Source organism: Acartia tonsa, chromosome 7 (genome assembly GCF_053477335.1).
Source record: "Acartia tonsa isolate MP-2025a chromosome 7, ASM5347733v1, whole genome shotgun sequence".
Taxonomy (NCBI): Eukaryota; Metazoa; Arthropoda; class Copepoda; order Calanoida; family Acartiidae; genus Acartia; species Acartia tonsa.
The window spans coordinates 44,574,856-44,646,944 of record NC_137266.1 but is presented as its reverse complement, the minus strand read 5'-3'; the positions used below and the strand labels follow the sequence as shown (position 1 = coordinate 44,646,944).

The 72,089-nt window shown below is 30.0% G+C and overlaps 1 protein-coding gene and 6 long non-coding RNA genes across 7 annotated transcripts; 1 reads left to right on the top strand and 6 right to left on the bottom strand.

The window, feature by feature from the left end:
- Positions 1 to 11,634: 11,634 nt before the first annotated feature.
- LOC145324393 (uncharacterized) lies at positions 11,635 to 12,467 on the bottom strand. The gene is made up of 3 exons (XR_013881274.1): positions 12,364 to 12,467; positions 12,053 to 12,118; positions 11,635 to 11,676 (listed from the first exon to the last, which is right to left on the bottom strand). It is a non-coding gene; the product is annotated as an uncharacterized LOC145324393 (long non-coding RNA).
- Positions 12,468 to 14,148: 1,681 nt separating this feature from the next.
- On the bottom strand, positions 14,149 to 14,793 carry LOC145324567 (uncharacterized). Its single transcript, XR_013881286.1, has 3 exons — positions 14,632 to 14,793; positions 14,318 to 14,368; positions 14,149 to 14,243 (listed from the first exon to the last, which is right to left on the bottom strand). It is a non-coding gene; the product is annotated as an uncharacterized LOC145324567 (long non-coding RNA).
- A 12,219-nt stretch (positions 14,794 to 27,012) lies between these two features.
- LOC145324335 (uncharacterized) lies at positions 27,013 to 28,794 on the bottom strand. The gene is made up of 3 exons (XR_013881247.1): positions 28,726 to 28,794; positions 27,444 to 27,563; positions 27,013 to 27,211 (listed from the first exon to the last, which is right to left on the bottom strand). It is a non-coding gene; the product is annotated as an uncharacterized LOC145324335 (long non-coding RNA).
- An 8,940-nt stretch (positions 28,795 to 37,734) lies between these two features.
- LOC145324334 (uncharacterized) lies at positions 37,735 to 38,801 on the bottom strand. The gene is made up of 3 exons (XR_013881246.1): positions 38,709 to 38,801; positions 38,280 to 38,337; positions 37,735 to 37,935 (listed from the first exon to the last, which is right to left on the bottom strand). It is a non-coding gene; the product is annotated as an uncharacterized LOC145324334 (long non-coding RNA).
- A 1,060-nt stretch (positions 38,802 to 39,861) lies between these two features.
- LOC145324333 (uncharacterized) lies at positions 39,862 to 41,140 on the bottom strand. The gene is made up of 4 exons (XR_013881245.1): positions 41,045 to 41,140; positions 40,772 to 40,837; positions 40,190 to 40,231; positions 39,862 to 39,949 (listed from the first exon to the last, which is right to left on the bottom strand). It is a non-coding gene; the product is annotated as an uncharacterized LOC145324333 (long non-coding RNA).
- Positions 41,141 to 42,078: 938 nt separating this feature from the next.
- LOC145323853 (uncharacterized) lies at positions 42,079 to 42,586 on the bottom strand. Its single transcript, XR_013881123.1, has 3 exons — positions 42,574 to 42,586; positions 42,250 to 42,300; positions 42,079 to 42,164 (listed from the first exon to the last, which is right to left on the bottom strand). It is a non-coding gene; the product is annotated as an uncharacterized LOC145323853 (long non-coding RNA).
- An 11,108-nt stretch (positions 42,587 to 53,694) lies between these two features.
- Positions 53,695 to 57,061, top strand: LOC145324566 (ankyrin repeat domain-containing protein 63-like). The gene is made up of 9 exons (XM_080167148.1): positions 53,695 to 53,786; positions 53,924 to 53,982; positions 55,020 to 55,139; positions 55,379 to 55,430; positions 55,544 to 55,631; positions 56,078 to 56,180; positions 56,472 to 56,547; positions 56,703 to 56,726; positions 56,985 to 57,061. The coding sequence occupies exons 1-9, from the start codon at positions 53,723 to 53,725 to the stop codon at positions 57,059 to 57,061; spliced, it is 663 nt and encodes a 220-aa protein (XP_080023274.1). The 5' UTR covers positions 53,695 to 53,722.
- Positions 57,062 to 72,089: the final 15,028 nt, after the last annotated feature.

Below are 72,089 nucleotides of genomic sequence, written 5' to 3'. Positions count from 1 at the left end.
AAAAACATTTAAATGTGAAAATGTTCTTTAGTGTAAGCAAAAGAACCCCTATTTTTTACTTATCATTTATAACCTTTGGAATACAAGAATCTTAAGACATAAGACAATGGATGATATATTGATTTAAATGCCCTTGCTCAATGATCATAAACAAAATTATCCCGTTTAAAAATTAAAATTATTTTTGAAAAGTTTGAACACTGCTAGTTTGAAACCAACCAATCAAAATTTAATAAAAGTACCCAAAGATAACGTGGTTAAAAAAACTTTGGGTCCAAGTGCAATATACAGTCCAATGTCATTTCCCGCCTTAATGAAATGAAAGTATGTCCATATATGCAGTGGTTTATAGAGAAACTGGCTATCCTCTCCATATCAGTACAGTATGAATCTTATGTGATTTGATATGAATGATTGTTTCTGGTTGACCCTCTATGATAGTACTTTCGCGCGCTATTCGATACACTAACTGCTAAAGTTTTGCATGCACACCTCAAATGTGCACTGAAATAGAGCGCGAAGGAAAAAATTGCTATATGCGTGTGGTCTATTTTTTCGCTCAGCTCACAGGGATGGTCCAATAGCACGAAAAAGATTTATAAAAACACATCAAGTCAACCAGCAGGAAAAAGTAGAAGAGGTTGAATACTAACCCTCATTTCATTGTAAAATATTAAATTCGAACCCGGTATTAGTGTCGGACTGATTATGACGTAACAAAAAAATTAGCCAATGGGAGGCTACTATGAATTTTACCATTGGTCAATAATATCCTCTCATTGGCTAATTTTTTTTGTTACGTCATAATCAGTCCGACACTAATACCGGGTTCATTAAATTCCCATGCCGAAAATTTTATTAAAAATTACGAAAAGCTTTTTATCTTTTGTAAATAAGTTAAGTAAAGCAATACTTTTGTTCCTTTGTATAAAAATACCCCTGTTTGATAAATTTATTTACAAATCCATAATTTTTTTAGTAATCTCCTACTTATCCTTATATCCCTGTCAGGTTTGAAGGGTAGACTCTGTTACTTTCAAATGTTTTTTTTCTTCGGGTAATTTATTCAAGACACTCTGTCTATGAAGGGTAACATTACATTATAAGTAACACTAGGGGCTACGCCATTAGAACCCTCTAGGGGCACTGGTAGGAGGGTGAAAAGTCGACCTCATCCCATTTTAAATTTGAGTTTCAAAAGAGTTAAAAATATTTTTTTGGGGAAAGGGGGGTGAAGAAACCCTCTTCAAAAATAGTTTAAAACCTTCCCAGGACCTATAAGAAGCTTCACTGTAAAGGAGAACAATTTCGGTTCAGCGGTTAGCAAGATCCTTCGGGACAGACAAAAAACGCTTACTACTTTATATAATAGGATACATACTCTTGGTGGTTTCTCTCAAAGTGCCGAGTACATATTTTTATTTAAAAAAATTGTTTAAAAATAGGGGTAGTTACTATCTGGTGTTGCATTAGGCTAGGTTAAGTTATACTCTATTGGATACAGGGTACCTGCGACTTGGGCGTAAAACTTAGTGCCTCCAATTGAAGGTTCTAAGGGGGTAAATGCAAATCTCGGCTAAAAACTGCGCCATAACTTAAGACGTTAAAAGGGTTTTCTGCTTGCTACGCTCTTTATGCTCTGTTATGCTCTAGGCTAGGGGTCACCAATCATTTTTATTTAAAGACAATAGCATATTTTTAGACTGTCCTTTGAACCTGTTTAACAGAGTAATTTTGAGCCGAGCCTTTTTGTCATATTTAATTTTATTGGTGAGTTGGGTAAAAAGTGTGAGTTAATAACATTGTTCAGGTTATAAACATTATACTTCATAGTAGGATGGGTTCATTGCAGCTAAATTTAATTAGTCAAATTGTCTTTTTCATGCCTGAAGGGAGGGGATATTGAGCTATTAATTATTAGGAAGGGAGGGGACATTGGACTGTTTATTACACTAGTCCCAAAAGCTCAACATCTTTGGGGACTTCCATTGAATTTTGATTTGTTGGTTCATTCAGTTAAATATCCAACCATTCAAACCATTAATTTAAATTTACAGAAGGAAAAAAATGTGTACTATCACGCCATTGGGGATGTACTTAAATTTATCGGCAATTCCTTTATCCCTTAAAATCCATGTTTATTTATACTGGTCCCCAAAGTGTTATAAACAATTCTTATTCGCTGGCTTGAACTATTTGACGACATTGATTAATTCTTGGCTGTACAAACCTTCAGTGTACACAATTTTCCACAAATAATCTTAATCTATAAAATAAAGGATAATATTGGAATTTTCTAACTATATTTTAATTAGATCAAAGAGAGACCTTTTATATTTTATAATAAAATTTTTTATAAAACTTCTTGTGCCCTTTATACAACTATCTTTTTTATTGAAGATCTAGCTGAATCTAGAGTCATTCACCTATATAATCATTGATGTTATAAGACAAACAAGTATTATTTAACAGTAATGACTAATCTTTTTTTATAAAAAGAAAACTAAATTCCTTTTTTTATTATAGGATTCCTTTAAATAATGAACTAAACACTGAAGAAACAATCAAAATTGAAATATTAGTGAAATTACAATGCTTTAGCAAGAAAGTAAATTGCTTAAATATATCTAAATATATAAGTTTATTTTCTCATTTCAACTGTGTTTGCTGGTTTTAGCTGCGCTAATAATGGACATAATTGTTCTGTATTTGTGGAAAGTATCATGTGTGACGTCATAAGAATACGTCTAAAAGAAAGGATGAGACAAGTGAGAAAGGAACCCATAAAAAAGACGATAATAGACCTATTTTTATAACGTCACACATGACACTTTCTGAATATCCTCTGTATTTCAGCAACAGTCGCTGTTTAGTGCTTTGCTGTCTTATTTCAAGACGTAGCATTGAAGAGCTACCACTGTTATTATTTTCTAATCTAAATATTTCAAACTTGCATTGTTATGGACATAAACAATTTACAATTATGTTCAACAAAAATTAGGTTTAGTTGCTTTTAAAAGAATCTTGAAATTTGCTGAAATTCCATGGTTTATTTAGTCTGAGAGTTCCCCAAATTTAATTCCTATACTTATTTTTAGATCATTTCTATGGGTCATATTGTCATTTTTACAAATTCAATCAACAAAGCTGTTTATATCTTACTAACACTTTTAAAGCGCAAGATCTTAATTTGTTGCACATGAAAGTAATCTTTTTATGTAACACATTTAAAGCTCTATTTTACTTAAGTTCTTTCGTTCTTAGGGATTTGTTAACATTGCTACTTTTCTATAACTAGCCCATCAGAAGTTTAATTGACATTAAGAACTCTAGCTATAATATGAGTATAGATCTCCTTCCCCCCAAGGTATAAGGTATAACCAACAAGTGAAATAAATTAAAAATAATATTTGGGAGACAAATGGAGAGGTCGTTAATTTTACGATGAGTTGCCCCCCAACAACAGCTAAAATACACGTTTAGGTTCCGTTTTTTTTCCCTTAATTAATTTCGTTATTGGTATAGGCTGCCATCTTCATGCATAGCTTTGCTTTTAAGAATACTGCTGCTGGTAATAATCACAGAGTTCCTTCCATTTTAATTTTATACATCATTAAAGGAATCTCAATAACTTTAAATCATTAAAATCAACCATTAAGTTTTTAAAGAAAACTAATGAGAAAACATAAAAACTTTAGAGACCAGAAAAATTTACAATGCAATGTTCCCTCCCTCCCGAAATTGTATAGTGCTGCCTGAGAAACATTGATAAATATGTATAAAAACAGTTTTTCATCACGATCAGATGAGGGAGCAAAATAATTATAGTTTTTGACCCTTTACAAGTTGCGAAGCAAATCTATAAATCATATTTTATTGGTACGTCTTTGTCTGTTCATTGTGTGAATAGGTGATGCTTTTAGGCTATTAGAATTAATCAACAGGGTTTATTTTAGGCTATTTTGCTACCCCCATTTGTCATAAAAAAATCTAAGATTGTTGAAATGCAATAAATATAAGAAATAAATCACGAAACCTTTATTCTTGAACAATTTTGATGACTTTTTAAGATTAATGACCTACAGAGAACGACGAATCAAGTTTATGATTTGTATACATTTCCTCCAAGCGATATGGACGGACCAAAGGACAGACTGACGAATGGATAGCCGGACAGAAGAAGTTAATTTTAGAATAGCTTTGCTAATAAAAATCTTTGTTTGTGACAAACACATACAGCAGTAAAATTATTAAAAAGTAGCTGCGCTGCAAATCACCATCCTTTATAACATAATGGAAATATTTATTCTTGCTCACATGCATTTTTAGATTGTTGAATCAGGTTCAACTGTATATTATCTCATTTTAGAATGATCAAATTGTGCTGTAGGCATAAATAGGATAGGACAATTCCATTGGAATTTAACAAACTTAGAATTTTAACAAATAACTGCAGGCGTAGAGGGATCGACAAATCGACTCAAAAATCAGCATGTATCGTCATAAAAAAGCTGGAGATAAGAGGAGAGGTGGGAATAAAACCCCTAAAGAGATGGATAATCCCTAATTTTTATGACGTCACATGGCTGATTTTTTAGTCATTTTGTCCTTTTAATGAAAAACTGATGTATCTCTTGGGTGGTTGTTGACATACCAATCCTTTTCCCTGCACTCTCGTTAGTGCAAGAGTTTTAAATTTATTATCATTTTCTGTCCCTAATGAAATAAGAAATAAAAAAGAATAAATTTGTGTACCTGGCCAAAGTGTCTGAAAAATCAGCCATTTGACGTCATAAAAATGAGGGACTTGAGAGGAGAAGTGGGAAAGAAAACCCATAAAAAAGAGATGGATAAACCCTCATTTTTATGACGTCACAAGGCTGATTTTTGAGACACTTTGTCCAGCTACACAAATTTATTCTTTTTTATTTCTCAGAGGGACTTACAAAAAGAACATAAAAATCATACATCAGTAAAAAATATTAGTATTTAGACAATTCGCATTTAGCAGAGAGGGAGGAGCCATTGGAATATGAATTATACTGGTACCCAACAGTGTTCAAAGTTTTTTTTTATGTTTTTATTTAAAGGCATATACATACGTCCTATAATAAGATGAGTATGTTTTTAAAAAATTCTATCCTATATCCTGTAATATAAAGTCGTAGAATTTGTTTCGTCTGAAGCTTTAGATATTAGGAATGGTTGGTCTAATCGGAGGATGCTTTTCGGGGAAGCTTGTTGTGGTTTTAGGCTATTATGACTAACTATTTATCTCCCCTACTATGAGGTAAAACTAATATTGCTTCTCAGTTTATCAGGGACGTTTAAACGCATAGCCTTTTTCACAACTCCTTAAAATTTCTTCACTGAAAAATGATTAAAAATTTACTAGTAGATATAATTTATTTGTTTATAATATATGATAGAATAATTGATTATAAATCTATCAATTAAACTTGTGTAAATCATTAGAAAAAGAAAAAAAGAATTTAATAGTTTGCAAATAAAAAGCTTAAAAATAATGATATTTAGATCTTTGCTAATGTGCATATCTATTCATATTTTAATTAGATGTGCTCTCTTGAGTATACCTATCTGATATCTTGTTATTGTATTGATCTTATTTAATAAGATTTGGTGATTTTTTCGTTATTAGGTTGAGTGATTTTTAAAAGTATTTACTTGAATTCAAATCACATTTAGACTTCAATAGAAAGGAAACTCTGCAACAGTAGGACAAACAAACATTAACACTTCTAAAGTATAATCCTATTCAATGTCCCTCCCCCCCCCCCTCTTCTGCTAAAAAACTATTTTATGGCCATTCCAAGCAAAGCAGGACACTCAAGGCATTTAGGAATGGTGGATCTAAATAAAAAAAAATCCTCAGGATAAAGTTTAATTCTATACAACAATTGTATTCTTTAACTTGCAATTATAACTGTTTGCTTTAAGCAAATTGTAAATAAAAGGACATCCATTATCAAACTGTAATATTTATTTTGCCCTTATTACACATTTAAAATAAAGAATATTAATTTTAATAATAAGCTTATAAATATCATTAAGATCAATCATTTAGTATTTTTGATCCATTTCTTTGCAAAGACTACCAGTGAGATCCACAGATCTGCCAAGCCAAATACAGATTGTCCAAACCATAGACCTAAATATATAACATTTGGAAAACGTAAATATGAAAGACTTGGAGAATTTAAAAATTAAAACAAAAATAATTTATCTTTTTACCCAGAGAACTTCCAAGATCAATGAGAAAATTTGAAAAACCATAGGCCAATACTTTTCTAGAGATATGTCTGTTGATTTATATTCCTAACTTTTAGGGTTGTCTTTGAAAGAAAAGCCTAAAAATTAATGCTATTTTTCTGTAGTTTTGTTTTGTCCACATTAAATTGACCATTTTTTAAAAATCTAAATCCGTTGATAGTAAAGCTTCTTTATAAATCCTAGAGTCCATCTGTCTGTTTAATAGCACCATTTTGTTAAATTGTTGTTGACCTTTCCGGGACATATAAGAAGTTTCACTATCAAGGAGAACCATATCAGTTCAGCGGATAGCGAAATGCAGACACAAAGACAGACAGCAAGACACACACCCTATTTTTTTTATATAAAAGAGTTGCATTTAAGAAAGACCAGTCCAATTGAAAAAACGTTGATGTGATTCTTTAACTTAAAAAAATAGCACCATCACATTTTAAATTAAATGCCTAAAAAACGTTTGTCGGGGGGATTTTTTTTTAAAGCACCACAGGACCAGTAGGTATATTCCCTAAATAGTAGAATCCGATCGGTTCAGTGGTTACCGAGATCTTATGGGACGGACAGACGGACGGACAGACATCATTCTACTTTGTTATAGAGTAGTTGCGTTGCTAACAAAGAATAAAAAGTTAAGTAATGATTACTTGTAGTTGAAAAACTTGGTTTAGCCCGGCACCTCCCAAATAATCAATTAAGTAAATTATAGGAAAACTAATTTTTAAACAACTTTTAGTTATTTACTTATTACACTAAACTTTTTGTTATTTAAATATGTTTGTTCCTTTTTAAAATGGTTATTTATTTTGGTAAAATTTTTCCCTCTATGGTTTATTTTGTTACTTTTTCTGATGGTAATTCAAAACTATATTTAAGACCTGAAAATACCATCATACCTAGTTATTATATTTTTTTTAGTAGCGAAGCTACTCTATAATTTGAAATGTCCGTCTGTCCGTCTGTCCGTATAACCGTCTGTCCGTCTGTCCGTCTTAGTTTGGGGGAAACGTGATTTTCTCGGCTCCTATAAAAGATAAAAAGCTGAAATTTTTTGACAACATTCCCAGTATTAAGGAGCAGAATTAACTATGAAACATCAATTGCAGTAGGACCGCTTTTTAGCCGGTTTTAGGCTATTTTTGTATTTTTCACATTTTTCTCCATATCTTTAGTGTTTATGGTCCGATTTCCAAAATTTTTTCAGTTATAGTATCAAAATTAAATTTCCTGTCGTTTCAAAAAACAACTATGACGGTCAGACTGCCTTTAAGCAGGTTTTAGGCTATTTTTGTATTTTTCACATTTTTCTCCTTACCTTTGGTGTTTATGGCCCGATTTCTAAAGTTTTTCATTTATATAAATCAAAATTAAATTTTCTATCGTTTCAAGAAAACATCAATGGCGGTCAGACTGCCTTTTTGGAGGTTTTTGGCTATCTTTATATTTTTTATATTTTTCCTCATATCTTTGGTGTTTATGGTCCGTTTGTAAAAATTTTTGTAGTTAAAAATATCAAAATTCAATTTCCCGTTGCTTTGAGCATCCAGTATGTAGTTTACTTTGACCGTCAGTCTGTTAGTCATAGTACTGAAATATAAATATTAAGAAATTAAAAACAAATGTTGAAAAGGTTTCGTGATTTTTTTCCTAATACATGCTTTTGACAAATAATATCTAAATTCTTATTTAATTGTTTGTGCTTCGCTACTTATGGATGTTGTCATCCTTGTTTAATTCCAAATATCTAAAACATTTTTGGCAAGACTTTTCTTTTTCAGTTGCTATCTAAAATAAGTATATATTTTTTGTGAATAATTCACCTGGTCATATATGTAAGGTGCATTTATTATATAACTTAATTGGTCTGTATGATTGTCAGTTAATAAAATAGGAGATTTTGAGATTTTTTTATCTATCATACTTTTGCAATCTTTGTCAAATCCTAAGCAGTGTCCATAAATAAACAAATTCCTGGTGTACATAACCTCCTTTTGAAAATCAAACTTCACAATATATATAACTCAAATTTAGTATACAAATTAAAATATTTTCTAATTTTTATATCTATTAATAATAATATTTAGACACAAATTAAGATTCATTAATAAATTGTTTTTGAGTTAATGTTTCCTGAATGTAGCCCTCATAGCAAAAGGTTCACGTCCTCTGAACTAATAATAGTTATTTCTCGCTTTGTATTATAAACAGATTTCCGCTGATATAAAATATACAGTAAGATTAAAACCAGTTTTTTTTAGCCCCGATATGCCTAAGGCACGGGCTAAAAATCTGGTTTTAATTTTATGATTGTACATTTTATTCATAAAAAACTGGATATAATACGATGCTAGACAATTTTTTTTCTCGTTTGGATGAGAACTGGTTCTGATCCACTGGAATTTATCAAAAAATATATCATCTTCATTAAATCAGGAACTGCTCAATGATATCCAGACTTTTAAAGGTGAAAAAATCCAACCATATCAGATATATTTTGTATATACTTTTATCCTATAAAATATTTACCTTTACAAAAGACTTTGTGACTGTACAGGCTCGGGTACATCCTTCTAATGCGGGGTACCTTTACAAATTAAGTTCATGTAAATATTCTATTTGGTGATTGTGGCTATTTTATTAGCCACTATCTAATTATAGTAAATGAATAGTATGATATCTTCAAGGAAAACATAAAACCTATCCATAGACGTGATTGGGTATATGTATTCAGACAATGCATCATCATATGCCTTCATTTCATCTGTTCCAGATTTCTAGACATGATTTAAAATTATTTTTTTACTCTTACTTTAGATCAAATCAAAGTAAATTAAAATAATAATTTTAAAAGCAAAAAATGAAATACATTTTAATTTTATCCTACCTTTTGCATATCTTTAATATACTGAGAACCAGAGCAAACACTTGTAGGTGATAACCAGGGTGGTAGACAACCAAGCAGGGGTCTTAGAATTTAGAAGTTGAAAAATTTAAAAAAAGTTTAGAAAGTTTCAAAAACTACATATTACATAAATTTTTATGAAACTTATGAAGAAAATAAGATTTACCTAAACTTGTTGTCAACATTTTCATCCACACACTACAGTTTGTATTTTTGTTACTATTGATGTAATTAAGTAAGAAAACATAATTATTTTATAAAATGACAAAGTTAAAGTGTAACTGTAAGTATGCCTGTCTGTTTTCCAAATATTGAAAGAATAGTTATTTCTCGCATCGTATTATAAACAGCTTTCGGCAGATATAGAATGATTGTACATTTTTTGGTACTAGGACAAACGTCAGAGCGACAAACGTCAGAGAGACAAACGTCAGAGAGACAAACGTCAGACTGGACAAACATCAGACTATACAAACATCAGAGTGGTACAAAGGTCAGACAAATTAAGCTTTTTGTAAAAGTCTGACGTTTTATAAAAATTTGTAAAAATTATGTTTTGTATTCATTGTTTTTGAGGATTAATCAATTGTAAAAAGATTAAAAATGGTTTTACTTATCACAGACTTGCTACATATGTTTGTTTGACATCCATTTGAACAATATGCTACTCTATAATTCACTTTGTATGTCCGTCCGTCAGTAAGTCCGTCCGTCAGACAGTAAGTCCATAATGTATGGGGGATTTACTCAGCTCCTATAAAAGATTTTTTGACAACATTCCTATCATTAAGGATCACAATTAATCATAAAACACTCAAGATGGTAGGGCCGCTTTTTAGCAGGTTTTTGGCTTTTTTTATATTTTCCACATTTTCCCCCATATCTTTGGTGTTTATGGTCCGATTTTCTAATTTTTTTCAGTAAAGATATCAAAATTAAATTTTCCGTCGTTTGAAGAAAACAGCAATGACAGTCAGACTGCCATTTTGCAGGTTTTAGGCTATTTTTATATTTTCCACATTTTTCCCCATATCTTTGTTGTTTTTGGTCCGATTTTCAAAATTTTTCAGTTAAAGATATCAAAATAATAATATTTTTTCCATTGTTATGCGCATCTAGTATGTAATTTACTTTCACCGTCTTTATCATACAAAATAAAACAAGGTTTTGTGTTTATTTTTTCCAATAAATCTATTCTTGATTTTATAAATACACTTTAAATCTACTTGTTTTTTTTTGCTTGGCTACTTATGGATGTTGTCATCCTTATTTTTTTCTATTGATAGAGCTTATTTATAAAAACAGAGTTAAAATCTATTTACATTGTTTTACATATCACTATTGAAAATAAAATTGAATTTGACACACCCTAACACATACTTTAATTTTATAAATTATACAATACATATACTTTTACTTATCCCAAAAAACATAATATAAGGTATAGTTGTTTACTATAGTGTTATTTTTAATGTGCAAGAGCAAGGTTTAAAGCAGTACTAAATCTAGGGTAAAAAAAACAAAAATATCTTATACTTGACTTAATTCATTCACCAAAACAATGAATACAAACATAGTTTTTAAGGTTTATAAAAACGTCAGACTTTTACAAAAAGCTAAATTTGTCTGACCTTTGTACCACTCTGATGTTTGTGTAGTCTGACGTTTGTCCAGTCTGATGTTTGTCTCTCTGACGTTTGTCGCTCTGACGTTTGTCTCTCTGACGTTTGTCGCTCTGACGTTTGTTCTAGTACCCATTTTTTTATTCATAGAAAGCTGGATATAATACAATGCTAGACATAATTTTTTCGTATGGATGAGAACTGGTTCCTATTCACCGGATTCGAATGAATACGAGAAAAATATTTATTGCGATATATAATATATAGTACTAGCAGCTGCGCCACAAGCATCTAGGGGCTCTATATCTAAGGAATATGGAAGGGCAGAAAAATAGCCTAAAACCATACCTACCTGGACTATAAAAAAATAGCCTAAAACCATCCAAGACTATAAGTAGCGTCACTGTAAAGGAGGACCTTATTGGTTCAGCAGTTAGAGAGATCCTTCACAACAGACAAAAAAGCTTACTACTTTATATATTAAGAGGATAGCCTAAAATATCCCTGTAGAAAATCATTGTTTAGATAGGACACACATTTTTCAGGTTTTCTAAAATGAAATAGGAATTAAAGAATTGAACCATTAAATGTAAATAATCAAGTATTGATTATAATGAAGAGGTTTGGTAACTCTTTAGGTAAGGATAAAAAATCAGTCAATCCTTTTAACAGGAGGAGAAAAGCTAAAATTATTAGCAATATTCTTCTTCAGACTTGCATTATTTTATAACCAATTTAATAAGCAAAAATGTTATGTTGAAAATATTAATGTTAATGTCTTATAGATTAATTAAAGATAATGCAGAATTTTTATATTAATTTTACCTTGGGTCAAAATAAGAATCCAATCTTACATTTACTTCATACCTAAAGTACAGATTTCTTATTTTTTAGTTGATATTTATGTTAGATAATGAAAAGTTTACTTCTAGAATTAACATGGAATTGTTGAAAAATATGAAAGTTGATGGACTTTATTAAGGTTTATTTTGACGATACTAACTAGGTTCTATAATTTAATGTAACAAAGATACCTTTGTTTAATCTATTTTGGGCAAAGTAGACATATTCATAGTGATCTATTTATGGTTACCCAGACAGAACTGATTAGGATTTAGGTTGTTTAATGTTATAACAATTTTAATTGTATTTGTATCTTACATTTGTTTGATTTATGACTCTGTTTAAATTTAATAAAAGAAAAGAATAAAAATGCTGCTGAGATGAATATGAATAAACTTACCTTGCTCTGCCCTCACCTTCCTTGATCTCAATCAAATCATCTCTGTGAGTTTCAGAAGCTGGTATACTAATTTTAATATATATACAATATTTGTTTGCATTGCAGATTACAATGCAGCTTATGCTATTAAGAATTAAAAGTAGAAAGACTAATTCTAATGTTCTATATTTTAAGAAAGAATGTAAAAAAACATGTAATATTTGCATACTAGTTTATTGGCTGATTAATTCTATGTTAAAATTTTACACATTTACTTCAGCTAGACTCTTACTTTTATACATTAAATTAAATATATTTGTATGTATTGAAACCTGAAGGTTCTAAGTGTCTGATCAGTTACAGAGACTTTCAAATTGTTCACAGTAATATTTCTGGCAGCAAAGCTGTTACTAAAGCTCACAGCTGTTCAACAAGTTCAATTGATTTTCTCAGTTAAATCAATTATCTCTTAATTCAGTATGAAAAAGAGAATTATTGACATTTGCAAAACTAAGTTAAGCAAAAGCATGTAACAATTTTATAACTCTTAAGTTCACAGAAAAGCAGTTTTAAGAAGATGTAAATAATTCTAATTGGCCATTAAAAGTCTTTAGCTTTTTTTATAAATAATCATAGAACTGTCCTATTTTGAGTGCATCAGTGATAGTATAGTTTCTTATCTCCCAGCAATAACCATATGAAGCATAGTATTTTCTCTCAAAGTCTTTGTTTTCTAAAATTCCATCATGAATTAGTATTTTTTTCTTTTAGTGTTACATTGACCTCAAAAGTAATTGCAAATAAAAATCATTGTATTTGTAAAACATGTTTTTTAAAATTTAGTTTAAAATCATAATTTTCAATTTTGATTGATATGTTTAAATTTATTTCTCAAGATAACCTTACCAAATTTAGTTCTTCCAATTCTCATTTCAATAGTAACATCAGTTTCCATATTGTAAATAAGAAGGCTCTAATAATATTATTTAGTAAACACAGGGATAAGGGATGGGAAACGTAGGAAAATATTATTCCAGGCCTATTTCAAGCCTAGGCCTATTTCTAGCCTAATAAACTAGTTTTGGGATGGCGCAGTGGTTCATATAAAACGCTAATGAAAAAGCTGTGTGTGTGTGTGTAGATAAAGTATAGAATCAAATTCAGGTAGCTAGTTTAAAGTAAAAAACATAACTTTTTATAAACCTATATATTAATGGCTTTTGTTAAAATAAAGTTTTTTTCTCTCCCAAAATTTTTCTATCTTTTACTTTGGTAATTTTAACTGTTAGAAAGCTATCGTTGGGTTTCCCTCAGACAGTTTTTAGTTTGTATTATTTGCATTTTTATTAATGAGTAAAAATTTTATTTGTAAATTTCATTGCTAATTAAAATTCAAAATAAATAAATTATTATTCACTTTGGTAATATTCTATCAAGTTCTTTGGATACTATTATGTAGTGATTGTACTGTGTTGTATTATACATATAATAGGGTTAAGGTGTTGTATCAATTCCGTATTAAATTTTTAAAATTCAAAATACAACATCTAATTTATAAACTACCAAATGAAAATTCGTAGCTACCTACTTTCCAAAAAATAATCCCTTTATTTTTGTTTTTTCTATATGATCTTTTTTAATGTTTAACTCTAAGCAGATTTAATAATTAAGCTAATGTGATCTAACACCATTTTTATTTATTTTTCAGTAGCAGACAAAATCATTATTTTTTCTAGAATTGTCTGCTTCTAAAATTTCCGCCAATTGGTGATTGGTTGTTAAAAACAGGCCGATTCTTATTGGTTTAGAGCAATAGCTACTTGGGTGCGTCCGCCAGTTTAATAGGAATTTGTAATAGTTGCAATATCCCTTTAGAATCTAGGCCAGGACCTAATTAATGGCCAGGTTTCCTATTCCTTATCCCTGAGTAAACAGAAATTTAAAAATAAAGGAAACCAGGATGACAACATCCATAAGTAGCAAAGCATTAACAGTGTTAGGTAAAACAGGCAGACATAATGGTTTCAGAGTAGAATAACACTACTAAATTAATGTTGAAGAAAATTTCAAAACAAAAAAATCAAGAATGTATAATAATCTTAATTTTAGTTGAGTAGTTAATATTCCTGAATAATCTTCCAATAGGAATTGGTTTCTGTGTTTTCACCCCAACCCTCAAATTTTCCTTTAGCCTCTCCTCTTAGTAAATCACCTATAAATAGAAAGATTTGTACCTGCATCATAAGGATTAGGAAAGAGCACAGAATTGATACACTTTTTTCTTACCTGTCCAAGAGTAACCACATTCCTTTTGTAGCTTAGTCATATCCAATTGACCTAGGAAACAAAAACTTTAAAACCTTATTTATGTTTAGATATTCTTATAGTTTTAGTTTGGACAAAGTTTCTTTCTTATTTGTTTCTGTTTCTTAGCTCCTAGCCATCGATGGAAAGTGGGGAGGTATTCTATGCAATTTTTTCATTTTTGTTAGAAAATGGTTGAAGGGGTGAATTAATTCACATCCTTGACTCCACCAAAACTTGTCTTGGAAAAGTGCTAAATTTCTGTAAACTAACCATATAACGATTGTTGTTTTTACCTGATGGGCAAATTGTAATCATTGGTGGGGTGATGCTTTCAATACTAAGCCGTTCTGTGCAACAATACATTTATATAGTCTATTTGGATCTTTCACAATTTTACACTATAATTTGTTTACTGTTTGCTAAACTCTAAATATTATTTCTTTAAATTAAAAATGTGCTTATTTGAACTTCTAAATTATATTTTAAAGTGTAATGTGTACAAACATATATTGTATATTTGTTCAAACTTGATAGATGGAGAATTTAAGGTCAGTTGAATTTGAGTTGCCGATTGTGTACACAGTTTCCTCATCCTATCTCAATATTTACTACTAGCAAAAAACTTTAATCTTAAAAAAAATCCAAAGGACCTAGGAAATCTTCTACGAATCCCTTATCCCTTATCCCTGCTTGTATGTTTGTACAATAAAGTTGAGAAATTTTTTATGTAGATTTCTAAAATGAGGTTGAATTTTTAAAATTTTGCTTTTTTGTATGTTTTTTTTAAACAAAAAATTTAATCGACACATTTAGACAATTTTCCGCCATCTGAAAAAAGCTTTAGATATTTTTTGATCTATACCGCCTTAGAAGAGTTTTTTAATTTTGAAGATCAAAATTTTCAATATAATTTTAAAAACATTTAAAACTTTAATCTTCTATTATTTCTTTTACTGCGATTAAGTTTTCAACTAAACAAAATCTACAAAACACATTATACATTAACACTCGTTTTTTTGATGAACTGAAATTAGTTTCCGAATGTGAACACATTTTCCTAGGTGTTTCCCAATCCTATCTCAATATTTGCTACTAGCTAAAAAACCTTCAAACTTCAAAAAAAAATCAAAATTTGAATGTATTAACGATTTATACATTATACATTCAAAGTTTTAATTTTTCAAATTTTGATTTTTATTTTTGGAAGTTTGAAGGTTTTTTAGCTAGTAGCAAATATTGAGATAGGATTGGGAAACACCTAGGAAAATGTGTTCACATTCGGAAACTAATTTCAGTTCACCGTTTTTTTTTATTTCACAATAGATTTAATAAGTTTTAAACGAAGAACACTATGAAAACAAATCCAAGGCTTAAACAATAATAACCCATATTCTTAACTTGAAAATTTTGCAGCAGTTAACAATAATTATTTGACATCAACATCACCCTTTAAATATTTCCCATGTGTTATTTTGTAATTTAAGGCTTAAGTATTTTAAAACCCTTTTAAATAGTATTCCTTTATTATTCTTGACTTCTATTGTATGCAGACACTTGTAGTATGGGCTTACAAACGTTTTTTGTATAGGTGCTTTAGAGGAAAATATTGTAAATACTCAATTTTATTGTTTTTAGATCTAAAATACCCTAAATAGCATCAAAAACTAATAAAATTTTACTTAAGTTTTCCCCAAAAGCTTTTATGAAAAAGTGTAGTAAGCATTAATCAATACAATCAAAAGAATCATTTTATTGGGTCAATGTTGCCAAAATTCTAATACTATTATGGCCACAAATCAAACAAAAACCAATCACAAACATAAAACATTCTTTTAACGCACGGTCAAAATAAAATTTAACCATTTTTTCCTATAATAAGAATATAGAAATATTTATATAAAAAAGAATTGTGACACTTATGGCGGATTAGAACAAGTTTTCTCAATAAAAAGACGACATTTTACATCTTAAGGCGGACTTTTCCTAAATTAACCGATTAAATTTTTTTTATAAAAAACTATAAAAATAACTTATTTTTCAAAAAAATAATTTAATTTATTAAATCTTTAAATAAAATTTCACAAGATTGTTGTAACACTTCTTTCATATAATTGATTCTAGGAGGATTTGCGGAAGATTTCCTAGGTCCTTTGAAAAATTAAAATTTTGAATGTATATAAACAATTTATACATTATACATTGGAAGTTTGAAACTTTTTTAGTTAGTTGTAAATATTGAGAGACTAAGTACACAATCGACAACTCAAATTCAGTTGATCGAATTTATAGATGATTCTATAAGCATTTCCAGGAATGTGTAGGAGTAAAATTAATGAAATGTCATCTCTTCTAGACCAAAATAATTATTGTTTTGAGTCAGTTTAAACTAAAAAGCATTTGGCACAATCTTAATTTTTATTTATCTAAATGTAATCCTGTAGAGTCTAGTATAGGTGGATCATTAAGGTTGTTTAGAGACTTGAGAGTCTAAAGATATTAGTTACAAAACAGAAAAAAATAAATTTGCCAACATCCAAATATTTTAAATTATATGTAGAATAACCAAATCAAAATGATTTATATGAGGATTTGATGTTTTAAACCAAATCTTGCTTATTTGCTGTGCATGATTATATGGTCAGATGGCCTTTAGACAACCAATCCTTTGATTGCATGTCCTTTATCTGGAAGTCCTAACTGTGCATGTTAATTAGTTGTGTCTGTTTTAGGACAAGGCATTCTGTCTACTCTATTTATGTTGCTCATATCCCAGCAAGTCTTTTTAAAATGAATAATTCTTAATTGGAACAAAAAGTAGTAGGATACGGACAATAAAATACATAGTAAGGTAGTTTCCAATAAGCCTTTATATTTGAGGAAAAACATATCCAATAAGTGTCTTACTACAAAGTGATCAAAGTTTTTAGTAAGATTGTAACATTGTAAGTGTTGTCTAATTTTAAAAAAATCACACCCAATAAAATATTGTCCGATTCTGACAACAAAAATCTGTGTTATCCTCTTAAAATTATTTTTTCATTTTTGAAAAAATTTTTACCCACCTTCCCTCCCTGGACAAACCTATGAATGACCGAGAACATAATTTCTCGTATTCATTCAAATCCGGTGGATAGGAACCGGTTCTCATCCATACAAAAAAACTATGTCTAGCATTGTATCATATCCAGCTTTCAACGAATATTAAAATGTACAATCATAAGATTAAACCAGTTTTTTAGCCCGTGCCTTTGGCACCTCGGGGCTAAAAAAAACTGGTTTTAATCTTATAATTGTACATTCTATATCCGCGGAAAGCCGTTTATAATACGATGCGAGAAATAACTATTAATAAATCAAATTTTCCTATTTACTATATTATGCATATTTTGTTTTGTAAAACCTGATAACCAAACATAAATGTTGATATAACAATAATAACCACCTTCAAAGCCCAGAAAACTAAACAAATAATTGAGATATGACTCCATTATTTTTTGTTGATTTTCCCTTAATTTCTTTTTTCACCAAGTAGATAGAGGGCATAGCTGCAGTATTTGCACCTCTGTTTTTGCAGCTGATTATGTAATACATGTACAGCGTTAAAGTTTTACATATATCGAGGTCTTATGAGCTATATGAAACTATGACCCACCCATGAAGACCTTGTTCCGACTCCTCATTGGGTCTGTAAGATCAGCTGATAGCTTGAAAATTGTCAACACAGCCAGTTCAGGCAAAAGAACAAAAAGCTAATTGCAAGCTAAACTAAATTAGTGTTTGATCAGAGGGATATCTAAGCTTTTTATTTTGAGGGGGGTATTACACAATATATACAGTAATGTATTTCAGAAAAAAATGATTATGAATATAATTTTATAGTCAGGCTCATAATTTTGAGAATATGTTAATGGCACTAAAAAATATTTATTCTTTTTAATGACAAAATAACAATACAGTATTTAAATTTCAAATTAGGAGAGAAATCAATATAATTTTATGTAATGTTTAAGAAATTTTGATCAAACAGAGTAACCAAATATAATTTCTAGAGATAACAAAAGCTATGATACTATGTGCATATTCGGAGTGGAATCAAAAGAAAATATACCTTCCATGTTGTTAGGAAGGTTTCTACTGACTGTTTTGGTGTAACAAAACTATACATATATGCCTTTTATTATAATTGAAAAAAAGAATTAAATAAATATTAAATATATATGATTAAACCATAGGCGTCCAAGGGGGGGGGTAATGGGCCATTTGGCACCCCCAAAATTTTGTGATTAATACCCCCCCCAAAAAAAAATTACCCCTACCTTGGGGGTGCCGTAGGCACCCCCAACGATTTTGGGGGGGGTATTTATCCCCCCAAACCATTTTGGGGGGGGTAATTACCCCCCCCAAAATAAATGTTCTTTAAAAAAAAATTTTTTGGGGGGGTATTTACCCCCCCCAAATTGAATGTTCTTAAAAAAAAGTTTTACTGTCCAACCAGTTAAAACAGTTCTTAACCATGATAACAAAAAATTTAATAGTTTGATCATGTTTTATTTGCTTAGGCCTTTATAAGGGCTAAAACCATCCCGGGGATCTATGATGTAATTGTAAAGCACTGAAGATTCCATAAAATAGATACCTAACTAAATTAAATATTTCATTAAATAATGAAAAAGAATTTCTATAGGCGATTTCTTTTGGGAGGATGTCAGGGTGTCTCAAAACTAGTTATAAAACTTACCAGGAACTATAAGACGCTTCACTTTAAAGTAAAATCATATTGGTTCATTGGTTAGTGAGTTAATTATTGTATTTTTATGTTCTAAAGAATGAGATACTACTATATATTTGAATAGTAGTGGCGCCCTTAGCATCTAAGAACTCGTGTTTTCTAAAGGGTAAAAAGGGAGGAGAAAAATAGCCTAAAACCACTCAAAGGATTGACCTATAATAGTGTGAAGCTTTCCTAAAAAGGAGAACTCAGTATTAAAAGTAATGAAATCTGAAGCTATAGTCAAATAAACCTTGCTTACTACTTTATGTTATAAGATAGTACTTATTAACTTAATAGATTAGGTAGGTGCTTTTTTTACATAATTAAACTACCCCCCCCAAAAATTTTACCCCCGGGGTGAATTAGTTTGGGGGGGGTAATTACCCCCCCCCCAATAGATTTGGGGGGAGTATTTACCCCCCCCCAACAGACTTTAGGGGGGGTAATTACCCCCCCCAATCAAATTTTACCACCGGGGTAAAAATTTTGGGAGGGGTAAAAAAAAATTTCGGCGCGCTTCGCGCGCCATTTTACCCCCCCCAAACACGAATTACCCCCCCCTCTAAAATTTTTTACCCCCCCAAAAAAAAAAAGCTTGGACGCCCCTGGATTAAACTATTGAAATATTTTACAAATGTATAACTACAAAATAACTATGTATATTCAAGGTGAAAGGAAGTGACTAAATTCATATATGACATTAAAACATACCTAAAAGATATTAATTGTATTGTATCCAGGCAGGGGCGTCCAAGCTTTTTATTTTGGGGGGGGGTAAAATTTTTTAAAGGGGGGGGTAATTCAGTTTTGGGGGGGGTAAAATGGCGCGCGAAGCGCGTCGCAAATTTTTTCTACCCCCCCCAAAATTTTTACCCTGGGGGTAAAATTTGCTTGGGGGGGTTAATTACCCCCCCTGAAATCTGCTGGTAGGGGTAAATTTTGTTTACCCCCCCCAAAATTTACCCCTGGGGTAAAATTTTGGGGGGGGTAATTTAAATTTTATCAAAAATTTAGTATTAAAAATGCAATCGAAGCGCGCAAAAATTTTTTTTGTTAGAGATTTTCTATTTTGGGAGGTATTAACCCCCCCAAAATTGTTTGGGGGGGGTAAATACCCCCTCCTAAATGGTTGGGGGTGCCTACGGCACCCCCAGGGTAGGGGTAAATTTTAAATGGGGGGAGTAAAATGAAAAAAATTCGTTTGGGGGGGGGGTAATCGCCCCATTACCCCCCCCCTTGGACGCCTATGTATCCAGGGTACTTTTTAAAGTTTTGGTACTAGCATTAACTCTATTCAAGATAGAAATTCCATATTCAGGGGATTCACAAAAATTTATGATTTTAGGGACATTTAAAGTTAGCAGGACACACCAGGTACCAGGTACTTAAAGTTTCAAGTTTATCTGGCCTTTGTCTATGATTTTAAAACCTTAAAAATTTCCCCAGAAATATGTTTAACAAAATTGTATACTTATAACCTGTAAATATATGTAAAGAAGGTGTATTAGCTTTTTTGCTTTTTATTTAAAATAGCTAGCCGGTGCTTTTAGTAAGTAGTAGATGTAAATTTTTTTATAGAATTCAGATATACAATCGTTTTTTTTGTAGACCTCTTATTTTTTAAGTAATTTAAGTTTTTTTTAAAAAATAATTAAGTCGGTTTTAAGGTACTAAAACGCAACAAAATAAAAGAAGAAAATGTCCAGTATGAACAAAAATAGTAAGATCTTTAATTTGACACCTTACTTTTAAAATTCTGTTGAGTAATTATTGAAAAAATCTATTTTTTTAACCTCGGTTGAATAAAAACTTTAAACCTTAATATTTTTTTAAACAAACATAAAAACATGGGTTCATATATACCTTCAGAAAAAATATTACGAATCCATTCTAAGCAAAATTGAAAACAAGTAAAACTTTTAAAAAAAAAATGGCCAAAAATATTATATTTTTACAGGCAAGACTTAATTGTAACTATTAAACTAGCCAATCAAAAATCTCTAAAATTGACGAATCAAGAAGCTTCACCTCAAAACTTAACCAATAGAATTTACAAAAAAAAAGGATAATGTTCAAACAATATATACAATAGATACTACAATTAAAATAGTGATACTTACATAACATGTAAAGAATGAAAAATTATGAACAAGTATGCTTCAGTCTGTTTATAAACTTCAAAACAATGCAGTTAAAAATGCATTATTTATGTGTTTAAAAAATATCTGTTACAGTGTATGTACATTTGTTTTGGTTTTGATCAGGTTTTGATCAAGTCAACCCTTTGAAGCCGAAAATTATGATTCTTAAAATAAACTTATTTTTTTATTATAGTTTTATAGAACTTTTTCAATTTTGCTTAGAATAGATTCGTAATATTTTTCTGATTCTAAAGGTATTTATGAACCCATATTTTTTATGTCTGTTTGAGAAAATATTTAGGTTTAAAGTTTTTATTTAACCGAGGTTAAAAAAATAGATTTTTTCTATAATTACTCAACAGAATTTTAAAAGTAAGGTGTCAAATTAAAGATCTTACTATTTTTGTTCATACTGGCCATTTTCTTCTTTTATTTTGTTGCGTTTTAGTACCTTAAAACCGACTTAATTATTTTTTTAAAAAACTTAAATTACTTAAAAAATAAGAGGTCTACAAAAAAAACGATTACATATCTGAATTCTATGGATTAGAAGCTACAACACATATTGTTAAATAATTAAGTCTAATGAAAACTTTTAAAATATCAAACTAATTCAAATTTATGTTACACTAAAAATAATTTTTTTCAAAATTTTTGATATTAAATTTGAACTTAAAAAATAAAAATATATGTGTTTTGTCTGCATAAAAGCTCAAATCTAAAAATGCTATAAAGATCCAAATATTTAGTTTTCATTCCAAAAGTTCACAGTAATTCAATTAGGATATTTTTAAAACCAAACTTCAAACTAAAGCTAAAACTGCAGGGTCTAGTACTGCTCTGAAGCTCAACTCTCATAATCCAAACTTTTAATTTGAAATCAACAATCCCTCATTTCTTCTTGTTTTTTTTTTTAATTGGCTTGAAGTCAGCAAAAACAGAATTATGCATTTTAAAAGTTTCTAAAATTAAGATTGCAATGAACCAATATAAATCTTGCCCCTAAACCATTTTCAGGTCTTTGAAAGGGGTGGAAAAGAATACTTTTACCTTGCTAATAGCATAGGTTCTTACAAAACAAGATGACTACCTAAACATATGGAGAGAGGCTATGCCTATTGCATAGGGCCTAATAGTTATAGGATTTGGATTGATATGAATTTATCCTCTAAAATAGAAATAAAAAGGTAGACAGTAAGGAAATAAATAGTAAACCAGTAAACCTTTTTTCTTATAATTATGTAACTTTACTCCAATGTACTTTACATACTTGGTATTCTTTTACTAGCTCAGAATAAGGTGCCAATTAACAAACAATTAGTAGGACTAACAATTTGTTTCATTTCTGGGTGTTAACTTCATTGGTATTAAGTTTTTTAGGTTGCTTATAGTAATTTATGAAATTATTGGATTTTTAACAACGCATGTATGTTGAATTTATTTGACTCATCAGTTTGTACAATTTAAAGGTAATAAAGAATTTTTGGTAGTTCTAAGAATTAATTCAATTATTGGAATTGTATCTAAGGATATAGTTTGAATTTCTTTGAATCAACAATTTGTATAATTTAAGGTAGTTCTGAGAATTAATTAAATTATTTAATTTTTAACACTAAACAATTTAGATAATTAAATTTAGTTCTTAGAATTAGTGTTTTTTAATTATTTTACCCACCAACCCCCCCCCCCCCCCCATCTAGTTTTTTCATTGTAATTTTTTTTCATAGGCAAGATAGAGAGCTGTGACTTCATGACTTTTAAAGTTTAGTAATTTTCATTGGCAAGAGTTCTGTATTAAAACCCGGTTCCAGAAAATGTAAAAAAAATGATTTCCAGCTTCATAATTGCATCATTCTCTGTATGAATCCCCCCTCTACTACCCTGGCTTTCATTTCCCCCTGGAGCAGGCAGTTTTGCTTAGTTCCGTTTGCCGGTATAGCTCAACAATCATGAAAATTTAGGTGAATTCAAAATACCCCTTCTAACTTTTTTGTTTTTATAGTAAAGTTGCTGATTTTTTTCATGAAATCTAAAGTTTATTGACAAGTACATCTATTTGTGAATTCGTTTTATTCAAATTATTATTTTTTTATCGTTTTTTTACGCCCTATTAGGACCCGGTTCGGCATAGCCATAAATACCCGACAGTTTTAAAACCCTGCCTGGTTTTGGTTTTACTACCCGGTTTTAACTTTTCAACCATTAAATATTTGTTTATGATTTATTATTCTTGAGCCACCCTAATCAGTATACCCTAGTAATCTCTATATGTGTCACCCAATATTGTTATGCTCTTTTTCTGATATGTAACACCCAAATTTTATATGTTCTTTTTTTGTAGTGTGTGTTTTTTAAAACTTCGACAAACGGGTTTTTTTAACCGAAAACAGTGGCAACTATAGCCGAAACACTAAATTGGATATAAATGGCTTCATATATTACTTACGGATTGTATCAAAGTTCTAAAAAGTGTTCATCTCACTTTGGGCATTCAAAAATTACATTTTTCATTTTTTTGTCAAAATAACCGGGTATTTAGGAAAAAACTGGTTTTAATGCCGGCTTAAAACCACCCAAAACGGGTCAAAATACCTGTTGTGCATTTATGGCCATGCCGAACTGGTTTTTTTTTCAACTTTCCTGTGCAAGCCACTAGAGCAAAACAAAAAAACTGGAATTCCGTTTAGAACATTATAAAGCTACCCTGAGATTTTCAGCTCGAGCGGCCCATATAAGTGGTGCTCGGCACTAATGGGTTAATATAGACATATATCATGAATATTGTGGCTTCTATTACAGCTAGCGTCCTGTTTTAGAAAAAAAAATTTAAAATTTTTGCCCCCAGTCATAATATGGTTGATTTATGCAAAATAATGACTCAAGCAAAATATTTTTTTCTGTAATGCAAAAATTGCGATGGTACAAGCACTGCAAAGTTTTTAAAATTTGCAAAAAGACCTGTTTTTAAAGCTCTTGTATCATCCTAATTTTTAAGATTTTTACAAAATTTTAACTCTAGTGTGTCACTATAGACCTGAAATTTACCAAAAAAAAAAGGGGGGCCATCTCAATTATAACATATGAAGGACGTAGGTGGCTCAAGTAATTTTCCAAAGTAAAAATTGCCAAATTTCATACATAAATAATAGGGTTGGGCCGGATTGGACAGTTACAGATATATGGCTGATTTATAATTTTATATTTCAATTTTTTGCTGTATAAAAGATGATTTTACAGCAATGCTTTGAAATAAGATATCTCAAAAAGTATTAGAGCTAGAAAAATATTAGAGACCTTTTAAGAAAGCTCCAATATCTAATTTATAATGCTGGATATCAAGTATTCAGGTTCATATTGACACACTAGAATTTAAATTTTGTTAAAATCTTTAAAATTGAGATGGTACAAACTTTTTAAAATCTGCAAAAAGACCGATTTTAAAGCTTTTTTCCATCTCAATTTCAACAATTTTAAAAAAATTTCAATTCTAGTGTGTCTATATAAACCTGAATACTTGATATCCAGCATTATAAATTATATATTGGAGCTTTCTAAAAAGGTCTCTAATATTTTTCTAGCTCTAATACTTTTTGAGATATCTTATTTCAAAGTATTGCTGTAAAATCATCTTTTATACAGCAAAAAGTTGAAATATAAAATTACTTATTTTTTACGTATCTTCATATAAATCTTTCTAATTTTGCTCCTAATTGACCAAATTGGAAAGTTAAGGTGCCTAAAACTATCTACATTCAATGGACAATCCAAATCCATACTTTTTGAGACTAAAGTAATTTAATTTTAATTTAAAATCACTTTTAAGGAATTTTTAATAATGTAATAGGTGTTTTAAGGTACATGAAACTCATAATTAATTATGATTTATTATTTTAAAAATCTCAGTACTACTTTAGAGTATCTAATAGTGTATACTAACAAAAAAAATGTGAAGAATAAATTATTTCTTTTATTATATGTGAGTCTGAGATCATCCATGAAAGTCTTTTAATTACTATGTTTTTTAGTTAAGGTGGCAAAAAATGATTTTGTTTCACAAGGTTTTAAAAATTTAAAAGGCCAATCAACTATTCTTAGAAAAGAGTTTGTAGATTATATTTGTAATCTGCAGGGAAATTATTTAAATTATAACCAGTTTTTGGTTTATTTTCTATAATTATGTCTATTTTTTTTAACCCTTACAAAATGAGCCCCAATTCCCACCTTATCAGATCAGGGGGGGGGGGGCTCTTAGAGCCCCCCTCTCTATCTCGGCTCCTGTTACAGATAAAGACGTAAAAATTTTTTTCTAATGGTTCATGTGTATTTTTAGAGGAAATTACTTTTTCTAGTCATAGCAGTCAGACCGCTCCTTAACGGCCAGCATATATTTTAAAACATCTGTAGAGCGGCCAATTTTGCAGCTAGGATAACCAAATTTTAGGACGAAGTTTTATTTTTCATAACAGAAAAAGTAATTTTTAATCATTGCCAAAAAACAGCAAGTAATGAAAACAGCCATTTTTGGCAATTATGGTGGTAAAACCACAGTTGGCGGCGCCAATTAATATTTTTATCTGTTTATTGTTGCTCAAAGATTTACCTTGAGTAGTTGATCAGTAAACTTTTCTATTTGTTTGTCAAATCAATATCTCTTCAATAATAGATATGAATTATTGAACATTTATACTTAATTGATTTTCATTCACATAGAAAGACATTTTAGTAAATGATGTAGGGGGGGGGGGGGGGCTGTAATAATTCGCTAATAAATGATAACAAAATTATATCTTTCTCTTAGTTATATTTTCAATGTTCACATTCAACAGTAACAATCCAACTCATCAAATACAAAAATTAATAATCCTAAATCACATTTGACAAGTGTGGTTAATATTTTGATTGACGTCATAAAATTATATATTTTGTCCAAATTAAAACAATTTTTCTACAATTTCATTGCTTAAATTTATTTAAATTTTACTTTTTTATCAGAAAAGTGTTACAGTCTGCCCCCACAAAGCTTAAAAATTCATCTAATTAGGGAAAACAAAATTTCAATTGGACTGTTTGATAAAAAAATTTTATTTTTCTGAACAAAATTGAATATTTGAATATATAAAAAATTGTACTTTTTTTGTTTTACTTAAAAATAAAAATTTAAAAACATACTGTAGTTTTGCTTATTTTTTCAAAAAAAACGAATTACAGCTTTTATTCAGAACTTAGAATAGTAATAATATTTAGACATCTTGGAAAAATTATAATTACAATATTATTTAGGGATTCAGCTTTTTATTATGTAGATGTTCTTGTTTTTGTAGGCATTCCTGGTGGCATCTGTTGTTATAGTATTCTATACTTCATCAGCTCCTGATGGTTCCAGTTTCATGTATTCAATGTGTTCATTTCTCTTTATTTCCAGGGATGAATGGATGTTTCATGGTGCCTCAGCAGATTAATGGATTTCTCTGCTTTTATTGGTCGAACTCGCACACGGATCGACGTTGTTGACTCATCATTGGTCAGGTAACATAAGTGATTTCCCTTTAATTTGCATTTAATAATATTTCCAAACGCTATAAAAAAGAATTTTCTTAAGTTCTAAATTGCTATCAAAAGACAAAAAACATTTTTAATTTGCTATTCATAATATTCAAATGATTAAAAGGAAAAAAAATTTCTTCTGTAATTTTACTTTTCAACAAAAAAATTTTATGTTTACTTTTTACTTTTAATAAGATTTTAACTGAAGCTTTCCGAGGAGACTTCAACATAATTGTAAAAATTTCTTTAAATAATAAAATTTTCTATTTTTTAAAAAGGAAATAAAACCACAACTTTTACATTAGAACATTTACAATAAGAGATTAAACATAGAAATCACTTGACTATTCCTTTATCCTGTTTAGTTTGAGTTTCTTGATTTCAGGTTTTTGTTGATACCAGTTTCAACCCAATTTTCTGTAATATATTTAATCATTAGTTTTACCGTTTCCAGTGATCTATATACATCTACTAGAATCTATCATTTTAATCTCTAATTTTTTTTATTTTTCTTGATAAATTTATTTTAATTATCTTTTAAACTTTCAATAACTTTGTATAGTCTATCATAAGTATTCCAAGAAAAGTAATATCTTTTTAATAATTTTTATAGATATTTTCTAAAATGAGTTGTAGTAATACCATTTACCTTCAGTTTAACAAACTTATGTCTGTGTTTACCGTGGCACAGGCATTCAAATTCCTACTCAATGAGCCGTTCAGCGCCATTTTGTTTTTATCAGGATCCGTTGACATATCCTTGGACACCCTAAAAGTAACAGAATTTTACTTTAATGAATTTTTTCACCTGTTATTTAATTCTATACATCTTTAAATTAATTATCTTTCTCAAATTTACCTTAGTTTATTATTGGTTTTATTTCTTTTATTTCATAAACATTTTTACCAATAATGCTGTATTGTTTTAAAATTTTCTTTAGGCATTTTCTATCTTAAATTTTATTTATCTTTTAAAATTTTCTTTAACCATTTTATCTTTTTGTTTAAATTATCTTTTTAAATTTTTCTTCAAATATTTCTTTAAATATTATTGTTTTATAAAATTTCATAAGTTGAAACCTTAAATATTTCACAAATTTACCATTTTAAAGTTTCATTAAATTTGAAACCTTAAATATATTTTTAATAGCATATGATAAGTATCTTTTTGAGGTTTAAACCTTAAGATATGGATGATATATGGAGGATTTAAGGTTTAAACCTTAAAATTATCGTAGAAAAAACATTAAACTATGGTATGGCATTAATTATCTGACAATTTATGAGTAAAAGGATTTGACGAGTATTTAATAATCACAGGAAATTTGAGTATTTAATATTATCTTTGAGCATTTAGTTTCCAATATCACTAAAAATGAGAATTTTAAGTATCATAAGCGTAAGAATATATTTGATATAATGTGTGAAATTTATATTTGAAGAAAAATTTTCTTTTAAGGATGGAACCCTGATTACAACTCTGTGCACGCAATTTCTTCGCTACTTGCTTGTCTGTTACTCCATAATAATGGTTTTACTGGTGACTTCATATGAATCCCATACAAAATTACCCCTTTTAAAATGAATTCACCATTTTTACTTTCATTTTAAAAGTATTATTACCCTTTACCTCATAAGGGTAATCTTTTTAGAATTACTTTTAACATATAATTCATAATTCTAAAAAGCTTCGAATTAATGGTTACCGTAAATTAATTAATTCAAAGAATTTTTGCTATGGTTTAATAATGATATTTCTGAACGTTTAACTATACTTTGTTCAATTGAGGGATATCTTTATTATAGTGTTCTAATAGATTTTACTCAATTCTCTATTCACTAGCCCATAGACTTTTATATTTTTTTCTGTAAGAAGCGTGCCACTGACAAAAACCCGTCTGCTCAAGAAGAAATTAGGTAATAATTTTTACCTCATATCTTTATTCCTGTCTCTTTCTCTATCTCTTGCTTGCTCCATTTTCTTCTGAAATTTCACATATATCATTAACTGTATTATAATTTTAATTTATTTCTTATTTTAAATAAATTAAAACCAAGAATTCTTGTTTACTATAACTGAGATCATTAATTATTTTAGTTTGAGATTTGTTTCATATAAGAGTATTTCTAACTAACTAATGTCATACCAGCTGCTTTACTTTAGTTTGATAGTTTTTTGTCCAGTTCTAAAAAGATGTTTTATTTAAAAGAACAGTCTTATGTTTGTTTAAAAAGATGTTTTATTTAAAAGAACCGTCTTATGTTTGTTTTTCTAAAGTTTTTTTCCTTGTTTATTATTTCCATTTAAAACAGATTTTTTATATTTCTTTTGTTATTTTTGATTAATAATTTATTTAATAATTTCTCAACAATATTTATTTCAATTTGATATATTAACAGACCGAGTGTCCCTTTTTTAAAGCATAATTTATAAAAGGACAGTCTCTTTTTTCTTTTGACTTTCTAACTTTGTTTTTAACTTTATTTCAACAATTTTTTATAACCTAAGTTATCTTTTATCATATTTCATAAACCACATTATCTTTTACAAGTCTTTCATTTTTATAATTTAATAACCCAAGTTATCTTTTATCATATTTCATAAACCACATTATCTTTTATGAAGAATAATTTACAAGTCTTTCATTTTTATATTTTTTATCTTATAAATTTTTCTTTGTAAGTGTCCCTTTAAAAAGGTAGTTTATAAAAGGACATTCTTTTATTTAATGTTTTCTTAAATAATCATTTTAATATGTCACCCCTGTTACAATGTATAATTCCGGGGGGGGGGGGGTGGTGTGGTTTTGTTTATTTGGTGTTTATAACTCTGACACTTTATCTTTTTTCCCTCCATCTTTAATTTTTTCAGTATGTTGGGGGGGGGGGGGGGGGGGGGTTGTGGTGTTGTGTGTGTAATGTTTGACCCTTTATCTTTATCTTTATATCTTTTTTTTCAACTTTTTTAAAACGCCCATCTATATGGATTTTTTTTCAATCAAGATAGAAAGAAATGTATCTTATAAATTATTATTTCAAAATAGGCAATAAGACATAAAGCTTTATGAAATTTTAAAAGATTATATATAATTGATAATTTTCATATGTATGATTTCTTATAAAGTTTATTAGTATTATTTTCCATTTTCATAAAAATTCTAAATATATTAGCAAGGAAAGTACATTCCTAATAATCATTGCAGAGAATATATATACAAAAAACATCTTAACATCTTAAATCTTAGTTCATCTTTTGTACACAAACTAGATGTGTCCAAATCATTCTACAGAAGACATACTTTTGATTATCTTGATATGGGTTGTACATCAATTTATTATTATTGTCTTATCCCTTAAACTGTTTTTAACCTATTTTTTAATCATATATCAAAAATATACTATGACACCAGTAGAAACAGACTGCAGAGCCCAAATTTGAATTAAGTCCCCAATAAACTTTTTGGGGGGGATTTAAAAATTAATTTTATATGTTGCTGTGATCATTTTGATGGAAGCAAAAGCAACTTTTAGTTTAGGGTTAAATTGTTTCTTACAGAACAATTTTATATGATTCAGTTTATATCAATACAATAATAAAAAAAACTCTACTCTGTTCGATGGAAATAATTTTTTTTCTTAACAATCAATTTCAGTAAAAAATTTAACATAATACAATAAAACACATTTGCTAAAGTTAAACCAATAAGATTTCTTGTTTCATTTCAATTTTTTATGATTTCCGAAAGAGTGTTTTCACAAAGTGACTTATTTACAATGTAGTTAAATAATTTTTATTTAATCAAAATGAAAAGAATGAAAACTATACACATAAAAGATACATAATTTTTAAAAATATTTTAAAAAAATAAGTTTGAATAATCTTATTTTATATCATATTTGTATATGTGTCAAAAATAATTTAGTTGTATTGCATAAACATTTGTTGACATCTTGGCATGTTGACATCAAATTTAACCCTTTACAGCCAATTTTTATGTGTTTAAAATAGGTGAACGAACACAAACATGTTAATGTTAATTCATTGGTATATTGTAAAGATTTAACTTTTTAGTGAATTTTTATAGTAAAATCATAAGTCCTAATTTTACTCTATACCAGAATACAATATTTATGAAGCAAAACACTCTAAAAGCTACGAATTTTACCCAAATAAAAAAAAGACCTTTTGCTTTGATCAAAATGACTACGGCAACAGTAAAAATTAATATTTAAATCCCCCCAAAAAAGTTTATTGGGGACTTAATTCAAATTTAGGCTCTGCAGTCTGATTTTACTGGTGTCATAGTATATTTTTTATATACGTTTTAAAAATAGGTTAAAAACAGTTTAAGACTCCTAACTTTTACAGGTCCAAGATCACCGACACCAATGTTTTATTAGGAGATGCAGAGCAACTGTAAAATTAGGGTCAACCATCCATATTTCATTAATAATTTAGGATGGTTTCTTTGAATACTTAAAAATTATTACCTTTTTTCCACATAAATTTTGGTAATCTTTTTCTGATTTTTAACTTTAAATTAGCAACTATATAATTCAAATTTGATCTTCCTTACTAGTTGTTTCTTCAAGCTATATCTCAATGTTCATTGTAAATTAACAAAAAATCAATAATTACTTTTTTTAAACAATTGCAAGGCACTTTGTGAGAAAGTACCAAACATTTAAACATGTATTATAAAAAATGTAATTAAGTATTAACCCATTAGTGCCGAACCGGACATTAAAACCCGGTTCCGAAAAATGGAAAAAAAACCGGTTTCCGGCTCCATAATTGCATCATTCTCAGTATGAATCCCTCCTCTACTACCCTGGCTTTCTTTTCCCCCTGGAGCAGGCAGTTAAGCTTACTTCCGTTTTATGGTATAGCTCAACAAAATTTGAAAATCATGAAATTCAAAATACCCCTTCTAACTTTTTTGTTTTTATAGTAAAGTCGCTGATTTTTTTCGTGAAATCTAATGTTTATTGACAAGTGCATCTATATGTGAATTCGTTTTATTCAAATTATTATTTTTTATATGATTTTTTTATCGTTTTTTTACGCCCTATTATGACCCGGTTCGGCTTGGCCATACATACCCGAAAATTTTAAAACCCGGCTCGGTTTCGGTTTTTATTACCCGGTTTTAACTTTTCAACCAATAAAAATAACAATTAACGTCATTAGTAAGGGTTTGAGCCACCATAATAACCCTAGTAATCTCTATAGGTGTCACCCAATAGTTTTATGATCGTTTTCTGATATGTAACACCCAAATTTTAATGTTCTTTTTTTGTAGTGTGTGTCTTTTAAAACTTCGAGCAATGGGTTTTTTTACCCGAAACGGCGGCACCTATAGCCGAAACACTAAATTTGAAATAAATCGCTTCGTATTATACTTGTAGCTCTTTAGATTACATGAGGTTGTGTAGTTTTCAATTACGGATCGTATCAAATTTCTAAAAAGTGTTCATCTCACTTTTGGCGTTAAAAAATTACATTTTTCGATTTTTGGTCAAAATAACCGGGTTTATACAGGTCAACCGGGTTTTAAAACTGGGGGAAAGCTCCAAAAACGGGTGTTAATGCCTGGTTGGTATTTATGGCCAAGCCGAACCGGGTTTTTTTGCAACTTTCCTGTGCACGCCACTAGAGCAAAACAAAAAAATACGAATTCCGTTTTGACCATTATAAAGCTTCCCTGAAACTTACAGCTCGATCGGCCCATAAAAGTGGCGCTCGGCACTAATGGGTTAAGTAAAACATTTTCATATAAATTTGTATAGAAAATATAATTCTTGGAATTGATTAAAATATTATTTTAATAAAGATAACACCCATAATTCAAACACATAGTTTAGTCCAACAAACAGTTTTCATACATTACCTTATCAAAAGTCTCAGGAATAAGGTGAAAATGAAAATAAATTAAGAATATGCTGTTTGTAAGAGTCAAGTACAAAGGGTTGATATGATATGTGAATTATTTTTTAAAAAGGAAGCTGTTCTTTATTTTTTAAAGTCATAATAGATAGCTAATATTAATTATTAATTTCACCAAATCATTTAGAGAATTCTCTCTTTGGTAGCTTATAAACATAGGAATGAAATAAGAACTTTTTGTCTATCATTTACATATTTATCAATGTTTTTTTTAAGACAAAGAACTTACCCTTATTGATTATGAGCTACACAACTAGAGTATACAGTAATCTTCAGTTGCAATTAGGGTATTTCTAACTTTTTACTAATAAATATTACTACATTTTTTTAAATCTTCAGAGGGCAAGGGATGAAATAATAGTTAGAAAATAGATCCACCCTAAATAAATTCTTTCTTATTGGGATAAGAAAGGATCTGTAGAATCATTTTATTGTCATTGGCATCTTCCTTCCTGATATTCATATAACTATAAAGTATAGGTATAATGGCACTCTTCCAGCACTTTTCTTTTCAGGAAAATTTGTTATTCTTGTGTACCTTAGGCCACCCATTTAGAGGATACAGACAGCTTATTCAAACAACAAAATTTATTTAATAAAAAATCATGAAACTTATACCTGATTTTCAGCTGTCATTGGTGGGCAACTCTTAGTAGAATGAACGACATTTTTATCTGCCCACCCCCCAAAACTTTTTTAGATTTTTTGGCTATACCTTATTCCTGTTGTGGACTATAAGTCAAACATCTAGAGAACACAGCACAACAGGTTCAAAAGTTTTCAAAATCCAGCATTAAAGGGGGGGGGTAGATAAACAAGGATGTGAAATCCATAAAAACGGAGATCAACTAAGCAAACGACATGCGGTCGTTGGTATCCTCACAATCAGAATTGACAAATCAAATAAACAAAAAGTGTTCAGAAAGCCTTAATTGAAATTAGACTAAATTTTCTATTATTAATAAAGTTTCTCAATTCTACCTAAAAGTTACAGAAAATATAATGAAACGTTTGAAATCAATAGTACAATTCTGATATGCTTTTCACAACAGAAAAAGGATCTTCACCAAATCATGTAAAGGATAACACCTTGGTAGGTTAAACATTAGGCATTACAGAATAAAGGAAACTGTCATTGTCATATACCCTCCCTGATATTCCCTGATAATTCATTTATGTATAATGGACTCCAATAATATATTTTTCTTTTCTTTTCAGGAAAGGTTTTACTATCCTTAAGGACTATAGGCCACCCATCTAGAGGATACAGCACAGGTAAAATAGTTTCAAACAAATGTAGCATCAAGGGGAGGATAAATAAACAAGGATGCGAATATCATAAAATCAGATATCAACAAAGCATATGACATGAGAATCATTATTAAAATGAATGTTAATATGGTTTATGTATAATGATACTCCAATTCTTAGGTTGATTTTTTCTTTTTAGGATAATTTGTACTATCCTTATGAAAAAAAGCCACACACACATAAAATATACACAGGTAAAAGAGTCTTTACAAACAGAGCTTTTCTACAATTAGGGTCATCCATTACTGTAGTGTCTGCACTCAAAAAAAATAGGTTTTTAAAAAGTTTCTTCGGATACGCTCTACAGGTGTATCTATGCGGTAGATGAGGTTTTCGGTTCGTTCTCCAAGTCCTCTACGCAGACAATACTTATAACTGAATGATTACCTAGCAAAGAATATACGCAGGTATATTATCGTATTTTGAGTATTATGTAGTTTATTGAAAGGAACGCAGATAACTGATACAAAAGTACAATAAAGTTATATAGGCACTTAGGTTGTGCGGGCATGTGGACAATACGGTACACAGGCAGGCACAACTAAAGATCATTACAGAACAAAAGTCACATTGCTCAAGGATTTAAGTCCCAGAGCCTAAATATCTACAGAATCACTGAATTGTCTATATGCAGGGATTTGAATGTTCTTGTGTCTCATGCTTGAGTCTCCCTGGTGATTCATGGTTGCGCGTTCAGCTAAAAGATACAATCATTAGCGTGTGTCTGGATAGCGTAGGGTGCGTACTGACTAGGTTATGCTTATATAAGTTCATGTTGTAAATTCACATGAATTTACAACTACTATGCTGTTAATTTTACATAGTACAAAAATTATAAAAAGATTTCACATTTTCTATATGACGCGTTTCTGTATTTGTTGGATAAAAATATTTGAATTGCTTAAAATTTAAAATGCATGTTTATAAGCTTTCCAATGATACCAAACAACATATATTTCAGTACATAGTGGTAGATCTCGCAAAGATCTATCTACAATAAAATCCAAAGTTAAAGAAAAGATAAAGACTAACTACCCACTACATTTCTCCCCTTTTTTTTGGTAGACAGTTGGTTACCAAAAACATAGTGGTCGGCAAAAGACAAGACAGCCAACATCCTACTTATTACAGTTCATGTCGCTAAATACCTCCTATAGAAAACTGCTGCTGGATGTCCTTGATCTCCGGCTCTGGTTTGTAGAGTCACTATTGGTTGCAGTTCTAACATCAGTAGTAGAAGTCTTTGAGCTTTCCCCAAAGATTCAACTTTTTCTCAGTCAGGAATTAAATTGTCCAGAGTATAAACAGGTATAAAAACCGCGATGCGAGAAATCGGTAAAAAATTCACTGTCCACGATTGTTCTGTCATTTCCAATGGCTCTGGCCGTATCTTGAGTGTCACTTTCTCGCGCTCTAACAGTCAAGGAGAAGGTGTCACTGCATGTCACCTTCGATGAATGCATAACTAGATGTTTGTTTTAGCATCGGCGAAGCCCTCAGGCTCAACTGGTATGTCCTGATAACAGAACTTTTCTTCACAGATTCTTTTAGCTTCCTTCTTACATGTAAAGGTCAACAATAAATCCCCTTTGATTAGCATCGGCGAAGCCCTCAGGCTCAACTGGTATGTCCTGATAACAGAACTTTTCTTCAATAAATCCCCTTCGATCATCCCAAAATTATCTTCAGTAAGGGGAATGGGCTGATCCTTCTCACTGTGATATTGCGCTTTGCAGATGGTTTGACGCAACACTGTATCTAGATTTCCAAGGGTAGATTTCATTGTATAAGCCAAATAATTTAGATGTACTCCAGCCTGTAGGTTGATGTCCACTTCTGCTGGGTCCACCACCACCGACACAGACCAGATATCCTAATAAAATCAACTCTTGCCGACGTATAATTACTAAACTTAAAAAGTCATGAAGTTACAGCTCTCCATCTTACCTACAAAAAAAATGAGATTGAAAAAACTAGAGGGGGGGGGGGGAGCTCTTTGAGCCCCCTCCTCTTCCCCCCGATCTGTAAGGGTTAAAGTTTGTAAACTGAAAAATGGTTAAAAATTTATTAGTAGAAATAGTTTATTTGTTTATAATATATGATAGTATAATTGATTATAAATCTACCAATTAAACTTGTATAAATCATTGAAAAGAAACGAGGATTTAATAGTTTGCAAATAAAAAGCTTAAAAATAATGATATTTAGATCTTTGCTAATGTGCATATCTATTCATATTTTAATTAGATGTGCTACTCTTTCTCTTGAGTATACCTATCTGATATCTTGTTATCATATTGAATTTATTTAATAAGGTTTGGTGATTTTTTCGTTATTAGGTTGAGTGATTTTTAAAAGTATTTACTTGAATTCAAATCACATTTAGACTTCAATAGAAAGGAAACTCTGCAACAGAAGGACAAACAAACATTAACACTTCTAAAGTATAATCCTATTTAATGTCCCCCCCCCCCTCTTCTGCTAAAAAAACTATTTTTAGGGCCATTCCAAGCAGGACACTTAAGGTACCAGATCCTTCTACAGCCATGTATAATTTTCAATGTTTTTTCATATCCTAATAGTGGCTTAAGAATGCTTGCTGTCAATGTTATTCTTGGATTTTGGTTGGCATTTGGGAATGGTGGATCTGAACAAACAATTCTTTAGGATAAAGTTTAAGTTTATACAAAAATTGTATACTTAAATTTGTAATAATAACTGTTTGCTTTAAGCAAATTTACGTCAAAGTAAATAAAAGGACATCCATTATCAAACTGTAATATTTATTTTGCCCTTATCACACTTATAAAGTAAAGCATATTAATTATAATAATAAACTTTTAATATCATTAAGATCAATCATTTAGTATTTGTGATCCATTTCTTTGCAAAGACAACCAGTGAGATCCACAGATCTGCCAAGCCAAATACAGATTGTCCAAACCATAGACCTACATACATATATGTATAAGATATTTTAAGTTATGAAAATGAAGAATGCTATATCTTTAAAGAACATTTTAATAGTTATTTCTCGCATTGTTTTATAAACGGCTTTCCGCGGATATAGAATGTACAATTATGAGATTAAAACTAGTTTTTTTAGCCCCGAGGTAAGAAGTCACCGGCTAAAAAAACTAGTTTTAATCTTATGATTGTACATTTCTATATTCGTAGAAAGCTGGATATAATACGATGCTAGACATTGTTTTTTCGTATGGATGAGAACCGGCTCCTATCCACCGGATTCGAATGAATACGAGAAATATGTTTACCCAGAGAACTTCCGAGATCAATGAGAAAGTTTGAAAATCCATAGGCTAATACTTTTCTGGAGATATTTCTGTTCATTTATATTCCTTTCTTTTAGGGTTGCCTTTGAAAGAAAAGCCTAAAAATTAATGCTATTTTTCTGTAGTTTTATTCTGTCCTTATTGAAGTGACCATTTCTTTTATAAAATTCCAATTATATAAAACATTTTTGGGAAGATATCTAAAATAAGAAGATATTTTTTTGTGAAGTATTCTCCTGCTCATATCATACATGTAAGGTGCATTTAGTATATAACTTCATTATTCTGTATGATTGACAGTTAACTTACAAGGAGATTTTAGTATATCTATCATACTTGTCTAATCTTTGTCATATCCTAAGCAGTGTCCATAAATAAACAAATTCCTGGTGTACATAACCTCCTTTTGAAAATCCAAAATCAAACTTTACATTATATAACTCTAATTTAGTATACAAATTTAAAAACATTTTGTGATTTTTTATCTAATAATAATAATTTTCAGATGAAATTAAGAATAATTAAGAATTTTTCTTGAGTTAATATTTCCTGAATGTAGCCGTCATAGCAAAAGGTTCACGTCCTCTGAACTAATAATAGTTATTTTTTGCATTGTATTATAAATGGATTTCCGCTGATAATAAGTTTAAAAACAGTTTTTTAGCCACGATATGCCTAAGGCACGGGCTAAAAATCTGGTTTTAATTTTATGATTGTACATTTTATTCATAAAAAACTGGATATAATACGATGCTAGACAATTTTTTTTCTCTCGTTTAGATGAGAACTGGTTCTAATTCACTGGAATTTATCAAAAAATATATCATCTACATTAAATCAGGAACTGCTCAATGATATCTAGACTTTTAAAGATGAATAAATCCAACCATATCAGATATATTTTGCACATACAATTTTCATTTAAAATATTTACCTTTACAAAAGACTTTGTGACTGTACAGGCACGAGTACATCCATCTAATGCAGGGTACCTTTTCAAATTAAGTTCATGTAAATATCATATTTTGTGATTGGGACTATTTGATTAGCCACTGTCTAGAGTAAAGAATACTAGCGGCTTTTTTTTTTTAAATAAATAATACGCTAATACCTTCCAATGTTACGTAGGAGTCTCTATTTGAGATTTTTTTGATATATTGTGATTTCTCTTTGGAGGGTGGTGGTATCCTCCCCCAAAATAGTTATAAACCTTCCCGGAACTTATGAAAGGTACCCTGTTAAGGAGAGCCCGATCGGTTCAGCGGTTAGCGAGATCCTTTGGTACAGACAAACAAACAGAAAGACATCCTGTTACTTTATTATAAGGATGAATAGTATAATATTTTCAAGGAATAAATAAAACCTGTCCATAGACATGATTGGGTATATGTACTCAGACATTGCATCATCATATGCCTTCATTTCATCTGTTCCCGATTTCTAAACAAGTTTTAAATTTAGTATTTTACCATTTCCTTAGATCAAATCAAAGTAAATTTTAAAAATAATTTTCAAGGGCAAAAAAGGGTGTATGGTCCCTATCGTGTGCAACGTCTCTTAAGGGTTGATACTTCGTTTTTTCACATTAGATTTTCTCCTATTTATAACACCTTCTGGGGGCTCTAACCCTGCGGAGCAAATTATCTAACCCTGCGGGGCAATCACCTAATCTAATATAAACTATCCTAACCTAAAATAACCTTCAAAAGCCATTTTAAAAATGCAACGAATAGCCCCTTAATGGGCGTTGCCACAAAAGGGACTATACCCAAAAAAGGAAATATATATTTTTTATATATTTGTCCTACCCTTTGCATATCTTTAACATACTGAGAACCAGAGCAAACACTTGAAGGTGATAACCATGGTGGTAGACAACCAAGCAGGGGTCTTAGAATTTAGAAGTTGAAAAATTAAAATAAAGTTCAGAAAGATTAAAAAAATGCATTTTTTCATAAATCTTTATAAAACTTATGAAGAAAATAAGATTTACCTAAACTTGTTGTCAACATTTTTATCAACAAACTACAATTTGTATTTTAGAAACTATGTATATAATTAATTCATAAAATGACAAAATTAGAGTGTAACTGTATGTATGCCTGTCGGCTTTTCAAATATTGAATGAAAAATATTTATTTCAATGTATAATATATCAGGGAGAAAGGGAGGGGACAATGGATCTAAAATTCATTTTTCTGACAGTCTTACTCTTGGACTTTGGGTACCAGAACACATGCAACTTTTATTATTTTAACAATATAAAGACTTTGGGTACCAGCGCAAAGAATGCTGCCAAGACAATTATTTTCAAAGCAGACGTCTCTTACTGAACTAACCAATACAAATACTAGCAGACTATTTGAAAAAAATAACATAATGTTAAATACTTTTCCTTCAGTGTTAAATAATTATACAAATCTAATAAAGATTGCTAGATCTAAATTTTTGGAATTTTCTGGTTTTGAAGATATTGAGTTAGAACTCTAAAATTGAATTAATTGTCCATTGTCCACTCCCTTACTCCCTGATAATATATAGTATAGCCTAAAATATCCCTGTAGAAAATCATTGTTTAAATAGGACACACATTTTTCAGGTTTTCTAAAATGGAACAGGAATTAAAGAATAGAGCCATTATCTGTAAATAATCAAGTATTGATTATAACAATAAATTAAAAGGTAAGGATAAATCAGTCAATAGCAGGAGAAAAGATAAAATTCTTCTTTAGACTTGCATTATTTCATAATAACACATAGGTACCAATTTTCTATGCAAAAATGTTACTTTTAATACCTAATAGATTAATCAAACATAATACTGAATAATGAAAGTAGTATTACCTTGGGTCAAAATAAGAATCCAACCTTACATTAACTTCATACCTAACATACAATTATCTAATTATCTTTGGATGGTGGATAATAAATTGTTCAATTCTTGAATATTAGAGTAAAACACTAAGGGGAGAAAGGGTTAAATAACTGTATCTCCCCATCACAACCGTCTTGTGCAACTTTCCTATTGGGTCATTGAAAATCAACCAATGGTATCGCTTATATTCACACAGCCAAGTAGCAGAAAATAATTTAGAAGCAGAAGAAACAGGTTATTGAAAACTGAAGGGATGTAGTTGTCTGTATATAATACATCCATACTATAATTCTATTTCTTGAATTGACATGAAAATATTGCCAAATGTTACAGTTGGTGGACTTAATCAAGGTTTATTTTGGGCAAAGTAGACAGATTCATAGTGATCTATTTATGGTTACCCAGACAGAACTGATTAGGATTTAGGTTGTTTAATGTTATAGCAATTTCAATTGTATTTGTATCTTACATTTGTTTGATTTATGACTCTGTTTAAATTTAATAAAAGAAAAGAATAAAAATGCTGCTGAGGCGAATATGAATAAACTTACCTTGCTCTGCCCTCACCTTCCTTGATCTCAATTAAATCATCTCTGTGAGTTTCAGAAGCTGGTATACTAATTTTAATATACATACAATATTTGTTTGCAATGCAGATTATGATTAATTATTTTTAAAAATTAAAAGTAGAAAGGATATTTCCATATTATCTAATATTCAAGAAAAAATCAAAAAAAATCATGTAATATTTGCAATTAGATTAGAGTGCTGATTTATTCTATTTCTATATTTACTTCAGCTATTATATTTGTATGTATTGAAACCTGAAGGTTCTAAGTGTCTGATCAGTTACAGAGACTTTCAAATTATTCACTGAAATATTTCTGGCAACAAAGCTGTTACTAAAGCTCACAGCTGTTCAACAAGTTCAATTGATTTTCTCAGTAACAATTATCTCTTTAGTATCTCAAAGTATAAAGAGGAGTTTTATTATACTTGTTGTCATTTACAAAACTTAGATTACCATATAACAATTAAATAACTCTTAAGTTCACAGAAAAGCAGTTTGGACTTTTCTTCATTTTAGGAAGATGTAGATTATTCTAATTGACAATTAAAAGTCGGCCTGTTGTCATGTCTCAATTAAATTTTTTTCATAAGTGTTTACAAATATACTGCGCCTTAAATGTAATTCTTGACGGTAACAATAACAATAACAATAATTATTGGCTTTTTTATTATTAATCATAGAACTTTCCTATTTTGAGTGCATCATTGATTGTATAGTTTCTTATCTCCCAGCAATAACCATATGAAGCATAGTATTTTCTCTCAAAGTCTTTGTTTTCTAAAATTCCATCATGAATTAGTATTTTTTTCTTTTAGTGTTACATTGACCTCAAAAGTAATTACAAATAAAAATCACTGTATTTGTAAAACATGTTTTTTTTCAAATATAGTTTAAAATCATAATTTTTAATTTTGATTGATATGTTTAAATATATTTCTCAAGATAACCTTACCAAATTTAGTTCTTCCAATTCTCATTTCAATAGTAACATCAGTTTTCATGTTGTAAATAAGTAGGCTCTAATAATATTATTTAGTAAACAGAAATTTAAAAATAAAGAAGAAACAAGATGACAGCATCCATAAGTAGCAAAGCATTAACAGTTTTAGGTAAAACAGGCAGACATAATGGTTTCAGAGTAGAATATCACTACTAAATTACTGTTGAGGACAATTTCAAAACAAAAAAATCTAGAATGTATAATAATCTTATTTTTAGATGAGAAGTTGTGCTAAAAACAAGATTGATTAAAAGCTAAGAAGTATAGATGAGTCTACATTAATATTCCTGAATAATCTTCCAATAGGAATTGGTTTCTGTGTTTTCACCCCAACCCTCAAATTTTCCTGCAGCCTCTCCTCTTAGTAAATCACCTATAAATAGAAAGATTAGTTCCTGGATCTTTAGGATTAGAAAAGAGCAAACAATTGTAACTAAATTAATACACTTTTTTCTTACCTGTCCAAGAATAACCATATTCCTTTTGTAGCTTAGACATATCCAATTGACCTAGGAAACAAAAACTTTAAAATCTTTTTTATGTTTTAGTACTTTTCTGTTTTATTTTTCACTCCTACTTTTGACTCTTAGCTCTTAGCCTCAAAGGGATTTGGCAAACTAAGTTGGGTTGGAGTTATCCTTTATGTTTATAAAAAAACTTTATTGACGGGGTGAACTTTTTCTCTTGGTTCTCCATCCTCCACTTGTTTATTATGATCTAGAAAACATACAGGTATTAAGAAATCCTACTTCTTTACATTAGATTATAAACTTTTTTTTTACCTGATGGGCAAATAGTAATCATTGGTGGGGTGATCTTTTCAATACTAAGCCGTTCTGTGCAACAATACATTTATATAATTTATTTGGATCTATCACAATTTTACACTAATTTGTTTACTGTAAGTTTAACTCTAAATATTATTCATTTAAATTAAAAATTTGCTTATTTGAACTTCTAAATTATTATTTAAAGTGAAATGTGTATAAACATATATATTTCGTTCACACTTGATAGATGGAGAATTTAAGGTCAGCTGAATTTGAGTTGCCGATTGTGTACACAGTTTCCTCATCCTATGTCAATATTTACTAATTGAAAAATTTAAATTTTGAATGTATAAACGATTTATATATTATACATTGGAAGTTTGAAACTTTTTTAGTTAGTTGTAAATATTGAGAAACTAAGTACACAATCGGCAACTCAAATTCAGTTGACCGAATTTACAGATGATTCTATAAGCATCTCCAGGAATGTGTAGGAGTAAAATTAATGAAATGACATCTCCTCTAGACCAAAATAATCATTGTAATGAATCAATTTAAACTAAAAAGCATTTGACACAATCTAAATTTTTATTTATCTAAATGAAATCCTGTTGAGTCTAGTGTAGGTGGATCATTAAGGTTGTTTAGAGACTTGAGAGTCTAAAGATTTTATTTACAAAACAGAAAAAAAAAATTTGCCAACATCCAAATATTTTAAATTATATGTAGAATAACCAAATCAAAATGATTTGAGAGAGATTTGATCCTCTAAACCAAATCTTGCTTATTTGCTGTGCATGATTATATGGTCACATGCCTTTAGACAACCAATCCTTTGATTGCATGACCTTTATCTGGAAGTCCTAACTGTGTATGTTAATTAGTTGTGTCTGTTTTAGGCCAAGGCATTCTGTCTACTTAATTAATGTACTCATCCCCCAGCAAGTCTTTTTTACAATGAATAATTCTTAATTGGAACAAAAAGTAGTAGGATACGGACAATAAAATACATAGTAAGGTAGTTTCCAATAAGCCTTTATATTTGAGGAAAAACATATCCAATAAGTGTCTTACTACAAAGTGATCAAAGTTTGTAGTAAGATATGCCGATATGAAACATTGTCAGATTTGAACACAACATTGTAAGTGTTGTCTAATTGTAAAAAAATCACACCCAATAAAATATTGTCCGATTCTGACAACAAAAATATGTGTTATCCTCTTACAATTATTTTTTCATTTTTAAAAATTTTTTTACCCACCTTACCTCCCCCGACAAACCTATGAATGACCGAGAACAATATTTAATAAATCTAAACTTTCCTATTTACTATATTATGTAAATTTTGTTTTGTAAAACCTGATAACCAAACATAAATGTTGATATAACAAGAATAACCACCTTCAAAGCCCAGAAAACTGAACAAATCATGTAATGATTAAGATATGACTCCATTATTTTTTGTTGATTTTCCATTAATTTATTTTTTCACCAAGTAGATACAGTTTTTCAGCTGTCGTTGGGGGGCAACACATCGGAAAATTGACGACCTCTCCATTTGCCCCCAAATATTATTTTAGATTTAATTCCCTTGTTGGTTATACCTTATTCCTGAGTATTTGCACCTCTGTTTTTGCAGCTGATTATGTAATACATGTACAGCATTAAAGTTATATATTAAGATATATAAGTTGGAAAGAATATTAATGTTAGAGGGAGATTTGAAATCTGCATCAAATCTCCCTCTAACATTAAAATTCTTTCCAACTTATATCCTATTATATATATAGGGGACTTATGAGCTATATGAAACTATGATCAACCCATGTAGACCTTGTCCCGACTCCTCACTGGGTCTTCAAGATCAGCTGATAGCTTCAAAATTGTAAACACAGCCAGTGCAGGTAAAAGAACAAAAAGCAAATTGAAAGCTAATCTAATTAAATTAGAGTTTGATCAGAGGGATAACTAAGCTTTTTATTTTGAGGAGGGGTACTACACAATATATACAGTAATGTATTTCAGAAAAAAATTATTATGAAAAAAATTTTATAGTCAGACTCATAATTTTGAGAATATGTTAATAGTACTAGAAAATAATTATCCTTTTTAATGACAAAATACCAATACATTATTTCAAATTAAGAGAGAACTCAAAAAAGGTTGTTAAAGGAGTGGATTAAATCAATATAATTTTATGTAATGTTTGGAAAATTTTTATTGAACAGAGTAACCAAATATAATTTCTAGAGATAACAAAAGCTATGATACTATGTGCATATTCGGAGTGGAATCAAAAGAAAATATACCTTCCATGTTGTTAGGAAGGCTTCTACTGACTGTTTTGGTGTAACAAAACTATACATATATGCCTTTTATTATAATTGAAAAAAAGAATTAAATAAATTCATATCGGGGACGTAAATATTAAATATATATGATTAGACTATTGAAATATTTTACAAATGTATAACTACAAAATAACTATATTCAAGGTGAAAGGAAGTGACTAAATTCATATATGACATTAAAACATACCTAAAAGATATTAATTGTATTGTATCCAGGATACTTTTTAAAGTTTTGGTACTAGCATTAACTCTATTCAAGATGGAAATTCCATATTCAGGGGATTCATAAAAATTTATGATTTTAGGGCCATTTAAAGTTAGCAGGACACACCAGGTACTTAAAGTTCCAAGTTTATCTGCCCTTTGTCTGTAAAAATTAAAACCTTAAAAATTTCCCCAGAAATAGTTTAACAAAGTTGTATACTTATAACCTGTAAATATATATATAAATGTTTGCTTTAGAAAGTTTTGCGATTTATACAATTTGGTAATTGTTATGATTAAATATATTTATTTTGAGCAAATCAAATAAAGGGCATACATTATTTTACAATGAAACTTTAAAGTAATATATTGTTCACCAGCAAATGCAAAATTTACTCCCCATCCCCCCTTTATTGCACATAATGCACCTCATATTGCACATATTAAGGAGATTATTCATCCCCTCCCATTATTTTAAACCAATATTGAAAGTGGCAAAGTTGGTCTATCCAATGAGAGGCCATTATTGACCAATAATAAAATTTAAAGTGGCTAATTTTGTTTACGTCATAATCAGTCCGACACTTTTACTGTGTTCCTTAAATTTTAATTTCTTTTATTAAAGATATTTTAAATTTTTGTCTAAACTAATCTTTAGCTCCCAAGAAAAGAAGAATGTAGAAAGTTCAGCCATTGCAAGTTTTTTTTCTTAATTATGAGTTGATTATATCTACTCCTTCATATGTAAAAATAATAGTTTTGCTTAAGGTTGCTCATTCTTAACATCCAGTTTAATCTGGGAATGAAATCTTTAGCATTGTTGGCCAGAAGATCTATCCCTTATTCCTGATTATTTTGTTGGGGCCCAGCAGGACATTGAATAACGTATTCTGTACATCAATCCATCAAAGCTAAGTAAAATAAACTATCTTCCTTGTCAACACAGTACATTGGTCTTTTATTCCTACTTTGTGTTGTACACTCAAACACGCACAATCCTGTACAGACTGTGTTTTGTACTCAAACACAGAGAGATACACACTTTTTAAGGTACGACTTCATTCCTCACAAGAGACTATGCCTCTTGAATCTTCCTGTTCAATTATATTTTTATAAAAGGGGCGATTTTTCTTGGAAATATTGGACTTCCCCAAAATTGTAATAACCATCCTGAAACTATAATAATCTTCACTGTAGAGGAGAACCAGATCGGTCAAAATATTATTTTTTTTTAATTTTCAGGAATTTTTTAAAGCTAATTATTGTTAATGTGGACCTATTTATATATGTTTTATGCAATTATTGCATTTATTATTAAATTATATAATTCTTGTTAAATTAATGACTTAAATAATAATCATTTATTGACTTATCTATGTTTGTATGTGCCTATTTATGTAAATTAATTGTCTATCTATCTTTATATATATATACAAGTTGAGTTGTCGTGTACAACATGTGCCTATCTATCTTTATATATATACAAGTTGCTTTGTCCTTAGCTTTTAGAGAGGACAGAAGAAGGCAAGAAGCCCAAAACCACACCAAAGAGTACAGCAAAGGAGGACCAGTAATTTCCGAGATCTTAGACTTTAGATCTAACTATTTCAAACTATAGACAAACTAGGGGCTGGAAAAATGCATAAAACCATCCCTAGACTTATATCTGAAAATAGAATGGCCTAAAACCATCACAGGAGCTAAATGAAGCTTACCTAAATATGATTAATTAATTGGTTCAGTAGTTATTGAGATCTTAAGATTCAGACCAAAAGTCCTTTCTATTTTATACAATAAGATTACATTGACATCTGAAAGAGAGCAAACATGTTTGAAACAATTTGTATGTCTAAACAAATATGAATTTTACATAGGGTGTATTGCTTAATTTAACCTACTCGCCATTGACAAAAGTTTATAATCTATATCTTAATTTCTTCGTTGGGTTGGGGAGATTTGTATAAGAAAAAAATAGTTAGCGATTTTCAGTAAATTATGCCTTAAAACCGGTTTTCCAAAGTGCCCATTAAATGAAGATTTTTGGATCATGACTAATTTAAAGGGTGTGCAAAAATGCGCACATTTTTAAAATTCAAAATGCGCGGCTTGTGTTAATAGTAGTGTTAATATACCGTAAGCATCGTCATAATCTCTAGTTTTTAGATATTTAAGAATTATTCCTGTGCTACGTCAAGTTTAGAAGCTACGTGTTACAATGTCCCAACTCACTTAAAACTTTTTCAACCTTTCTCACATTTTTCAAAGTAGCTTCTATACTACAAATAGCAGGAATGACGGTATGAATAACATTTTTCTACTATTAACAAGAGCTGCGCAATTTGAATTTAAAAAATATACACATTTTTGCACTCTCTTTAATTTGGTCATGATCCAAAAATCTTCCAAATATAGATACTTTGGAAAAACCGGTTTTTATGGCATAATTCGTTGGAAATCACTAAACATGTTTTACTTATACAAAACTCCCCAACCCAATGAAGAAATTAGGATATAGATCATGAACTTCTGTCATTAGCAAGTCGGTTAAATTAAGTAATATTTTTGTCCTATTAAAAAACACCCTGTACTGTTAGACATTATACATATATTTCATTTAACTATCTATCTATATCTACATATTTATTTAAATGTAATCCTGTGGAGTCTAGTACTGGTGGATCAATCAGATTATTGACAGAATTGTAAGTCTAATTATTTCATATTTTACAAAACAATAATTTAAAAAAAAAACACGGATGACAGCATCAAATAAAGGCTTTTAGAGTAAAGACAAATTTAAACTTATTAATTTCTGCCGTTAATAATTCTTTTAGTAAAATGCATATTTTTCTTCTTCTATTTAGAAATACTTAAGGGGGAGGGAGAGGAACTCGCCACCCAATAGTTGTTTTTAAAAAAGCTTTAAAAATTGCGGGGGTTATTATTTTAAGGTTGATTTCTCCTAGAGGGATGGTGGTACCCTCCCCCAAAAATAGTTATAAACCTTCCCAGGACCTATGAGAAGCTACACTGTACAGGAGAACCATATCGGTTCAGCGGTTACAGAGATCCTTCGGTACAGACAAACAAACACACAGACAGCCACAGATTCTGATACTTTTATATAAAAATTAATGCCAATTTATATATACTCTACTAGCGGCTACGCCCCTAGAGGCCTCTAGGGGCACTTTGAATGTTTTTTTTATTTAAAGTATTTAATTAGAGAAATAATTGGTTTATGTTTCGTTCAAGTCTCTTTTTTGGGAAGGGGTAATTTTTTTCTAGGGGTGATTTCTCTTGGGAGGGTACCACCACACTCCCCCAAATAGTTATAAACCTTCCCAGGACATATGAGAATCTACCCTGTAAAGGAGAACCCGATCGGTTCAGCGGTTAGTGAGATCCTTCGGTAAAACACACAGACAAACACACAAACACATAGACCTCCTGTTACTTTAGTATAAGGATAATCAAATATATATACTTTTTTCTGCTATTACAAAAAAAAACAATTAGAAATAATTAATGTAAACTTAAGAATCTTAATTGAATATATAAAAAAACTATTTAATATTGAGAAACATTTTTACTAGTTATAATTAATTTCAAAAATTGACCCTAATATGGTAATTTTGTTTTGTAAAATTTCCTGATAGCAAAACATAAATGTGGAAATAATAAGAATAACCACTTTAAACACCACGAAAACTAAACAAATTTTAAGAAACAATATATCAGTATTGTACTTTTCTTGTAAATAGTGATTTTAACTTTTAAAAGCACAGTTTTCCTATAATTAGGGTCGGTCCGTCCAGCCGTAAGTAACACGAAACCAGTATCTATAATCTCTAAAAGTTCTAAAAGAATAAAACGTTCTCCATTTTAGGGAGATTTTCTGAGATGTTTTGAGGAAGCTAGGCACACAGCCGCCAGTCTAAGTGTAAAAATATGATAAATAGAATTTTATTAAACTAAAAGATGCTGTACGTATTGGTGCAAAAAATGGGGACAAATTTCAAATTGTTTTGGCGTGTGACGTCATACCCCCATCTCTTTTCTAGGGGGTTTCTTTCCTCCTTCCCTTTTCTTTCCCCTCACTTGTGACGTAAATAAACAGCCCCGTCAAATCAATTTAAAAATTGTCCCCATTTTTTGCACCAATACGTACAGCATCAACTAAAATATTTTTACCTTCCATACTGCCTGAGTGCCTCTAAAATACAAACTGTTTTCATAACAATAATAAAACGCAAATTATAAGAATACACATTATCGATAATATATGACTATCCGTCTTAATTTCTAACCGCGTAGCTAATATACAAGTATTATTTTCTTTAAAAAAATATTTGTAATGAAAGACATAAAGTTTAGCCTCGAGCAATCGTCAAATTTTTGTATAAATTTTTGTTTTCAATCTACAGAAGGGGTAATTATGTCTATCTAAATAGGGATATATTTACATCAATTTATCTTCTAAAATCACCTAAAAACTCTGAAGAGTGCAAATTATTGGGTTGTTCGCAGCTTTAACTTCATTTTTGCAGCGGTAAATTGTGGCTATGGATTGGGTTGTTAGTCCTTGCTTATAATTATTCAAACAAAGAAAAACAAAAAGATCTATATTTTTTTTTCTTTTAACAATACAAATGCATGAAAAAACATAATTATTTTTTATTGATTATAACTTAATAAAAAGTACATCAAGAATAATTATATCAAGTAGCGCAACAATAACAATTTAATATGTTTTGGAAAAAATAACATATATATTTATGTTTAAAAATTAATATTCAAGGTAATTTATGCTTTTTTTAAATGCACAAAAAGAATTTTGTTTTCCCTTTTTTTTACTGTTCTTTTATTTACTTTTAATGAAGACAAAATATTATTTTGAAAGGTTGGAGCCAAGGATAGGTTACTTGAGAAAAAAACACAAATTTTATCAACCCACTGAAATCTTCTCTCTTAGTTTTGTTTGTGTGTGAATATTAGAGTAAAACACTAGAGGAAGAAAGGGTTAAAGGGTTAACTGTATCTCCCCATCGCAACCGTCTTGTGCAACCTTTCTATTGGGTATTTGAAAATCAACCAATGGTGTCGCTTATATTACATAGTCAATTAGCAGAAAATAATTTAGAAGCAGACGAAAGAGGTCTTTGAAAAATTAAGGGAGGTAGTTGTCTGTATATACATCTACATATACTGTACTCTGTTGTGTGAATCAAGGATAAACTGACTTTAAAAAGAACGCTACTCAACTTAGAATTGGAATTTTTAAAATTTCAATGGAGCTTTGACCCAGCCATTGGATATTTTTAATACATAGAATTATTTTTGATAAAAGGTTAGACTCTAGGGGGCTTGGTGTCGCTTCAATTCGGATACTAGACCTCTCTCCACGCACCTTGAAACACACTCCGCTTATGATTGCGGTGTAAAGCGTCCATTCGCCCATCAGACAACCAACTCTCTGAGATGCACGACCTTTGTCTGAGAAGTCCTTACTGTGCATGGTAACGAGTTGCGCCTGTTTTGGGCCAAAGCATTCCCCCCACTCTAACTATTTACGTCGTGCATCTGACATAGTAGTAGTGAAAACCATTTTTAACGTCTTTAGTTATGACGCGGTGTCAGACCGAGATTCGAACCTATCACGAGCGGATGCACGACGTATTGAGCCACGGTCGCGGATAGAATTATTTTTAATACATAGACTAACTAGGGGTGAAGTCACTTGTAGGGTTATACATGAAATTAGTATACAACTGAATATCAACGTTTTATATTTTTAAAAAGATAATCATACGACGACATCCAAATATGTTTTTGCTTGTTTTCTATCAACGTACACTATGCAAAAAAACAAAGAAGAATAGATTTTCTAAAAAAACCAATTAAAAGTAAAAAGTATTATAAACCCTGTTTTTTTTTAATTCTTTCGTTTTTATTTCATAATTTATACTATTTAAAAATGGTTCCATATTACACTTCGTTACTTTAACTATAGCTCTTTAAATTAATGAGTAAATTATAGAATAATATTAGCACCTTCTTATTTTAACATGGTTCTGTTTTTTAGAGGCGCAACAACTCTATGACGAGATATGTATATTAGTTTATCTACATACATATAAATTTGCTATATATTTTTCAAACGTAAATTCCTAACTATTCAAAGCAAAATGTTCGAAATAGCCTTAAACCGCTCCCAAGGCTTTAAAAAATAATATCATAACTCAATCAGACCAGGCATTTTCGAAATATTTAGCTTCGGCCAAAAAAACCTTACTACTTGGAAATTATTAGATTGTTATTGCTACATTCCTCATGGACATAATTACACTTGTTGATATTATACATATAGGTATATATTTAATTTTATACGTTTGGTCAATTTTCTGAATAATTTATAAACCATATATTTTATATTTCAACAATCAATAGTAGTGTTTTTGCTATTAATGAAGAAAGCAAATTAATCAGTTACTTTGTTTAAATTAACTTTACCGAAACATTTTTTTTTTATGTACTAGTTTTATATGGGCGAATTTTCCAAATTATAAGTATGTGGTTATTCTAAACTTATAAAGTGTGTTACTTTTTTATATGTTTCATTATTATTTTGCCACAACTCAGTCAAAAATGCTTAAAAAACATACCTTTTTCGACCTAAAGTACTCAAATACTTCCTTTACTTGCCCCATCAATCAGTTTTGAGATATCTCCATATTTCAAGGAAAATTGACAAAAAAGGCAAATTTGGGTGTTACCTTTTTATATGCTCAGATACCATAAAATCAATAAAAAAATACTTATTTATACTTTTCTCTCATTTTTAAAGTTTGATTCTGTTAAAGTAAATATTCTTGAAGGGATTTATGCATTGATTTATACAGAAACATAATATTGGGTGGAAATAAATTGTATCCAAAAGTATTCTTTTTGGAAAATAAGAAATTTATCCTCCATTGCCCTAGAGGACAGCTGCTGACCTCTAGTGTTCATGGTTATGTTAAATACATGTGAAAGAAAAAAATTAGCCAAAAAAGTACATAAAAAAGTATTTTAATGTGTTAGAAAATTAAATTGTTTAACTTCAAATTTGGGGATGCTGACCTTAAAGATGCTCTTACTGGTGGTGATGGTGACCCGGAAGGCATTGAAGTACATGAACATTATGGCAACACAACTATTGATCTATGTTTTGATTTTTATATTCCTAGCAGCCTCCGATCAAGGGAAATCCCTAAATGATTTTTTTATTCTCAAATTCATAAGGTAAATACTGTGATTTTGAAAAGTTCTTGTTGTATTTTTTCATTGGAGGCTGCTAGGAATATAAAAATCAAAACATATATCAATAGTTGTGTTGCCATAATGTTCATGTACTTCAATGCCTTCCGGGTCACCATCACCCCCAGTAAGAGCATCTTTAAGGTCAGCATCCCCAAATTTGAAGTTAAACAATTTAATTTTCTAACAAATTAAAATACTTTTTTATGTACTTTTTTGGCAAATTTTTTTCTTTAACATGTATTTAACAAAACCATGAACACTAGAGGTCAGCAGCTGTCCTCTAGGGCAATGGGGGTTAAATTTCTTATTTTCCAAAAAAAAATTCTTTTGAAGATCATTTATTTCCACCAAATATTATGTTTCTGTAAAAACAATGCATAAATCCCTTCAAGAATAATTACTTTAACAGAATCAAACTTTAAAAATAAGAGAAAAGTAAAAATAAGTATTTTTTTATTGATTTTATGGTATCTGAACATATAAAAAGGTAACACCCAAATTTGCCTTTTTTGTCAATTTTCCTTGAAATATGGAGATATCTCAAAACTGAATGATGGGGCAAGTAAAGGAAGTATTTGAGTACTTTAGGTCGAAAAAGGTATGTTTTGTAAGCATTTTTGACTGAGTTGTGGCAAAATAATGATGAAACATATAAAAAAGTAACACACTTTATATGTAAAATAAATGCTCATTATTATAAAATGATGACTAATTCAAAAATAGTTTTCCCATTTTAATAGAAGCATATCTTTTTTAAAAACATTTTTAATATTTTCAAATGTGAAAGTACAGAGTTAATGCAAAACTCACCTATGTTTCCATTTTAAAATAAAATTTAAAAAAAATGATATATATATTATGTGATTAAAATATTGGCACATTGGCTTGATAGTAGCGAAGCTACTCTATAATTCGAAATGTCCGTCCGTCTGAGACAAAGTGGGGGAAACGTGATTTTCTCGGCTCCTATAAAAGATAGACAGCTGAATTTTTTAGTGAAGATTCTCATAACATATGCCTATCTAATCTATACTTTGTTTTGGTCACCTGTCTGTTATTTGGGGTGCTAGATCGATTCCTAGATTTTTTAATTTTGTGATTTTTACGGTTTCCTGATTTCCCTATTTTATCAAGATTAAGGTTTATTGTATGACACTGCTTTATAGTAATTTTTCCCGATATCCATTCATAATTTTTGAGCTTCGCTACTTATGGATGTTGTCATTCTTGTTGTTTCAATGCTTAAAATAGACATATATATCCTTTTATAGAGAAAAAATATCTTAGGTTAATAAAATATAAAATGGACGAATCCGAGGAAATTCCAGTGTATTCTGAGTTCGAGAAAAGCTTCAAACTTTGGACAGGTAATAATTTAATCAACTCGTTATCAAACGTTTTGCTTAATTCAAAGTTACAATAAATACTAAAAACATTAAGTTCATTTTATTCCAAAATTATTTTTAAAAAAAATTCTGAAATATTGGTTATTGTTCTGATTTAGAAGGAGAAAGTGTTGTAGATTTGGATATTCATACAGCTGCAAGCATTGGGGATCTTCAGGTGAGTCATTTTTCATTATCTGTTAGGGTGGGTCGATTTTGGAATTTCACATTAGTAGACATTGGCAAGGGTTACTGGGCCAATATAAAACACTGTAAAACTCGAAAAAGGTTTTTTAATCCAAAAACAACGGGCGCGCGGGGGGTTGAAAATGTGCCCGCCCCCTTATAAAACCAAAAATTGAAATTCCTTCAAACACAGGCATGTTGCATATCAAAATGACCGCATTGAAATGCTGATTACAGATCTGAAAACCGTTTTGAATAATATTGATTCAGTCTGAAATGATTTTCAAATAACCTAATAAAATGAACAATTTTGACTAAATCAGCTGTTTTTAGGTACTTAATGAGATCTTATTCGAACTAGGAGCAATATTTTTCAAAACGAATTTCAGATTCGTAATCAGCATTTCAATGCGGTCATTTTGATATGCAACATGCCTGTGTTTAAAGGAATTTAAATTTTTGGTTTTTTAAGGGGGTGGGTACTATTTATACCCCCCGCGCGCCGGCAGCCATAAGAGCCAAGTCACTTTTGAAACTTGAATGGGGATTATCATACATATATATGACTTCCACAACTTATGATAACAGTAAAATCTAAAAAAAGGATGAAATGGGCCCACCCTATTATCTGTATAACATTCCTATAAAACGCCGTTACCTTTAGCAGTGGAGGGAAAGACTTTATGTCATTAATTAAGTTATAATTAAAGTCACCCATGCCATGTCAATCGTTGATAGATAATATACCTTGGTCGAAAAAAATTGCAACTTTTTACCATAATAAAATAGGACTTTCATATTTGTAATTGATTGTTAAAATCATAATAATGCGCCATAACTTTTTTACTGGGGTCATTTACACCCTATAAGTTTTAATATCAGTAGTCACTTATAAAATAATACCATAGGCAGTTCTATAATCTTTTTCTGTTTTATAATTCATGTTTTATAAATATAATTCAAAATTTTCAAGGTTTTTATTAAGCACCCAAATTATCATAAAACATGTTGATAATTACATAGTTTCAGTATATAACTGGACTACCATCAAGCCTTGATTTTGATGATTATAACAAAGCCACATGGACCCCACTGATGTATGCCTCCTATCTTGGACATAGAAGTGTCACTAACTTTTTACTTGATCAGGTATTCATAATTGAAAGTAACAGGATGTTTGTCTGTTGCAACAGATCTCACACACAGCTGAATTAATATTACGTCACAAATTAAAAAAACACACTATTCTTTTAAAGGCACTACCTTGTAATTACGTATGGCCCTTTTCTCAAGGACAAAACTTTAAAACTGTGGAAATCAATAAAGTAGAAATTTTTCATTGATCTTTTTTTTCCTAAATGTGTATTTATAACTTTAAAAATGTTTAGAGCTGTTCTGTATCAAAGAAAAATGATCAAGGTCGAACCCCATTAATGCTAGGTAAACATTTTATAAAAAACAGTTTTGATTTTGTACTCTTAATTAAATAAAGTATTCTTAATAAAGGGATACGAATAATATACTTTAAAAGGAATATGCAATTACATATTTAGCTGTAATGTGTGGAAATTTGGAGTTATTAAAAGATATTCTCGCCTTTTCTGTTGAATCGAGAAAAGCTCTACATGTTACAGATAATAGGTAAGGCAGGTTTATTGGAAAACACAGCTGCTACTACTGCAGTACAAAGATTTCCTGATATAAAAAAAAACATTTTTAGACAGAATCCTGTATTTGAGCAATTATGAAGCAAGTTTGAATACAATTTTGTTTATTCTATCTGCTAAAATAAAATAGAAGGGGTTTTTGTTGGAAGCTAAAGATATAAAAAATTGGTCAAAATAGTTTGTATTTTTTAGAAAGTAATATAATTTTCTTGGAATTGTTTTAGGTTATTTGCCTGACCTTCTTCACCTTCCAACAGAGACTAGGTGCAAAGGAACTACTATCTTCGACTCAATATTCGGCTTATAATTTTTTACACTTTACAAGTTTTCATGTTCCTTTGTTCTTCTCAATTTATTTTATTGAAAGTTGGCATCATTGTTCCTGCTATTCATATCATAAACAATGAACAACTGTTTTAGAAACTTCAGTGCCCTAACTCATGCTGTCCATACCGGTCACACAGATGTCGCTGAATTTCTACTTGAATATGGAGCTGATCCTAATCTTATTGAAAATGAAAAGGTTGTGTTCAAGTCAATAATTCACTATTTCATCTGTGGATCCGAATATATTAAGGGAATCAGTAAATATGATATTACATATAATTGGAAGAGTTATAAACATTTTTAATTACTGATTTTATGATTTGTACTGGCTGATTGTAAGAATAATTTGGTTTTAATTTGTATAAAATTTACTTTAATTTGTTTCATAATGATTTAATTAAAAGAAAGTAATGAAAATAGATTTATTAGAATTTTGATACCTATTTCATATTTTATAGAATCATAAAACTACCCAATTGAATTTTAGGGTTTAAGTATGTTAATGTTGGCCGCTTCTACGGGTTGTTACGATCTTGTTGAATCTTTGCTTCAATTTAAAGCAGGTACTATTATCCAAGTTTAAAACAGGGGTCAGCAGCCGCGACGAAGCCTAAAATTATAACCCATTTGGATTATTGGAATTTTTAAAATACAGTTACATAGTAAATGTTTATTATTGTTTTTAATTTATTGATTAGTTATATTTTTTTATTTTTAGATATAAATTATACATCTCCCGAAGGTAAGTCGATTTTTGAAATTATGAAAGTAATGTTTTTACATTTAGAGATTTTTATAAATTCTTGATTTGTATTTTTATATTTATCCTATTAAAGGTAAAATGACTCTAAAAAGGGATGGGCCGTGTAACCCCCCCCCCCCCCCAATCTCCCGAAAAAATACTACTTTTACCTTAAGCACATTTAAACATATAAATACATCAAGCTAAAAATATGTTTGTTGAGCTACTTATGAACATAATGTTCCTTGTTAATAAAAGGTAGTACTGCATTATCTATGGCAAAAGAAAATGGACATACAGACATTGTTCAATTATTGAGAAGCTTTTCAAGGTAATATTTTTTTCAAATATGGTTCGAAACCGTTTAATATCCGCTGAAATAGAATCAGTTCTCGGCCATGCTGAAAAATCATTTATAGTATCGTAATACAGTAGGTAAATTTTCCACGAATATAAAAATTTTAAAAAATCTTAAAATTTATACCAGTTTTAATAGTGTTAATTTTCCTTTATATCCACGGAAAGTTTTCTATCAGTTTACCACTTTATAAAGGGAGGAGTAGGTTGCGCTAAAAATCCGTAAGGGTTGTAAGTTTTAAGTTAAAAACATTAGTAGAACGACAAAAATTCATATTAACTTTTAAAATTTTGTTGTCTATAATTCTTTTCAATAAGAAATAAACATATTTACTACTATTTTTAAGCCTTAAAACTCACACCTTTGTTTTTGGTATTATCAGACTATATCAAATGTCCAATGAAAATCACGAAACCTATCAAACATTAGCTGAATCATTGTATTTTACTGAAAGAGTTGTCTGACACCAGATTATCATTTTCTCTGATAAAGTGAAACTTATAGCGGGCTAATTTAACTATCCCTTTCCTCTGCACCCTTTAAACCATCCTTTTCCCTCCTAATGGATAAATGAACTGACTAATAAATGACAGGGAAATAGGAACCTAAATTGACGACAATTTTCCCTTGTCATAATATCCACGTTACGTATATTCTACAGCCATTACTTCATATGGATATAGTTATCATTGATTTAATGTAGGGAAACAGGAGTATCAGCATCCAAAGGACCAGAGCGCGCAGCTAAACTTTTAATGGAGAACAATTGGTTCAAGCACAGCTCTCAGGAAACCATTTTGAAGTTAATTAAGATACAAATATTTTACTATTTTAATGAAGTTTGGAGTATCTTTTTGTCATCCTTTTCTTTTGTAGAAGGAAATAGTATGATTACAAAAAGCATAAGATATTCTATAGGAATGGTAGCGGGAGTATATTAACTTTTAAGATTAGAAGCTATTACTATATACATATTTGGTATTGTTGTTTTTTTTTATCTATCCTTGCATTTATGATATATTCATGAAATGGACGCGCACAAACTATTCTATTCCCAAACAAGGACTAAAATCAACACATCAGGTACCGAATATTTTTGTTTATTGGCATAAACATCATCAGGGCATGGTTATTTATGAATTTGGTCATCCCTGTTCTCTCTGATCTTTATGATCGAAGAAAACACACACTCTGGCTAATTGAATCAAATGGGTTTTCTTACATAATTTTAAGTGATTTTATGGGTTGCAAAATTAATTAGAATAACATTAGAATAGTTGTTTGTTTTATAAAGTGATTGAGGTGTCATACAGCAATAGCAAAACTATTCTAGAATCCACTTTTGTGTGATGTACTTATCTGCAAAAAGTCAGGGATAAGGGATGGGAAACGTAGGAAAATATTATTTCAGGCCTATTTCAAGCCTAGGCCTAATAAACCAGTTTTGGGATGACGCATTGGTTCGTCCTAAACTCTAATGAAAAAGCTGTGTGTGTGTGTGTAGATAAAGTATAGAATCAAATTCAGGTAGCTAGTTTAAAGTAAAAAACATAACTTTTTATAAACCTATAAATTAATGGCTTTTGTTAAAATGAAGTTTTTTCTCTCCCAAAATTTTTTATCTTTTACTTTGGTAATTTGAACTGTCAGAAAGCTATCGTTGGGTTTCCCTCAGACAGATTTTAGTTTGTATTATTTGCATTTTTATTAATGAGTAAAAATTTTATTTGAAAATTTCATTGCTAATTAAAATTCAAAATAAATAAATAAATATGCACTTGGGTAACATTCTATCAAGTTCTTTGGATACTATAATGTAATGATATATCTGTACTGTGTTGTATTGTACAAAAATTAGGGTTAAGGTGTTGTATCAATTCCGTACTAAATTTTTAAAATTCAAAATACAACATCTAATTTATAAACTACCAAATGAAAATTCGTAGCTACCTTCTTTCCAAAAAAATAATCCCGTTATTTTTGTTTTTTCTATATGGCCCTTTTTTAATGTTTAACTCTAAGCAGATTTAATAATTAAACTAATGTGATCTAACACCATTTATATTTATTTTTTCGTAGCAGACAAAATCATTATTTTTTCTAGAATTGTCTGCTTCTAAAATTTCCGCCATCTGTGATTTGGGCTTGTTTTGTATCAACCAATCACCAATTGGCGCCGCCAACACTATTGGTTTAGAGCGGTAGCCAATATGAGCCGTCCGTCAGTAAGGTCAATAAATTAGGCAAATGGTAAAAGTTGCATGATCCCTTTCAAAACCAGGCCGAGACCTAATTTATGGCCAGGTTTCCTATCCCTTATCCCTGGCAAAAAGTAAAGTTTGCAAGAAGATGGAGTTATGTCAACCTGAGACAAGAGAGATTTTCTCAAGGGTTATAGAGTAGCAACAGAGTTAATTATCCAGTGTTGTCAGCATATTAAAAAGCAGATAAAAGTAGAAAAAAGGCTTTTGTATCACTAAGGTTTTATGATTTTCTTGCAGCTGCTTCTAAGCTGTTTACTGAAGCAAATTATTTTTAGTAGTAGTCGAATAGTTCATTTGTAGGTGATACATTTTTTTGCTGCTAATACAATTAATACATGTAGTTGATGTAATTTATTGACATGGGGGAAAGGTAATACCACACAAACTTTAGAACTTTGGGGTAAAATTGTTAATGCTGTTAAAATCTATTATTTTTCAAAAACTTTTAAGGGATGCCTACGGGAAGGCAATAAGATTTATTTGAGGGGGAGGGGTGTAATTTACGCCTTTACCTCCTTTCTTGTAATTACCTGATGCAATCCTGTATGGGGGGAATTCTATGTTGATCCTTGTGGGGATATATTGTGTATTGACTTTTACAAAACAAGATTGACAAATATGCATACCAGCTCAGCCATTATGTAATTCTTTCAAGGACAAAATTATCAGGAGGGCGAAACATTATCATAAAAAAAACATCCTAATAATAAAGTAACAGGATGCTTGTGTGTCTGTTTGTACTAAAGGATCTTGCTAACAGCTGAACTGTTAAAGTTTTCCTTTACAGGGTACCTTCTTCTAGGTCATATGAAAGTTTAAACCTATTTTAAGGGAGGATACCACCACCTTCCTAAGACAAATCGCCTCTAGAAAAATACCAGCTTCGCCCGAAATTTTTTTGTAAACTAAAATATAATTTGTCAAAAAACACCAATATAATAGTGTAAACATAAAAATAATAATTTGAAAAACTTATCAAATGGTTAACTACAGAAAAATCCTCTAATGGCAAAACAGAAGAAAATGGGTCTAACAGTAGGTATGCTTTTCTATTTGTTTTTATTTTTGTTTTCCAGTTCTACTCTATTGCTAACACTTTTCAAACCTGTCAAAGCCAATATATATGCAGGGCTTATAAAGACTAAAACGAAGCTTCTAGATCTAATGAATAAAATAGACAGTTGGATTTAAGGAATTGTACATTTATATTCAGATAAATGGATCATGGAAAGAAAGCGTAGTAACGGGTTTCGTTGTATTTTCACAGTAGCTTTTCAGCTGTTTCTAGCCCACTGCGTGGACTCTAACCCTGAGGGACAAACATTAATATTTACCTAACCCAGCCTTACCTAAAATAACCTATCAAAAGCTACTGTTAAAATAAGACGAAGCCTGCTACTTCTTTTTCTTTCAATGATCTATGTTATTTCTAATAAAATGAAACTGGGCAATAATTCAACCTTCATCCCACATCTTTTATAGAATTATTTTTGGAGGGGGTGAGCCTGAGGGGGTTACACGACTATCTAGGGTGAAAAATATATATTGATAGAAAGATAGATATTAATATTTCAAGTTGGAAACATCGATCAAATTTTGTGTCCCAATTTTAAATTCAATAAATTTATGTTCATACGTAAAGTATAAATAAAGGATAATTTTATCTGACAGCATAATAATGATAGCATTTAGTGACATAGCCCTGTTGTGACGTCATAAATTTCAGGAAAGGGAAAGGAAAATTCCATTTCTCCTATCTCCTTTGAAGAGATGTTCTTTCCCCCTTCCTTTCTCCTATCCCGAAATTTATGACGTCACAACAGGACAATATGCGCTTTGTCGCATTTAGTACAAGATCAGATCTAACCAACAACTGTATTAGTTCGAAAAAAGAAATTTGTGAAGGTTTCGTGATTTGGGGAACAACGCGTTGTAGTTATGACGATGTTTTTATCAACCCCTTATTTTAGATTTATTTTGCTTTTTGGCTATACCTTATTACTGGAACTAAATGGAAAATGAGAAAATTTATAAAAAATTAATATAGATTTAATTCATGCTATGTTATGTTAATAATCATATCATTGTAACTCTCTATACTATTTACTATTAATATATATTTAACCTTTTTTCTCACAACCAAACAAAATATTTCATACTGTTTTACATGACACAATATATGTTTTAAGGTAAAGGAACTACATATTACACGTACTAGAATTGCATTTGATTTTAAACCAAAGACAAAGTTGTCGGCGCGGCTAGGAAAAGGAAAAATTAAAGGATTAATTTATTTTTTGTTAGTACCGAAGGAAGTTTTTTAAAAGCAAAGGTAGTTCTATAATTAGGATCGGTCCGTCCGTCCATCACGGAAAGTAAGCTTTCATTGTGGACGGTGGAACGGTTATCTCTTTTTGTAAATTTAAACTGATTCCTAATACAATGTTTTAAGCGAAGCATCTCTATAAACCAGTTCTAAAAATGTAGGTATATTCTTAATAAACAGAGTCCCGTATTTAAGAAGTTTTGCTTTTTTCAAGAAGTTTAGGGCTGCTTATAGCAATGTTTTCGCAACATTACAGATTTATGAAAATTTCAATACTATTTTATATTCAAATTCTTGGTTTGAATTTAACAAAAAATGATAAAAATGTGCCAAATTTGAATTTTAATGTGTGTCAACTGTAGAACTGTTTAGTTTGTGAGTGTTTGCAAATATTCTAGAGATTTTGTTGCTAAGCAGATTTGCCAGGGTCAAATCCCCCTTTAATTTTTTTTTTATTTCTTGTAATTCCCATTTGATAATATTTAAAGTAGTATTTTTTTGTTTGTTTCTTAAGATATCTCTAACCACTGAACCAATTGAGATTTTTGATTTCATTGCTCTTATTATGCCCCCATCCCTTTTTAGAGTTTAAATGATAATAAAAAAATGTTTAGTATTTTTTTATCTATTATTAAGCAAGTTACCATGATTTAAGAAGCCATGTTGCCGCAATAATTAATTTAGAATAAAAAGAGTTCTACGTTGCATGGCGATTGAGAAATTTTAAAAAAAGAATTTTTTTACAACAAATTTAATTTCCCCATAACATGTAAAGATGATATTTTGATAAAAATTGTGAGGACTTTTCTTTGGGGAATTTATCCAAGAATTGAAATTCAGACACTGATATCTATTACCCACAGAGGTGGATACTTAAAACATTGTCGACGTCTTGAAGTCTTGTAGTCTTCAAGTATTTTGGCAAAAAGTAATTCTTAAAAACTTTTTCTTGAAGAGCTACTCTTTGAAGACAAGTCTTCAAGTAGGTAGTTGAAGATGTCTTCGAAGTGTTCTCAATTTACATCGAACAGTGTGTGTATGTTAGTCTGTAAAATAGGCACTTTCCTTCAGTAGGAGGTCATAGGGGGACAAACAAGTATTTTTACAAATTTTTTTATCTAAATATTTATTTAATATTTCCACGGATAGTAAAATTAAATATCATAAGTTTATTATCAATTGCTATTTTCCGAGGGACCGAAGCTTTATTTTATTATTCATTGAAAATTGTTTGTTATACAATACAATATCCAATTATAAATGGTTTTATGCTATTTTCTACCCTTCAAATATAGAGTTCCTAAATGCTAGGTGCGAAATCGCTTGTGATTTTCATTTTGAAAAAATGTAAAAAAAACTTAAGAAAAAAAGTTGTGAACTCTTATTAATGACAGAATACTAGGTGGGAAAGCAGTAGGATTTTTTAACGGAAAATTACGCGAAACTACACAAAACTTGACGTGTCTTCAAACGTGTCTTGAAGTGTTTTTAAGAAGAGGTAAAAATCTAACCTCGACTCGTGGAAGACTGAGTCGTCGAAAGTGTCTTCAAGTGTTTTTGATGTTTTTAAGTATCCACCTCAGGGAGTCACAGGACTACTGATTACATATTAATTCTCTTCCAAATTCTAATATTTTTTAGGTATCTAAAGGGATAAGACAATGGCTGATAAATATATGTTTATCTCCAATGATTACACCATCTTTAGATTATAATTAATGGATGAAACTTTGGACACTAAACCTAATTAACCAATCAATCAAAATTCAATAAAAATCCCAAAAATTGTAAAGCCAACAAATAAAAAAATGCTATTTTAAATTTTGGGGACTAGTGTAAATAGGCATTTTTCTCCTCCCTTTTTGAATGTTTCTCCTGCCTTTGTGTGAATGAAAGGGTTGTAAATTAATTTTACAATCTATGTTCTGTAGTTCCATGATTCGATGACACTGCATTGATTAATTTTGTAAGAGGACAAATAAGATTCACGCTCTATTTTTTTGTTGCTTCTATATCTATTTTTAATCAGACCAATTTTCATATCCTAAATCAAACAAGCATAGCAACATCGTTAAGTAGCGAATCACAATAAGAAATATGGAAGGAAAAAACAGGTGATTTTTAGAGCAAATGTTCCGTGGCAACAAAAAAAGATAATATTCTATTATTAAAGTAAAAAGCATTTTTTGTCTGTAGCCAAGGACCTTGCTAACCGCTGAACCGATATGGTCCTCATTTACAGTGAAGCTTCTAATAGTTCCTTGGATGGTTTTAGGCTGTTTTATTTGTATACCTTAAAAGTCTGGGTATGATTTTTTGCTATCTTTCTGCCTTTCCTTATTTCTTTGAATATAGAGCCCCTAGATGCTAGGGACGCAACCGCTAGTGAGATTATAAACTAATAAAAAATCTTGAAACTATTTTCCTTTTTTAACTTAAAAATAAATTAACTTTGCCTCCATAATGTTTTTTGTTTAAGAAATATTTCAATTTCACTTTGTTTATATTTTAAGATGAGTTTCTGGCGAGTCTTGGACTGGAAAAATATTCTCAAATTTTCAGGTTGGAATTACAAATAATATTGCAGTTTTATCAGAGATCTAATGGTATAAGGCAATGGCCGATAAATTTATGTTCACCCTAAGGATGATAAACATTATTACCCCTCCTGTAGATTTCAATCAGTAGTTGAAACATTTGGACCCTCAACTTAATGAACTAACGAATAAAAATTCAATAAAAGTTCCCAAAATTTTTTTAAGTCAACGAATAAGAAAACGTTATTATAAAACTTTGAGGAATAGTGTAATAAACCGCCTAATGTCCCCTACCTCCCTGCGTTTTATTCACTTTTGGTTTGGCGTCTATGGAAAATAAAAATAATAAATGACTTGCCACTCTATCTTTATTCGTGTTGTTGACCATTTAAATTGTTGAGCTTCTCTATAATTATATGGGTGTTGTAATTCTTTTTTTTCATTGGCTGCACTTTTATTCTACCATTAAATGAAATTCAAATTAATTAAATTTTTTAGAGACCAAGAGATAGATTTTGACTTGTTATTATCTTTGAATGACACGGATCTAAAACAGATTGGTATAAATCTACTTGGGCCTAGGTTAGTATTATATATAGGGATAGAAATAATAATTCTTTTTTTTTTTGGGGGGGGGGGAGGATTTTTCTTAGACTGATTGGAGTTACACTTTCTATAAATAGTTTTAAACTTTCCCTGTACCTTCAAGAGGATTCACTGTAAAGGAGAACCAGTTAGGCTCTATGGTTAGTGAAGGAGCGTTGAAAAGTGCCATGTGTGACGTCGTAAAAATATACTCCTCTAATCCCTCCGTTTTAGACGCATTTTATGACGTAACACATGACCTTTTCCACCGTTTCTTACCGAAGTCAGGCATCCAGTTACTTTTATATAAGGATTGGAAAGGGAGGGGCAACTTTTACAGTTTTACAGCCCAAATAGAAATAGGTGGTGGGATGAGGGGGTGGTTGATAACCCTTGGAGGCTACTAATAAATATAACCTAACATTATTAAATATTATAATTATTTCAGAAAGAAGATCATATCCGCTATTGAACGGGTTAAACAAGAAACTTAAAATAATTCATGCACATAAGAATATCATGTTTTAAAAATTAACTTAAGAAAAAAGACTCATATCCAAGAAAAAGTTTATTACAAGATTAATTTAAAATGTTTGAATTATTTTCAACTTTTTCTAGTAAATTTGCAATTTGACGATGCTAAAAGCGACGACTTTTTTGTGTTACATTCTCTGATATTACTGTTAGACCTATTTCATTTCAGAAAACATTACAGAAGTAGCATAAAGCAAAACAACTCTACAAGTAGTATAATTTGGTCTGTTTATCTTCAGTTTTGTCATTTTTGCAGAGAAATTAAGGGATAAGACAAATAACCAGACATTGATGTAAATCAAAATTTTGAATAAAATCTCTGTTCTGTAGTTAAAAGTTCGTGTCCATTTTTTTGTCAATATACATTTTACTTTTTAGTCCTAAAATTTTATATTGAATTTTGTTCATGAAAAAGCTATTGAACATTATTATCCTTGTTTGCCATTTATTAATGTAATAACTATAAATAAATTATGATAAATATATGTTAAGATAAAAATATCATCTGTTTTCTTTCTTTGTGTGTTTTCTTTTTTGAAGAATATGGATAAGGGTTCAGAAATAATTATTTATTTATCGTATTATAGACAGCTTTCCGCAGAGTGTAAAATAAAAAGTTATACATAATGTAGATTACAGTTTTTGTTATCCCCATGGTTTTTATTGTATTTTTATTATTCGTAGAAAATTGTATATAATACGATACGATACATAATTTTCTAAAACAGCGGATATATAAATTTAATATTTTTTAGACCCTGATGATGTTTATGCAATAAACGAAAATATTCGGTAGCTGATGTGTTGATTTTTCCTTGTTGGGGAATATAATAGTTGGTACGCGTCCTTTTTATGAATAGAAGACGAAGAAAATCGCTCAAAAAAATGAGGGATGATGAAAGGAGGAGTGGGAAAGAAAACTCCTAAAAAAGAGATGGATAAACCTTCATTTTTATGACGTCACATTGAGCGACTTTCTTCGTCTTCATATTTAAACCGTTTTAGAAGCTATACAGGATAATCAGTTCCATATTGGGTATATGAAAACATTAAAGTAATATATATAGAGCGATAAATAGTATATGTAACAATCACCCCTTTTCAAAGGCCTTCTACAGACTATGGGTTGGGTCTTCGAGATCAGCTGAATCTTTCAAAAATGTAAATACAACCGGGTGCTGGCAAAAAGAACAAACTGCAAATTGTAAACTAATTGTATTACAAGGACGCCCAAGCTTTTTACTTTGAATGAAGGGTTCCATACGTTCAAGGGGGTAATATAATATATTTTTTTAAAACTTGTGAGGATTCAAAGTCTAATGGGGTAAACACCCCTTTACCCTATGTATGAGCTGTAATGATTTCTGCATTTTTTCCTAGTTAAATTTGTTTTGCATTGTCTAAATACTGTTTATTTGTTGAAAAATATTGCTGAGCTCTAGGTCTTTGCAATTGGAAATCATTTAGTAATCTGTTTATACATCTATTCTATAAATTTATTATGAAAGCAATATGTTAATAACTAATATACAAAGTCCGGATAAAACTTAAGTAATCTCTTACTGCTGAACCAATTTTTAATTCGAGAAAATGCTGCTGGTTGTTCCAAAGATTTAAGCTAGTTTTTGTTTTGTTTTTGAAAACCTGAAAAATATCCAATTCTTCAATCAAACCTTCCAAATAACAGACAAATTTTTAACAGTTGAGTTATAAATTTTGTCCTTAATATTTTTTATTCCGAATATAAATCTCTGATCCTTGATGTTATTAATTATATTTTTCTTCTGCCCCATTTAACACATACAAATACAAGCCTATCCTATCAATAAAGTGATATAATGTATGTGTATCTGTTTATATTTGTAATACATAGTCTTGTCGCTCTTTTGCTTAAAAGAACACAGTAATAGTGTCTGACTGATTATGACGCAACAAAAAAAATTTGCCAATGAGAGGCCTTTATTGACCAATGGTAAACTTTATAGTGGCCTCTCATTGGCTAATTTTTTTTGTTACGTCATAATCAGTCAGACACTTTTACTGTGTTTGCTTAAAAGAATGCATAAGATAAAAAATAAACTAATATTTTTGGACACCTAAAATTAAATGAAAACAAATAAATCCGAAAGGAATAAATAGTCAAATAATGAGGTAAAGAACATATGGGGTGAGGAACCTATGCCGACTTTTAATTGGGTCTTTGAATATCAGCTAATGACGTCGGAAATATAAACATAGCCAAAACGCTACGAAGGCGCAGAAAGCAATTTGCTAACAGATTAAAAAGATCCCCACTACTTGGGTTAGATAGTTGTCTGGGTTACACATTTATTCTTAAGATCCAACAGATTTAAATATTTTTATATAAGATTTGTAAAATCATTGTATATTTATTTGGAAATTTTAAAAATCTTCAAATAAAAAGATAACTGCAAAATTTCACTCAAGGCTGTAGGCGAAGATGGCGCTTGTATGTAATACATTGATGATTAAATAATCGGTGGGAGATTTTTATGAATCATAGTAGTATTCAATATACATATATATATATTGTATATATATATATATACATATATTAAAGGGAGAGGGTTAGAGAAAGACAGAAAACAGAATGAAAAAGGAGAAAGAAAGACAACCAAAAAGAGATAATAAAGAGAAAAAATAAAAAAGGCCCTATATAAGAAAGACATAATATAAAATATATGTAAGACCCAGGGAGGGAGAGTATATTGCAGTAAAATTAATCAACACCCTTTTCCCCCCATAATTTTAACAAAATTCCCCAAGAAATTTACACATAATATGTAATATTTGAGAGGAAAATTATTTGTTGTCAACTGTCTTATCCCTGAAAGACCAAAAGAGAAATAAAGACAAAAAGAGAATAAATGTCTTAGAGGCCTATGGGGTAAAGAAAAATAGTCCTCATATAAAAGAGAAGGCATTTTTCTAATGGGGGGAATAGATGATAAAGAGGTGATTTTGTGGGGGAGAAAAGTAGAATTAAAAGGGGAGAGGGTCAAAATAAGTTAGTATAAAATTCAGCAAACAAAACATGGCTCACATGAAGGAGACTAGCACCGGTGCTAGTTTCCTTCATTTTACACCATTTGGTGCTAGGGTTCTTCACCCTTAAGATTTACAAGATTTCTAATAGTGGGAGGGGTTTAGGTATAAAAGGGCCGGGACATATTTTGTGAGAGAAAGAGGGAGGAGCAATTTATGTATTATCCTTATACTAAAGTAACAGGATGTCTGTGTGTTTGTGTGTCTGTACCAAAGGATGTCGCTAACTGCTTAACCGATCGGGTTCTCCTTAACAGGGTAGCTTCTCATAAGTCCCGTGAAGGTTTATAACAATTTTCTTGGGCGCTGGGACACCCCCAACCATCCATAAAAATGAACCCCCCCCCGAATTTTTTTTTAATTAAAATTAAAAATGAGGGGGGGTTATTAAATTCGACTCTCTCCTCCTCAAGTGCCCCTAGAGGCCTCTAGGGGCGTAGCCGCTAGTTAATACATAATACAATTAAGAAGGGTCGGTGCTAGATTTCTTCACTTCAAGACATTTGGTGCTAGCTTTCTTCATTCATCGATTTCGGTGCTAGTCTCCTTCATGTGAGCCCAAAACATATATGAAAATATTCTCTTATTTTATAGAGTAAAAAAGCTTTATCTTTGAATATGGTATATTTATGTGTTATTAAGAATAAAAAAGTTTAAAAGGTTTGTTGTCTAATGTCATTAAAAAAACATAAATAATAAGAACGTGTATTAGCTGTTTTGGGAAAACACCTTAAAAAGAGAAGAAGTCTTTTGGGAGCTCCGTCTCTCTGGGAGGTGAGGAGTTGTGGAGGGCAGGGTCAAAAAGAGAGGAGAGGTGAGGGGTTGTGGGGGGCAGGGGTCAGAAAGAGAGGCATGGAATTCAATTGTGGTAGGGGGTACCACTGTGAGGTCTTATACCTCAACGAAAGAGAAAATTTTAGAAAACAGAACGTTTTAGAAGGACAAAAAATATCTTTTTCTAAAGCAAAATTCAATCAGATCGGCTATTTCCAAAGAAGCTTATAGTACCTAATAAAATGACATCATAAAATACAAATGACTAATATTAGGCCAGTGTACATTGGCCATTGGTCGATTACAATCTATACTGGCCTATTATTGGTCAATTGTAATTTATGATTTTATTTTTCATATTGGCACTCTAAGCTGCTTCGTTATTTTCAATTTATTTTTAACACTTTATATTACAGATCAGCAGTTCAGTCCTTAGCCTCTATTATTTACAGTCAGAAATTACAAATATAATAAAATAGAATAGTTAAAAAATATTAAAATCACTCTAGAAGTCTATGTATACAAATGGGAGAAGTCACATAGTGCTTTCATTCAGAGAAAGAAAGAGAAAGAGAGACAGAGAGAGAGAGAGAGAGAATGGAGAGAGAAGAGAGCAAAGCAAAAGTAGACATGAGAGAAAGAAGTGGGGGAGAAAAGGGAGAAGAGAAAGGGGGGACAAGAGGCTTTATAACTCAGTAAGTAAAGATAGGCCTAGTCTAAACAACTAGGCATTAGATACATGCCTAGATAATGTGTACACACACACACACACACATACAATAGGGAAGTGGGCTAGCTATAGAGGGGGGAAATACAAAACATTGTGAATCATATTATAAGATCTTGCTTTTACAAATGAATCATTTTACATTTAGAGGCAATGGTTACTTTTTATATGTTTTAGAGTTAGTTACATTTTAAACAGTGAACCAGTAATATATTTTTAAGACATTTTAATACTAAAATGAAATATTCTAATTTTAAAAGTGATCATTTCTTTAATATAGTTAAAAGTGAATTAATTTATTAGTATTGAATGAACTGTCATCAAGTTTTTCATCTAAAAAAATTGTAATTTAAAAATCAGCTGATATTATAATGGAACGTCACGAATATTATTATGTTTCTACACTTTGAATATGATGGAATTGTTCTATTAAAGTGAAACAATAAATGCAATAGATAAGTATGAATTTGGATTTATTTAAACAATTTTACATTTAGAAAAAAGTTGTTTTGGTTTTAAAAGTTTAAGTTTTATCATCTCAATAATTAAAGATTTTTACTTTTCAATAGAACTGATATATAGCATCCTTTTATTTAAAGTAGTAATGATTTTTGGTTTGTCTAATTAGATTTCGCAATCCACTATATTTATTGGATTCCTCGTTTTTTGGAAAAGTTTAGCGTAGTTCCTTTGATTGTTTTAGGCTACTGTATTTAATTGCTTTTTTTGAAAAAAGGCATATAGTTTTCACTTCTTCCACAAATTTAAATTTTTTAATTTTTTTTAACAAGATAGCAAAATATCTTTTTATTGTCTAATTTTCTATTTTATAAAAGGTATATTGTTTATATTAATACTTAAATATACTTTTACCACATTATTAATTTACATTATCCATCCATCTATCTTGCAATCCACAAAACTATCTATTCATTCGAACACAGTAATAGTGTCTGACTGATTATGACGTAACAAAAATAATTAGCCAATGAGAGGCCACTATAAATTTTACCATTGGTCAATAACGGCCTCTCATTGGCTATTTTTTTTGTTACATCATAATCAGTCAGACACTATTACTGTGTTCTATTCATTCTATTTATCATTTTCTCACTTATCTACTTATCTATCTACTTAATTAATATTTATCTATCTACTTAATTAATATTTATCTATTTTCTATCTAAATACTTATCCATACACCTATCTTTTTAAAGCGAAGCATTTCTATAATTAGGGTAGGTCCGTCCGCCCGTCCGTACGTCCGTCCGTGACGAATAACTTGTTTCGTTAATTTCGTCAGAATGGTCCTATCGATTTCAAATTTTCCATGGTGATTCCTGTAGTAGTTAGGTACAATTTAGAAAACGTAGCAACCATATAATCATTACCAGAACTTCCTTACGTCCAATTTAAACATGTTAATGTTTTTACTTTTTTACCAACAAATTTTTATTTGATCTAATTATCCGATTGTTCTGATTTTTGGTATACTGATTTCTGGGACAACAAAGTACAATATTATAAGCAAAGCAACTCTATAATCAAGTCCTAAAAATGTGTTCATATTCTTTAACATTATCCTGTATCAAGAAGTTTTTCAACAAAACACAAAATTTTGCTTTGACTCTTATTCATTTATATTCTGATTATTCAGTTCTGACATTATATAAGTGTTAATGTCCGTTTGTCCTATCGTTTCAGGGCTTCGCTTTTATGGATGTTGTCATCCTTGTTTTGAATATCTACCTATCTACCAACTTGCCTTTAATTTGAAATAACTATATATATATCTATCTACCTATAAAGGGGGGAATTAAATTATCGGAAAAAGATATTTCTAATCCGACCAAAATCAGTTTTCTGTCGACAAGCTAATACTTTATTTACTTTTATACTAATGGATATTTTATTAATGGAATGTTACCCAAGGTTTTAATGTTCTCTAAGAAAGTTAAACTTGTAGCTGACTAAAAAAATCGATTCTAAGAAAACTTAATGATCATTCGGGCTAACGTAACATATAATTAACTTTTTTTATTGCAAAACTTTTGTTTGTAAGTTCAAACTTTTTACGGTAGTGAGATGCGCCTGTTATTGGTCAAGGGATTTCCCCATACATATATCCCGCATCCGTGGACACTTTAGTGTCTTTTATTATGTTTTGGCTGAGATTCGAACCAATAACCTTA

Bases quoted from the DNA above. Each gene is read 5' to 3' on its own strand.
- LOC145324566 (XM_080167148.1), top strand. From the start codon at position 53,723: ATGGACGAATCCGAGGAAATTCCAGTGTATTCTGAGTTCGAGAAAAGC. The intron at 53,787-53,923 runs GTAATAATTTAA...GTTCTGATTTAG, and splicing joins AAGCTTCAAACTTTGGACAG to AAGGAGAAAGTGTTGTAGAT. The intron at 56,727-56,984 runs GTAAGTCGATTT...TGTTAATAAAAG, and splicing joins AAATTATACATCTCCCGAAG to GTAGTACTGCATTATCTATG.